Source organism: the organism of the source record quoted next, unplaced genomic scaffold (genome assembly GCF_019419815.1).
Source record: "Pyrus x bretschneideri cultivar Hongxiangsu unplaced genomic scaffold, Pyrus_bretschneideri_v1 Contig12, whole genome shotgun sequence".
In the NCBI taxonomy this organism is placed as follows: Eukaryota; Viridiplantae; Streptophyta; class Magnoliopsida; order Rosales; family Rosaceae; genus Pyrus; species Pyrus x bretschneideri.
In genome coordinates this window covers 4,480,752-4,542,500 of record NW_025999413.1, presented here as the reverse complement: position 1 = coordinate 4,542,500, position 61,749 = coordinate 4,480,752, and the positions used below count along the sequence as shown (strand labels likewise).

The following is a 61,749-nucleotide window of genomic DNA, read 5'->3' as shown; positions in this document are numbered from 1 at the left end:
CTTGATCATAACCGGTGATGATGAGGCAGAAATTCTTCGGACGAAGGAGAATTTATCAGTCCGTTTCCAGATGAAGGAACTTGGCCAACTCAAGCACTTCCTTGGTCTAGAGATTGATCGCACACAAGAAGGAATATTTCTCTGTCAACAAAAATATTCCAAAGATTTATTGAAGAAATTTGGAATGCTCGAATGCAAGCCAATTTTGACACCGATGGAACCAAACGCCAAAATGTGTGCACATGAAGGAAAAGATTTGGAAGATGCGACAATGTATCGACAATTGGTAGGTAGTCTAATCTACTTAACCTTGACTCGACCTGACATTTCTTATGCAGTTGGTGTGATGAGTCGGTACATGCAAAATCCAAAGAGACCTCATTTGGAAGCAGTTCGACGAATACTGAGATATGTGAAGAGTACAATTGACTATGGTCTTTTGTACAAGAAAGGTGAAGACTGCAAGTTAGTTGGTTACTGTGATGCTGACTATGCGGGAGATCATGACACCAGGAGATCAACAACTGGGTATGTGTTTAAGCTTGGTTCTGGAACCATCTCTTGGTGTAGCAAGAGACAGCCAACGGTATCTTTGTCAACCACAGAAGCAGAGTATAGAGCAGCAGCAATGGCAGCTCAAGAGAATGCATGGCTGGTACAGTTGATGAGTGATCTACATCAACCAGTAGATTATCCAGTACCATTGTACTGTGATAACCAATCGGCCATTCGCTTGGCGGAAAATCCAGTCTTTCATGCAAGAACTAAACATGTGGAAGTGCACTACCACTTTATCAGAGAAAAGGTTCTACAAGAAGAGATTGAGATGAGACAGGTCAAGACGAATGATCAAGTTGCGGACTTGTTCACAAAAAGTTTAAGTACAGGCAAGCTCGAAAATTTTCGCTGTCTGCTCAGCACAGTGCAAAGAATGAGAGCTGACATTGAGGGGGAGTGTTGAGTGCTTAGCACAATTAATCAATGTCACAAATGTTAGGTATGGTTGAGTGGAAAAATTAGGTGAAATTAATGGGTTTTGTGTGGTAGTAAATAATCTTAGTTTAATTAAGTGTGTGGTGTAGCTTTCATTTGGTTTGCTATAAATACCCAAGTCCCCAAGCATTGTATATCATCCAAGGAAAAACAAAGCCTAGGGCTAAATAAGAAAAGCTTTGCTAATTAGTTTGTTTTGTGAGCTTTCTTTAAGAGTGTGCTCTATTTTCTTCTTCTTGGGATCATTAGAGTTATCTTGGATACTCTTCTTATTCAACATTTTAATGGAGGATGATCGGAGAAGTAAGAGAATCAATGTTGCACATATCAAATTACCATATCAGAGCTCAGGAGAGGTAGAGAACCAGATGTAGAACCAGTTTGGTTGCCGCTTGCTCGGGCGACTGGAGGTGCCTGTTGTTTGGACTGAATTGTGCATTGGACTTGTTCGAGGCTCGATCCGTTCATTTTAATTGTAAACACGAATGGATTTTTAATTTTAAAGCATAAATAAACAGCGCGCGAGCTCAACTCATTCAAAGAAGTGCTTAAATGTGGCTTTGGGGTCAGTGAACAACCTTTTACACTGAGTGATCACTCAGGCGGTTTTTACTGAGGAAAGCTACTTTATGGTGGCATTCTGGTGTTTTTGGGAAGGATGAAAGCCCAAGTTACAGGATAATATCTTTTTTCACTGCAGTCGCATCATCAACTTGGCTCAAGAGGGATTAATGAGGTGATCATTCAGACGATTGTTGTGCACACTTTGATACGCCACTCTTTCAATTGCATATTAAATATCTCACACATCAAATTATGAGAATACTGTAATCCATTATAATTACAAAAATATTCCTACTAAAAACAGAATAACCAACAAGGTACAACCATTGCCATATATATGTTTATCAACTTTTCTTTTTTTCCTTCAACCATTGTTGTATAAGGTTTTGTTACTCTCATACTGCCAATTGATTTTATAGTGATAATTTAACTTTCTTCATTATGTAAGTATGTACTTTTTTTAATTGATGATCGATTATGTCGTGATTTCAAGGTTTTAAACAAAGTATCTCATGCTTGTTTGACTGTGATTTTGTCCTTTATAAATTTACCCGTTTCATCCCTGAAAGAACTCTGCATTGCATATAAGGCCCTTTGACATCCTTCTTCCTCCAAGTCTAATGGACGGTTTCGCTACCTTCTCTTGTAGGAGGTTTATAAGTGCCTTCGACAATGTCTTAAAGGTCTTCGGTCGACAAGCAGGTCTTAACCCGAGAACTCCAACTATCATAATTTTTACGATTAAGAACTGTATGAACAATTGTAGCTGTCATATTTAATCTGTCCATTTATTCAAGGAGATTTGTTGTTAATGGAGCATATGTGGAAAAACAAAGAAGCAAATATTTCTTAAATTTAAATAAGAAGCTTTGGTCTTTGGTCTTTCTTCTACATGCGCGTCCTCTTTTCAGTTCCCACTGCCCAACCTCTTCACCACCGCCAGGATTCTCACCGGCGAAAAACAGAATGCACGAATATAGTGACCTACTAGCCTACCAATCTTTCAGGACCCCATTTGATCTCTATATGCAATGAACCAGTTCAACTAGGTACTGCAGAGTGCAGACCAAAGCTTTTCAGCTTATGGGTTTCTAAAGACAGCGTGCAGAGGCAGAGCCCACTAACAAAATAATAACTAGTAAATTTCCACACTACGAAGCACAGAAACGTGTGTGTATGAGTTTCTAATGGCATCGATAAGATATGATGGGAGACACCGATTAACGAAAACTCAGATACCAAGAATATGGATACGACACTGATTTTACTAAGCCAAGAACAAGAGAAGAAATCATAGTACGTGTGTTTATCTCCCGAATTTTTAACTTCCAACTCAACTCGATCACCTTTTACCTGATTTTCAACTAAGGGTAACCAAAGGGGAAGCAACAAGATCCAAGAACGAAAATAAACCAAAGTCCTGCTCTAACAAGGAAGAACCTGCAATCCAAAATATTTAACAATTTTGAAAATATAAGCCTCCTAAATCATTACAAGTTTTCGAAGATGAAAAGAAAATGAAATCAAATGAGAAAAATGGAGAGAAATTTAAAGAAACTTGGGAAGAATCTCATTCTGATGTGAAATGAGAAAATTGAACAACTACGAAAACAAGTAAGAATCACATTTTCACAAAAGAAAAAGACCAAAATATAATCTCACCTTGACAGATTGTCCTTTTTTTTTTTTTTTTTTTTTTTGTCTACTTGTTAGAAAAGTAAGACTCTATCTTTTCTCTTCTTACAAATTATAGAGAGAATTATATTCTATGTATTGGTTGTTATATATGTACAAACTTCTCGGATACATTTAATTGTGGAGCTTCTTTGCTTTCCCTATCATGTATATGGTTTAATTTTATTCCTCTGAGGAAGACACACTTTCATCAATTGTGCTTGATTAATAACAGATGAGAAACTTGAACAACTACAAAGACAAGTAAGAATTGCATTTTCACAAAAGAAAAAGAACAAAGTATAATCTAACATTTGATGTGCTGTCTTATTTTTGGGTCTACTTGTAAGACAAGTAAGCCCATATCTTTTCTCTTTTACAAATTCTAGAGAAAATTATATTCCACGTGAAATCGGTAGTAGATGTTACATATGTACATCCTGCTTGGGTACATTTGATTGTGGAGCCTTCTTTGCTTTCCCCATAACCTATACTGTTTGATTTTCTTCTTCCGAGGAAGACACATTTTCACCAACTTTGCCTGATTGATAATACAAGAAAAACTTGAAACAACGTACTACGAAGACGAGTAAAAATCTTATTCTCACCAAAGAAAAAGTCCAAAGCATAATCTCACCTTTGTTGTGTTGTCTTTCTCTTTTTTTTTCTTCTTTTTTCGTCAACTTGTAGGACAAGTAAGACTCATACCTTTTCTCTTTTCAATAGTTCTAGAGAAAATAATATTCCACGTGAAATAGCTAGTAGATGCGAATCATGTGATATGTATAGCTTTCTTGGATACATTTGATAGTGGAGCCTTCTTTGCTTTCCCCATCATGCATACGGGTTTGATTTTTTTCTTCGGAGGAAGACACATTTTCATAAACCGTGCTTGATTGATAACATATGAGAAACTTGAACAACTACAAAGACAAGAATCATTCTCACAAAAGAAAAAGACCAAACTATTATCTCACCTTTGATGTGCTGCCTTTCTTTTTTCTTGATCTACTCGTAAGACATGCAAGACTTGTATCTTTTCTCATTCTCCAAATTTTAGAGAAAATTATATTCCAAGTAAAATTGGTTGTAGATGTTATATATGTACAGCTTTCTAGTTTCTTGAACACATTTATAGTGGAGCCTTATTTACTTTCCCCATCAGGTACACGGTTTGATTTTCTTCTTCTGAGAAAAACACACTTTCATCAACTGATGGATAGCAATCATGAAGAGCGAAAAGACATTCATACAATAATGGGATTAGTTACAAACTTACAAAACATTAGTGAAAAGATGTCATATATTTTTCAAGTAATTAATGGCAACGCTATCATGATTCATGAGAGTTCTTACAGATTTAATTTAGATAAAGAGAACCCTATTAGCAATCAAATTCAAGCGTTTTGGATTCTGGGAAGTTGCTAGAGAAAAGTCATAATCTTTAGATAAGAGAAAACACTGATTTCAATGGAGGATGATCGGAGAAGTGAGAGGATCAATATTGCACAGATCAGCAAGTAAGATTATGGGTTTCTTGGGAAGTGGGAGAAAAAGGTTTTACGTAATAGATCAGAGCGCAGGAGAGGGAGTGAACCAGATGCAGAAACAGTGTGGTTGCTGCTTGCTCGGGCGACTGCAGTTGCCTGTTGTTTGGACTAAAATTATGCAAGGTCCAATCCATTCATTCTCAACTGTCAAGCACTAATAGGTACCTTAATTTTAAAGAATAAAGGAGCAGTGCACAAGCTCAGTTCATTAAAAAAAAGTTCGATTTACTTATTGCTCAATTTGTTGACAAGAAGTTCGATTTAGCGTAAGTTAACTATCTAACAATAACATTATACAAATCAATATGTTGGTCTAAATTAACAATGGTACTCCTGAAAAACAATAAAAACAATAACAGAGAATGAAGGCCTACTCAAGGCCCCCAAGGACACTTTTAAATTGACACAAAAGTTCACACTCAGCAAAGGGAGAATTGTAGCAACCAACGCCTATCTTCGAGGGGGAGGAGAGAGATGAACTGGGCGCAGTGGGGCTTTGCCTGATTTTGTTTTTTTTTTTTTTTTAGTGGAAAATATTAATTTTGGTTTTCAATTAGGCCACGACCCTATTTCGTGCGTGTTAAATTTTGGTTTTCAATCAGTGCCAAATAAAACCCCACTGGCCGGTGGTGATGACTTGTCCATTTGATAATTTTGGCCAACCCTTTCTTGCTGCAGGCTTACCTTCCTTAAAGCTGGGATTCTGTTTCATATCTTTTTCCGCTTCCATGCACATACATTAAGTTGTGGGAATACCAAATTAGGCAATTCTTGAAAGGGAAATAATTTTCGCTGACCTTTTTTTTTTTCCTTTTGTTATGTACATTTATGTTTATTTTTGTCGTGTAAATCTCATTTGATTTACAAAATGTAAACACAAGTGTGCGAAAATGACTTACATGCTCAAAAAGTCCAAACCTTGTATAAGTTTGATGCAGTTTTTATCATTAAAGAGAGAAAATTTCAGGTAACTAGTAAAAAGAAACAAGCTTGAACTACGCATAGTGAATTACTTAATGACTGATATCTTTCTCTTCAACATACTATTTTTCAAGTTTTGACTCTCTCATCTCATCAGTGTATCTTAGAACATCAATATTTGCTTGTAATGAAAACAAGCTTGAGTTACAATTTTACAAGTTGAAATATATTGTAGTGAAAATATAAAATTATTAAGAACAAATTTGGATGACATTGCAATTCCCGTTAGAAGTTCCGGCTTGTATAATTCTAATGTTACCACGGTTTAGATTGGAAAAAAAAAAAATAATAATAATAAATAAATAAAAAATTCAAACCTAGAGTAGTAGTACTCTTTCAAAAAGATGCCATGCTCCCAAGCACAGCACCTACGACAGATTCACTCAAAGTATGGGGCAATGTCTTTAAACTGCCTCTCACTCCACCAAGCTCTTGCAATTAAAGTATAACTCTCGCATACTTAATAGCTGCGGCAGCTGCAGCCGCAATACGGCGGCCTTTAGTTTGTTATCTTCGGCTTTGAGTGGAGACTCAGACAGACAGAGATATCTGTTCATCTGGAGACTGGGAGGATAAAGTGCCAGTTTCTCTCCGGCCTTGTTTGTTTCTGGTTCTTGGGAATGGTTAGGTAACCCAGGCCCAAGATTGAAAGGCCTAGATTAAATGTAGCTTGATAGCCCAATCAAAACCCGATCCAAGATGAAATAAATCTCGGTGATCGTTCTATTGGACAGGGAATTTGAACACGGATATAAGAGGACGGACTCACGGTTTTAGCTACCTGACATAACTCACATTTATAGTGGAATCATGTTTTATTCACAAGTCATTTAGTAGTGATGACCCATCACCCCTATATGTTTTCTATTTACACGGGATTAGGTCAACTCTTATTACTATACATACATCATACACGTATCAGTAAAATCACTCAATTAATATTTTGTGCAATATCATGGCACTAGTTAGTTAACTACTGTAATCCCCTCGACAACCGTTAATGTTAATAAAAAATAGTTTATTACCCAAAAATCTCTCACTTTTAAACTGTTAATATCGAGCGCAATAACACGTCCATCCAAATAAGATGGTAAGGAGGAAGAGAGAAGTGAAAGGCAAAGAGTATATCTCAATATGGTCAATATGAACACAAAATAACAAAACTTTGAAATCAATTTCTGACACCCTAATGCAAAGGGAATGTTAATAAAAACTTAAACCAGCCGGCCTGTCATATCTTTTTCTTTGTATAGATACTCTCTACTACTACTACTACTACTACTAGCAAATCTCCGCTACCATATTCAAAGTCAAACCATGAAGTTTCTTGAAATATTTGGTCTTTGGTTCTCACCAGAAGATTCCAAGGTCACGATTCCAGCGATGCTCAACTCCATGCTTCAACATAGTATCTGCCAGCCTTTTCCAATTCTCTAACCCATCTCACTGCCGATTCCTGTGGAAGCTCACTTTCTTTGTAAATAATCTCCTCAAAGGCTAATAATACATCTGCTGGCATTTTTGTAGAAGAACCTGCAATGTAAATAGCAACCCCCTCCATCAGCAATTTCCACAACTTCTGGCTGTGTTCCCGCATCTTATCCTGCACATAGACTTCTGTGACTGGTCTCTTGGAAGGCAACAAAAAGCCCCCGCCCTTTGCTTCTGAAAGTACCCCACCATCTTGTGAATTGGATAACCAAAAATCATTGTCCTCGTTTCTGCATCCAAAGAAGAATATCACTGGACCAGTTGATTCGGTCAAGCTTTGTATAGCTCTTTCCTCCACAAATCCACGAAAAGGCGCACAGCCAGTTCCAGGTCCAATGAGAATGAGAGGAAGTGATGGTCGTGGGGGAGGAAGGGAACCTTTCTGAAACCACACTGGAACGTAAACACCTGCTTATTACAGAAGAACAAAAATCAAGGACATGAAACGGTAATTCGTATAATTTGCATTGTTTAATAATATGATTTACATGTACAGCATATGACGTACGTTATTCAGGATCAAGCTTGGATAGCCAATTTGAACAGAGACCTGCTCGAATTGTTTTGAACAGTGTTGTCCATGATACTACATTAACCTTTAAGTGAACTTGATTGAGGTGGGCAGAAGGGGACGAAGAGATGGAGAAAGCCCTCCTTTTCAAAGGAGGAACCAACCGTATCAGCCATTCGAATGGCAATTGAACAGAGGGGAAATCCCCTAAAACCTCCAGAACAGTCCGTTGTTCCCTCTGATTGTATTGGTATAGATCATCTCTTCCTTCTGGTGACACAAAATACTTAAGTCTTTCTTTTTCATGTTCAGCGGATGCAAACATACTCATGACCTGAAAAATATTCAAGGAAGATCAATTGAAGGGCATTAGCATGTGTATATACATGCTATATTCTTGCCTCGAAGAAACAGCGTCGAGGAGAAGCTGATGCAACATCCATTGTCAATTCAACAAAAGTATTTAATTTGATGGGGATACAAGTATCAGGAAGCTGATTCTCCATTTCTGAAGGATGAACCTGAAATCAACAGTGCCAAAAGTAAGAATAAAAAATGAGAAAAAGAAGAACTATATAAATAGTTCCCTTTTCCTTTCTCTTGTAAACAGATTTCAAAAAAATTGTTTTTGAAGTATAAGTAAATTATGTGAAAAGAAAAAAATTCAACAAAATTCAATATTTTATTTTAGTAAAAATTTTAAGGTAGCACCACTCAACATTTCAACCAATATACAAAAGAAAATACTCACTGTGATGAATGATTCAGGGTCCAAATTACAACAAAGTATGAAAGTATCCACTGCAGCAGGATTTTGACTGGGGAGAACCTCAAGTACGTCACCAACTTCATATGGAATAGGCTGGCATATCAAATGAAACAATTCACTTTGAAACAAACGGTAACAATACATTGGTTGAAACAAAAAATAAACGGTAACAAGCACATAGTAGGCAACTTACAGATGAAACAAATTCAAATTCGAAGTGATGCACTTCTTTGTCTTTACAACCTGATTTAGTCAGTGGTTCATTTTTTACCTACAAGACAAAAGTTTAACCGAGCTGAGGAATGCATGAAACAAAAACATCACCAACTTAGATTCACAGGTTCTTCTGCATTTAGAAATAGCAGAATTTTCTACACACGATAACATAGCATTCTAACATTACCAATTTAAGAATGCAGTCAGGCCTGTCAAGAGAAAACTTCAAAGGAGACATTCTGCATGCCCTTTCAATCTGCAATGCCATGTGATTCAAGTCTGAGAAAACCCCAGAGGCATGACTTAATTAGACACTACATATAAACTGTATGCAAGGATGAGCTCAACAGAAATGACATACACATATGGTGTTGAATAAGAAGAGTATCCAAGATAACTCTAATGATCCCAAGAAGAAGAAAATAGAGCACACTCTTAAAGAAAACTCACAATACAAACTAATTAGCAAAGCTTTTCTTATTTAGCTCTAGGCTTTGTTTTTCCTTGGATGATATACAATGCTTGGAGACTTGGGTATTTATAGCAAACCAAATGAAAGCTACACCACACACTTGCTTCACCTACAACATCCACCTACTTCACCTACAACCTCCACTTACTTCACCAACCTCACACACTTACTTCACCTACAACATCCACCTACTTCACCTACAACCTCCACTTACTTCACCAACCTCACACACTTACTTCACCTACAAATGACATTGATTCTCAACATATGGTATCAAACATTCCTTGTTTAACATTAAATTTATTTGGGTTTAAAGGGGGAAAGGCAAGGAAATAAAAAGGATTGTGACATGCCATTTAATAGAATCTGAAAACCTATCGGTCGTAAAATGCCTACTGCTTTTGGAAACATGATTTCTAACCATTGGTCCGTAAAATGATATTTGCAAATACACAATTATAGAAAGAGGGGAACTATGAATAGCCAAATTACCTGATTTAGATGAAACTTGTGAATCCACCCTGTCAATGTCGTGATATAGAATCTGAACCTTTGGTTTCGCCATAAAATTTTCATATGGAATCAAAAAGTCTGGGCCATTGGGGAAGTAGTTGGGATCGATTTTATTCAATGTATTCCACAATGATGCCATCCACAGATCCACAGCAGGGTACCGGTTAACGGTAAAAGAAAATACATCGTCCCAGTTTCTACATATAGCAAGATTTCATTAACTAATTTTGAAAATAATAAAAAAAAAAAAGGAACTAAAATCGTACCCTGACGGGTGCTGATCGTCTCCCAAACCTCTTTGGACAATCGGGGTTGCCCCAAGGTCCCAAAGTCTCCTATCAAGCTTCTTTGCCACAAACTGCAAACCACAACTCGAACGTCACAATCATATAAATTCCATATATTACGGGTCAAAAAGCAACACTTTATACTCATCAAGCATACAACAGGCTGCAACAAACAAACAATCGTGCAGAAGATAAAGAAATGGCACAAAACAATATACATTGAATTTCTGATAACCGGAATCACCCAATCCGAAAACAGCGTAACGGAGTCCCTCCAGCCATTGCCTACTCAGATTTTTCTGCAGAAGATCTTTCCAAAACCCCTGCATACACATAAAGATGCAATCTTTTTCACATATTTAACCTTTATCAAATTACCCACAAGGGAGAATTACAATAAATAAACAAGTTAACTGAATTGCTATGAAAAAGCAAAAGCTTTTTACCTTCATGGGATCAGGAGTATCTCCCTGGCCAGTCTCTGCGCTCGGCTTCGGGGCTCACTCGCTCGGCGACGTCTAAAGCGTTTCCGGTTTGGGTGGCGTAGAGTATCAGTAGTTTCTTCCTCACTCTCTCCTCCTCCAACTCTCTCTCTCTCGAAGTCCAAAGCTAACGAAGCTGCTCTGTGTACCGAGTAAGAATGGAACGGTGTCGTATGTGCTTGGGTTAAGTTAGTCTCAATTTTAATGCACTTGCAAAACCACAACAAATCACCTAGTGAAATAATGCAGACAACAGTTTCCTAAAAAAAATAAAAATAGGAGGTTTTGAGTTCGATATGATTGATTGTAGCCATAAATAGAGTGCAACTCTCAACTAACCACATCAAAGCTCGGAAGAGTGGTTCGCCACCAATTGTTCTTTTTTTTTTTTTTTTGTTTAAATTGTACTAGAAAGTTAGGTTTATATATGAATTTGGGTATATAACTCTATAGTTAAATACAATTTGAAGACAAAAGGGAAATTCTACGGCAGATGAATTAAAAGAGAATGGATTATTTATAAAGCTGTTATTAGCAGTCCTGCATTTCTACGTAATGGACAAAAGCAAAATAATTAGAAATACGGGAAGAGAAAAGGATTATGTGATTTATATAAGAGAGATTCTATCATATTAAAATTATTGAGTTATTTTGTGATAAAACTCTACACTTAGTAATATGTGCTTAATAAAGTTAAAGACAGTATCGATGATATTAGTGGTAAGCTATATTGAGCCTAAAATTTATATCATTAAATAGAATTATATACAAGTCTTAATTTGTTAGGATCAAGGCATGTACATATATATATACCTCCAATGCGCCCTTCTTCCATTGCCAACTCTGGCCAAGCATCACGATCAGTCGGAGGAGTCGTATACGCTTCATCAATTGTCCTCGTATCTGAAAGTGAAAATCTTTATGTTTCGATGATAGATGCCATTCCACCTCCTAATTTTCCTTTTCTTCTCCCTTCGTACAAACTTTTATATGTAAATATAGTTATTGTTGTGCGCACACTTTGATACGCCACACTTTCGAGTAGATATTAATTATGTAACACATCAAATTAATTATGAGAATACTTTAATCCAGAAAAATTCATTCTTTTTTATCAGCTTTTTTTTTTAAAAGTGTTATCGGCACTCCAAAAATCATATCCCACTTAAAATCGGTGGTAGATGTCATACATGAATAGTCTTCTTGGATACATTCAATAGTGGAACCTTCTTTGCTTTCCCCATAATGTATATTGTTTGATTTTCTTCTTTTTGTGAGGAAAACACACTTTCATCAACCTTGCTTGATTGATAATTGATGAAAACTTAAAAGAACTACGAAGACAAGTAAGAATCTCATTCTCACAAAAGAAGAAGACCAAAATATAATCTCACATTTGATGCGTTTGTCTTTTTTTTCTTTTTTTTTTTTTTTTTTTGATCTATTTGTAAGACAAGTAATGGACGATGATCGGAGATGTGGATGACTTGACGTATGTACAGCCTTCTTGGATGCATTTAATAGTGGAGCCTTATTTGCATTCCCCATCAGATATAAAGTTTGATTTTTTTTCTTCTGAGAAAAACACACTTTCATCAACCATGCCCGATTGATAACAATCATATGAAAACAGTGCGAGCTGTTCTTTTCCCACAAGGAACGAAAAGGCATTTACACAATGATGGAATTAGTTACAAAACATTAGTGCAAAGATGTTATACATTTTTCAATTAATTAATGGCAACACTATCATGAAAGTTCTTACAGATTTAATTTAGATAAAGATTACCTATGCGTAATCAAATTCAAGCATTTTGGATTCTGGAAAGTTGCTAGAGAAAAGTCATAATATTTAGTGAAGAGAAAACAATGATTTTAATTGAGGATGATCGGAGAAGTGAGATCAACACAAACAAAGAGCAGTAAAAGCAAGATACATGGTAATTAAGTACATGTAGTTAACCAAAGATTCAAGTGAAGTTACTTATCAGTTAACCCTTGTTCTACTTCTCAGTCTGCCAACTGACATGCCTTCTATACCTTTGGGGTCGAAATCCTACTTCAGTGGCCAAATATTTCGTTGCGAAAACTGTTTTTTCTTGCAGTGCTGCTTCTCTTGCTCACCAACTTCCCTGAAATACCGCGGCACACTAGTAGACTTCTGTAACTTTCCCATGTCAAAGAGATTTCTCTGGCCTGCATCTGCTTCAATTAAATTACCATACTTACGAAGAGGATTCAAGCTTACCGTATAACTGAATATGTCGACTGGATAACATTGCAATTCCCGTTCAAAGTTCCAGCTTGTACAATTCTAATGTTACCACGGTTTAGATCGAAAAAGAAGACAATACGTTCAAATTTAGAGTAGTAGTACACTAGTGCTCTTTGAAAAATATGCCATGCTCCCAAACACCTACGACAGATTTACTCAAAGAAGAGTATGATTTTTAGAGTGTGATTTTTAGAGTGTTAACTACATTGAAATATTTGAGAATTGAAGAGAAAATGGAGAAGAAAGAGTAACTGAGAAAGCTGAACTGGAGAGAAATATGAGACTTGTATATTGACTTAAAAGAATTAAGATTACACACTCAATTTTTATACTAGAAAGCCTAATAACTCTAACCAACTACTAACAAACTTGCTAACTGTATTGCTAACTTGTACCCTTAATATAGAGTCTCCTGCGAGTGCTAGTAATGGGTCGAATCCCATACCATACCACTCATACTTAAGCTCTTTATCATATACTTTACACGGCGGCGGAATATTTAGAGTCTCCTGTAAGAGGGTTGAATAAAAGGGTTGAAGGTCCTAATGATCCTCACTTTTAAAAACAAAGCAAACCGCAAGAAGAAGACACTAGGTCATATCCTGCTCGATCGAACACAAGACAAAATTTCGAAGGTGAATTCATTATCATCACTTCGAATTCGATTCTGCTTGCGTTCACGTGTTTATAACATCAAGTACTATAAGAATACATTAAAATACTAGGTCATAAGTGTCACGACACGAGGTTAACGAAAGTCAACATTCTCACCTCTAGAGGCATTTTGGTCATTTTACCTTTTTAGTATTAAAATATCATAAAATCAGAAACGGGTCCTAACACTATTCTTGAACCTTGGTTCCAAAGAAGAAGAGACTTTCTCTCTCCATTTCCCACTTGACCAACTCCCAATTTTTTTTTTTTTTAATTGTTGTCCGATCAAGTTGCGCCACTTAGCATTTTAATTAATAAAGGGATGGTGTATTACTCAACCCATATGTTTAACACAATTATTTAAAAAAAAATCATTATACATATACGACTTTTGAATACTATTTCGTAAAGAACAACGCACTCGTAATCTGAATAATATTTTGTAAAGTACAACGTACTCAGAATCACTTGAACCTTCATCTCATACCATCAAATTCACTAAAATGCTAAAGCAAAAATTCAAATATTTTTGTATGCTATATGTTAAATAATAAAGCTATGCTCAATGCAAGTATAATTTTTTATGTGTAAATAAGCATTTATCATATGATATATAATAAATTTACTTAAATTTCCCTAGTCTACCTAGACCCAGTCTAGGCACATAGGAGCTAGGCCTTAACCCGCCACTCGACTAGCACCTATCGCATCATGATTAGGACCACTTGATGTGAGAATCCACCTACGTAAAACTCTTTTGCCTTCACATCCTCACACGCCTCTCACGTGTGACAAATTTTCAAGCCAAAAACGTGGACAACAGAAAATTGGACAGCGCGGAGCACGTGTGGCCGTTGGGCTTCACACGCGAGCCAAAATGTTATAATATCATGAAGAAAGTTGAGGTTCTATCATAAACATGAGAAGTAGTCTTACTTACTGATAAGCTCATACAATGTCACTCCTTCCATTAATGTGGGATTCATTCTAAAACACTTTCTACTTTTGTCGTCAAGGTAGATATCATGTAGTTTTTTCTCATTCTCACTATACTAAGATTTTGATTGTTATGGTTGTTTTCCTTATATCACGCGATGGATTACCATGTCCTCTCGTATTTTAATTGTTATGGCTCGGCAGTGCCTTTACTGCCCTCCTTTTGTATATGCATATATGGCTTAGTTTTGTTAGCCTCTACTTGCTGGGTTATTTTTTTTTTCCTGCTTGAGAAAACATAGTTGTACTTTCCCCCCATTTGGGGGTGCTTCAATGAATTCATTTTATTGACCAAAAAATAGAGCCTATTGCGAGAGCTTGTTTTAGTAACTAACTCAAAATAGTAATTCACTAAAAAAGAAAACAAAAATAGAAATTGAAGTTGGAATTTCTTTTAAGGTCGAAGAACATACATTATTAACCAAAGAAAAACACATACATAATTGGCCAAATAGAATGCGCATACATCATATTCTCCTTACAAGTTTCTTACAAAGTAGCAAACCCAAACCTAACGAAAGATAACATAGGACTTCAAAACAAATTTTTCTGCTTCCTATCAAATATTCCTTGTCCAAAAGTAGAAATGAATAACTCAACAAACAACGGAAATTGCATCCAGATGAAAGAGGCAACTGGAACACTAGCAAGCAAAATGCTTGGAATAAAAATCGTTGATTTCCTATCAAGCATAATGTAAAGGGTGCAAGAAAAGACGATCATCATGGTAACGATAGACAAAAAGAGAGCAAAAAGGCCTATTATCATTTTTGTGGGCAAGGATTTGAGAAAATCATCTTCAAAATAACGTGACGTGAGAATGCCGAGAAACATGATAACTGAAGTTGTTGAAGAAAAAAGCGAGATTGCATCTGAAACTATAAATATGTTTTTAGTTAAGAATGTAGAAAGACCCTTCTTTTCATCATTTTCACCAGGAACTGTGAATGCTGCAGCAAACATCATGGTGATAATGAGAGAACCCACGACTGTACAAGAAGTTGCTATTTCCTTCATTGACTTTTCTGCCTCTTTCCCCATTGCTTTGTGGCTCTCCGTAAATACTTCTCGCGGTGTCATATAATCATCGTTTATAGATTCACAATCATTGGGATCTGTAACACTCTCCACCTCCTGCATTTTCGGCGACAAAGATTTTTAGGGAAGTGACTAGAATTTTTTTTGTTTTTTTTTTTTTGGGAGTATAAAGAACATTTGGTCTTTGAGACACCACATAACCCCAAATCATTAATTAAGCTACATAAGATGATAGTTTAGTATGCAGTTACATGATTATTTCTAAGCGAAGTAAATTATGCATTCTCTTTCTTTCTTTTATATTTGAATAAATAAAATAACAAAATAAGGAAGGGGAGTGGAAGAAAATGAGAGTAAATATATAGTCACAAAAATATGTATAAACTACATATTTCATAAATATAAGCATAGATAGATACCTTGAACCATTGTAGTTCTCTTTGCATTTGCAAAGCTGCACCTCGAATGTGATCAATTTGTGAGAATGAGGTAATACTTGCTACGGTATGTAGCATATTATTGCGATAGTAATCTGTCCGCCCCATTATGCTCTGTGGTCGATTGGATCGATTTGGGCCATATTGATCTCGAAGCAACTCATAGAAGACATATATAAGATTATAAACTTTGTGGTGACGACATTCAACGGCAATTTGGAACAAGCTCTGATGTTTTTCGTTCTCAATTTGCTCTACATGTATAGGATATGACTCATCGTTTAAATCATTTATGCAGAAATGAGTAATATACTCCACATGCCCTCGTTCTACTGCAATACGCAGTGCTGCTTGTAAGGGTACAATTTCACCTCTAGTTTTTTTGGCTTTACACATGAGAGGTAGAAACTGCTGGACCCGTTCATGCATCAATTTCATCTCATATACACGATTGATTCCTAAGTTCATTCAAGAAAACAAATATAAAATTACAATAATTTTAAAATAATATTGACTGCTAATAAAACAATAAAGGAAAAATCAATTAACCATATGAATGTGTGGCCTACCCAAAAGTTTTTGGAGATTCGTCAGTAGCCCTCGGTATAAACCCATTACTGCATTACAAGTCCAATTTGATGGCCGACAAATATTGGTTATTAGATACATACATATACCTACCAAAAACACACACAAGAGGAAGCCACTTCTCTTTTTAGGGAGGAATCTTCCACAATCATCAAGGGCCAAATCTTTAATTTCAAAACATTTAATTTAACATAAATGGGTCATTCTTCGTACTATGTTGGGTTTTTTTTCGTACTCACCTATGTGTATTACTTTGTTCTCTTTTCTTATAAAAATGTTACACTTATAACATTTTTATTTCACATTTGTACCACCTCTTCAATAAAAACCACTTATATTAGTGGTGCCTACTTCTATTGAAGAAGTGGTACAAGTCTACCACATACGTCAAAAAAGCAAAGGTACTGGGTTGTAAACAATGGAGCACATGTGTGAACGTATAATTCATATAAAAAGTGGAACAAAGATGTGAATATATTGCATCAATAGGAATAGATTGTATAACTGTTCAAACAGTTTGAGACTGTATTGGGCTTGGCTCATGTTCGCTTGTCATAGCTTGGCTCATGAGAAAATTAAGTTATGCTTATATGCGTTCGATTAGAAACAAGTCAAGCTTGAACAATGATATGTTCGACTTATAAGAGCTCATATTTTTTACAAGACAACTTGAATTGGGTTCTATTAAAAAAGTTTGTATATCTCCACCATACATTAATTATGGTCTAGTTCCCCTTCCTATAAACCCCTGATACCATATGAGGCGGCATTGTATTTTTAGCCCTCATGTCAAATGTACGCCAGATCAGAAATGCTGGCCCAAGAAGTGCATTTATGGGAGTTCAAACTTGGGTTAGCCGATTGGACGTTCTAAACCTTTGTTCAGTTTCCACTTGACCAACCCCTGGGGGTTAACATGATCGAGATTTTACTTTTGAAGATTTATGTTTGCTTTTTTCTTTTTCTAAATTAGATTGACTATTTTCAGTTTCACTTCTTTTTAATGCAGAGATCGATATCATGTCCCCTCGTCTTCTTGAGTTTTTAAAGAAACTACAGGCGTGCTGATTTGGCCTCTTACTGGTCTCCAATAATCAAAAGAAAAACACGTTTATATGACTATCTCAAAGTATATGTTTGGAAATCTTGTGTTATTCCCTTTTGTAAGAAACTATTATTGGCATTTTAAAAATCTCATTTGGCACTTCTCACAAGTGTATTTTTCTTTCTAAATATAGAAAGTTTGGAGTGCAAATGAAAATTTTAGAGTGTCAATAACAATTTTCGTTGTGTTTATAGATTATTTTATTAAAATGCATTGTCAAGTTGCGAATTTTTGTTACAAGACTGGGCCAACTTAGAATAGTAAATGTTTCAAACCAGCTTGAACTTGTTATCAAGCTTGAGTTTTTTAAGCGCACTCTAGCTCAGCTCGAACAAGAAGAAAGTCTAACTCTAACTTGAGCTCTAAAAAGTTAAATAAACCAATCTCGAGCAGTTTAATATTTGTTTGGCTCGACTTATTTATAACCCTAAGTAGGAAATATGTAATGAGATGTTCATATATTTTTGTAGTCGCATTATCGAACAATTTACTATGGCATTAACAAAAACCAAATTGCATTGCAGACAAGTAAAATACCTGAGAAAAAGAGATGCCTTCGATTCTCTTTTTGGTTTGAGATAGGCCTTAGCTCACTCTGGTCACTTTCGGATGTGGGAGGAAGAGGTTTTATGCGTATACCTATCAAGGTAAGAACACAAGCTCAATCTGAATTCAAAAAAATATTCTTCTGAAGCAAGATTTGTATGTAATTACGTACTCATGCATTACTTCTAATTGAATACTTAAGTAACATGAGTTGTTAATTGTTATCAAATTGTTAATTCATTTTATATATGTGAATGACTAAACAATTTTTAAATTTGATTGATGCTTTATGGATATGACCCTTCGATAATGACTAAAAACATGAACAAAATATTTCTACTGAAAATTTGATATTACCCCTTGAAACTATATTTTCCTCTACTAAAACCCATCTCCTTTTGTTTTTTTGAATAAAGCCCATTGACTAACCTTCAATCAAACAAATTCTTTAATTAAGTTTGACTTTTCAAATTGTGTATTTTTTGAATGCCTAAACTACCCCTATTAATACTTGGATGGGGTTTTTGGATCAGTTACTTGTTATATCCATTTAATTAATTTTATATATTTTACAAAATAATTCATGCCATTCATTGTATATTCAATGTATTAACTTTCAAATTGTTATAACGTGCTAATTGAAAAATAATAATACTAATTTCATAATTTGGAATAGGTAAATTAATTTCAATGTAGGCAAATTAGTATAATATTAATAAGTAGGTAAATTAGTATAATATTAATAAGTAGGTAAATTAATTTAAATGTAGGTAAATTAGTATAATATTTTATAAGTAGGTAAATTAATTTAAATGTTGGTAAATTAGTATAATATTTATATGTAGGTAATTGCATGATTCAAAATGCAGGTTTATTAGTATAATATTTTATAAGTAGGTAAATTAATTTGTATGTAAGTAATTACATAATTCAAACAATATTATTTTTTCCGTACAAGATTGTCTTTCTCTTTTAAATTTGGTAAATTAATTTATATATGTTGCTAATATTTATGATACAAGAAAGGTAAAATATTCATATGGATTTAATTGCTCATCATAATTAGGATGAGTAATAACATTTATTGACCAAATTAGGATTCTATGGCATAAGTTGTAATTGTATTGTAATAGTTGGTCATATATTTGTCTACATGGTAGGCTATTTGAAATTTGGGTTTTATTTGAATGTTTAAATTTAGATGGGTTTTTATTTGGAAAATAGGAGTTTCAAGGGTCTATATCTAAAGAACCCATATTTCTATGATGAAAATCATCATTTACAATGACAAAAAAAAAAAATATATATATATATATATATATTTACAATTGGGTGAATAAGGAAGTGCATCCATAAATGTACATAAGTACCATTCGCAATAGGTTTATGAAATTGGTGCTCTGTTTGGACCCAGTGTTGCACCATAGTTTTATGAAATTTAAGTCGTTGGATAGCTCCGAGAACAAACTTGGTTTAATAACACTGGTGTCAGTAGAATTAACTTGGTTTAAGAGTCTTGATAGGTTGGTTAACAGCAAGTTCTCCTCTTTCAACGAGTTATCTATCATAAGTCTCGGTTTAGGAGTCTTGACAATTTGGTTAATAGCAAGTTCGCCTCTTTCAACTAGTTATCTATCCTAAGTTTCAGTTGGTAATGAGTCTTTGATTCTTTAGCCGGAAAATGTCACTTCATTGGCTTCCTCGGTGAAGTGGAGTATTTTACATAAGTGGACTATTCCTAATAGTGAATCATAAAATTGAACGTATATCATGTTTTTTCTTTTAGAATATTGCAGTTACGTAAAATATGACGATAAAATAAAGGGCAATATTGTAATTTGGACTAACCGTAATAGATCAATTTTTCCCATAAGTTGAGCCGGCATCCACTTAAGAATGCTAAACGGTTACTGGCCAATGTTGCTAAGGGAAGGTTCCCTATGAAGTCGCTAGTCCCGGCCAATTGTGGATAATATTGAATCAACTCCCACGCAATATCTATATATAATAGAAGTGTGAACAAAAGAATATTGTAAGTCTGCAGAAAAAAATTGTAACAAAAAAAAATCACACGGGAAAAGATTGACATTAATAATCGGTCATGTTTGAAAGTCGACCATTATATATTGCAAGTATGCGGAGAAAAATTGTACCAAATCTCTTGAGACGAAAACCGAGAGAAATAAGGTGAGCGCCATTTGTAACGCTTAGTGTTTCGCGTGGAGTGAGGGAATAGAGATAGCGAGCCATTCTTTCCCCTTCTTCCTGCCTCTCAGCGCGGACAACTAGAGACTGCTGATTTGGTAAAATGGTAAGTAATTTGTCATTCTTTTCAATCATGCGTTTGGCTACTTCAACCCTTTCTGGACGTTCTTCTACTAAATAATAAAGAGCTGTATAACCTTTAGAGTCTTGTATTTCCAAGTCTTCCCTTTTCATTAACTCCACCAACTGTTCTATATTGGGCACGCTGCACTTGTTAAACGGCTGGACTGCCTTGTGAAGAGCTGTGCCGTTAGATGAAGTTCTTGCACTTCCCAGCCCGGGATGTTCGCCAAGAAACTTGATCGCATTATCCCAATCTTTAGACTCCACATATTTGATGAAAGTTTTACAGATATTGTTGGCATTGCTCTCACCATGTCCTGCCATGTTTGTCAATTACTAACTTTCCCATACTTGAATGAAAATAATTAAATATAATTTGAAGACAAATGGGAAATTTTACGGTAGATGAAGTAAAAGAGAATGGATAAATAAGGCTGTTAGTAGCAGTCCTACATTTCCACCTAATGGACAAACCAGAATAATTAAAAATACGGGAACGGAAAAGGTTATATGATCTATATAAGAGAGATTGTACCTCTAATCATCGATAGTGTCTTCAACTTAATTAAGCACCTATTACTAGGTGTGGTGTTGGGCCTAAGTTGATATCATTAAATAAAAATTATATCCAAGTCTCAATTTGTTAGGATCAAGGTATATACACATATACCTCCAGTGCGCCCTTCTTCCATTGCCATCCCTATAGTGCGCTCTTCTTCCATTGCTTGACGAATTGGCCTCGAATCTGATAATGAAAATCTTGATGTTTAGATGATAGATGTCATTCAATTCCTAACAAATTCCTATGCGTAAAAATAGTACAAATTCCTATGCATACAAATCTTCTTCCTACATTCGTGAAATGTGAAATCTTTTAAGGGCTTATAAGAGGTTGAGCTACTCCTTATTTTGCTAACTTGTTTTACTGTAGAACCTTAACTTTATTCAGTGTGCAGATACCTATTGTAACTTGTCGTCGACTATATCGATCATATCCTGGTCTCGAAGGTTTTAACAACTCCCATGCTTTATCGGCCCTGGTTTCGTCCTTTATATATTTAAACATTTCATCCCCGCAAGAAATCTGGATTGCATGTAAGGCACTGTCATTCATCGACCTCCAATCCCCTGACTGGTCATGGGTGCCTTCGACAACTCCCCAAAGACCATTGGCCACCAAGGAGCTTTTAACCCGAGAACTCCAACTGTCATAGTTTCTACGATTAAGAACTGCAGGAACAATTGTAGCTGCCATGCTCAATCTGTACATTTATTCAACGAGATCTTATGTTAATGGAGCATAAGTGGAAAGAAAAAACAATCTTTCAGAACCCAATTTTTTTCTCTATATGCAATGAACCAGTTCAACTAACTACTGTAGACCAAAGATTTTCAGCTTTCTAAAGACAGCGTGCCTGAAGGGGAATAAAATAAATGACCTAACTTAAACGCTTTGCACGAGTCCTAGTTGATAACCATTTTGGTTTTAAAAAAATAAATAAAAACAAAAGCTGAGAACCAAATCGCTTCCTACCAAACAAAACAAGATCCAAGAACGAAAACAAACCAAAGTCCAGATCTGACAAGGAAGAACCTGCAATCCAAAATATCAACGATTTTGAAAATATAAGCCTCCAAAATGATTACAAGATTTGGAAGATGAAAAGAAAATGAAATCAAATGAGAAAATTGGAGAGAAATTTAAAGAGACTAGGAAGAATCTCTTTCTGACGTGAGATGAGATACTTGGACAATTACGAAAACAAGTAAGAATCGCATTTTCACATAAGAAAAGGACCAAAGTATAATCCCACCTTTGATGTGTTGTCTTTCTTCTTTTTTTTTTTTTTTTTCTTTTTTTTGGTCTACTTGTAAGACAAGTAAGACTCTATCTTTTCTTTTTTTACAAAATCTAGAGAAAATTATATTCCACGTGAAATTGGTGGTAGATGTTATATATGTACAACCTTCTTGGATACGTTGATAGTGGTGCCTTCTTTGCTATCCCCATCATGTATATGGTTTAGTTTTCTTCTTTTGAGAAAGACACACTTTCATCAATCGTGCATAATTGATAATCGATGAGAAACTTGAACAACTATGAAGACAAGTAAGAATCTCATTCTTACAAAAGAAAAAAAGAAAAAACAAAGTATAAACTTACCTTTGATGTGTTGTCTATTTTTTCTTTGGTCTACTTGTAATACAAGTGAGACCATATCATATCTCTTTTTACAAATTTTAGAGAAAATTATATTTCACGTGAAATTGGTGGTAAATGTTAGATATATACAACCTTCTTGGATACATTTGATAATGGAGCCTTCTTTGCTTTCCCATCATGTATACGGTTTGATTTTCTTCTTTTGAGGAAGACACACTTTCATCAACTGTGCCTGATTGATAACAAATGAGAAAGTTTAACAACTACGAAGACAAGTAAGAATCGCATTCTCACAAAAGAAAAGATCAAGTATAATCTCACATTTGATGTGTTGTCTTTCTTTTCTTGGTTTACTTATCTTGTAAGACTCCTATCTTTTCTCCTTTTACAAATTTCAGAGAAAATTATATTCCACATGAAATCGGTAGTACATGTGATATATGTACAACCTTCTTAGATACATTTGATAGTGGAGTTATTTGTTATATATTTTCAGGCGTACCACTGTGGGCTCAAACCAACAGAAAGATTGTATGATGTTATTGTTTTTTTTTTTTTTAAACAAACGATATTATTATTTACACTAAGGGGGAGGGGGTGGGCTTAGCCTCATAAGTATGATGTTATTGTTAGATTATAAACTTGCGCCACGAGTGGGATGAGCATCTAATCAAGAGATTGTGCCATAGAGAGGTAAAATCTATGCTAAGTTCTTTTTTGTGCCTTGTTAAGCCAAGGACTTTATATTTTCTTTGGGTATGCGAAGTGATAATCACAAACTGATCGACTTTAGTTCAACTTAGTCTGCAATTCTCATATAGATGTAAGAACTTAATGTGTGACAAGTTATATGAAAAGGAAAGACAGAAAGGAAATAAATTAAATGCTTATCAAATGTTTAATCTCTTTTAAAATATTTCAAAATTCCAAGTGAATACACTCATCCAAACGCACTAATAACCTATCATCATAAGCAAGAGCAGGCCGGGCGAGACGGCTTTCAGAGGCTAAACGGTAATTCACCGAGATGATGATGAACCTCCTAATGACCCTGACTTTAAAAACAAAAGGAAACCGCAAGAAGAACACATTAGATCATATCCTGCTCGAACACAAGGCAAACTTTGGAGGAGAATTCATTATCATCACTTTCGGTTGCTCACGATGAGCCAACGGTTATATCATGTTCAACGTTGGGAAGGTGATTAATCTGAAGGAATCTTTACTGTGGGTCAGAACCACAACTTGAGGATCTCCATCATTGCTAGTAGCAGCATTTTGTACATGCATGGCAGCAAAAGACGGTCACCTGACTAGGGGAGCTCCATCAGCTGTTTTATGCTCTTGCTCGTGCTGCACTCTCTTATTCTCTTGGTCCTCGGCGCCTCCATAGTCCTACGCCAAAACGAAACACAATCAGGAATAAAACTAGACTAGATTCAACAAAACGAGAGAGAGAGAGAGAGAGAGAGAGAGAGATGAAATTTGCAAGAATCGATAAGGCGACGTCTAATAGTAGGATTAGGAGTTGATACAGTATAGCTTTCGTAAACTTTAATTGCTATAGCTACGAACTCATTCGAATGGTTCATGATTCCCAGAAAACCACCAACGTTTGGTTGCTATAGCTAAGAATTTTAGTCTCGGTATTCATGGTTTTCGAAAATGAACAACCCCGAAACTCGTCAAATTACACTTTCGTTGTGACTTGTAGATTTTACAATTAGTCACTTGCTTCTCAATTGTTCTACCATTGTAGCAATTAAGTTCATTCTGGAAGGTATAAAAATGTTACAAGTTCATTTCTTAATGTGAAAGAGCACATACTTGATGATTGTAGATTGCATTAAAAAATGGACAAACAAATTGTGTTTTCTTGCTGTTATTGAATTGGCTGTAGTATATGAGGGCAAAGAAAGTGAACTTCTGCCGAAAACACAAGGAAAATTCGTGTCTAAGATGGATCATTTTGTATCTTTTGCAGCGAGTAGTGACGATTTTCAGCCTTGAGGGGCCGTTTGGTACGCAGATGGGACGGAACGAGACAGGACGGGATGGGATGGGACGGGACAGGATGGGACGGAATAGTGGTTCCATGTGATGTTTGGTATGCGCAGGACAGAACAAGAGATTTGTTCCATTTTACTTTTGGTAAGCGCAGGATGGAACGGAACCAAAACATTAAAATGACTAACTTACCCCCGTTCCGTCTGTTGTTTGGTACAATGTTTGGGACAGGACGGAACATTTTTTTTTTCTTCTTCTTCTTGCTACGGCTTATCTATGATATATTTTGTACACTATACTTGGATGTGTTCATATTTCGTACCGTGCATAACAGAAAACAAGAGCCATGTATTTGTGCTTTGTTGCTCATATAATTAATTTAGTGGGATAATGCGTCAATTAATTTTATGTGATCTAAAAAAATAATAGAATGAGAGCATGCCATTGGCTTGGCACTTGGCACATGGCAATGTAGCCACAATATGTATATGGGATGAATTACATATGAAGAGGTTGGCGTGGTAGAACAACCATTGATGCAATGGCTATGTTGGAATCTTTGACACAATCTGCTTTCATCTCTTCGTTATCATATTGAAATGCAAATTGTGTCAAACAATATGTATATTATAAGCTGAGCTATGAGACAATTGGATGTCTATGGCATTGGTTGTCATTCAAGGATGAAAAATATATAAGTTTAATAATATTATCTTACTAAAGCAATAAACATGAAATATCCAGAACTTAAACATGAAATCCCAAATTAAACATTCATCCTAACTTCAGAAAAAAAAAAAAAGATAATGTCTTACTAAACCCCAGAAGTTGATGTAAATCCCCTAATGCTCATATGCCATCTATATACATTTTAATGAAATCTGCCTTGTGAAAGTCATCCAGGGTACACCAAATGCTCATCATATCAGTATCTTTCACTAATTTCATTGAAATTCTCAGCATCTGATCATATGGGAGACCCATGGCCTGAAGCTGACAAGGTAACCTGGCTTTTGCTTCTCTCAAAGTAAAACTTTCACCTAAATTCTTCATTTCAGTAACTGCTTTATCCCAACCTTCACGGATAGCAGCTACAATATTTACATCAGCATCATTCTTATTTCTCTTCCTCTTCATCTTCCTAATAGGTTGAGATGCACTGGATGTACCAATAGAAATAGATGAGGTAGGTGAAGTCAAAGGCATCTCGAATGTCTCATCGCTATCCTCATTTTCCAATCTCATGTTTTTGATTGCATCTGCTGCTGATTCAGCCATACTACTTATGGCTCGGTCTCTCCCAAACATCATACACAAGCGTGGATACAACGGAAATGGCTTATTTGGTTTGTAAGATGCATTAGGATGTTTCTACAATAAGAACCCAAAGAAATCAAAGTTATAACTTTTAAAGCAACTAATTGAAAAAGAATAAGAAACAAAATGTACCTTCATCCACAGCTGAAGTACATCGTCACTATCCACAACAACACATTTTTTTTGGTCATCCCAACCAAATCCAGAGGTATTCATCATGTCATATGCAGAGGAATACTTTTCTTTTAGACGCTTCAGCTTATTTTGTATATGCTTTGGCTCTATATTAATGCCCGGAATCATCTCCCTCATGTTGGTGGCAACCATTACAAATGTACTAGCCTTAAATCTGCCGGTCTCACACCTAACACCATCAACTACCATCTCCTCGAGGATGGTAACCAGTACATCCTAATTATGTGAGGTGGCCCTATAATCTATCAAAGAAGCCATAATATTACATATGAAAAACAAAGAAACATATTGTTAGTGGAGCAAACATGATGCAATTAAGTTAATATCTGCCTACAACTTTTTATAAAGCTAAATTACTTCCTAATGGAAAAAGTAATCCAGTGAACAATATATATGTTTTTTTTTTCAATGTTGTTTTGGGCAGTATTGCAACTCTTTGGTTTTCATATGTAGCATCAGTAGGTGCATCATCAGTAGGTTGAAAGCATCAGTGATGCGGCATAAATAGGTGCAACATCAGTATTAGCTAGTAAGACAACTTACGGCAAGTAAGAAGGGACTAAAACGAAGAAATGAAAAGGCCATCGTAACCAGCGTTTTTTTTTGTCTTTTATATTCATATGCTTGATTCTACAATATGAAGAAATGAAAAGACCATTGCAAAGTTTGCTGCAAGTTATTTTGCTAAATGTTTATTCTCTGTCTTTTACTTTATTGTTAGTATTTTCTTCTTGCGGATAATTTGAGCAATAAAAAACAAACATCTCAATAGTCTTCAAACAATAAAAAACAATTACAGCAATCATCTCAGTAAAATGTCATCAAACAATAAAAGACAATTACAACAACTACCATGTCAACCAATTTTCAAGCTCTCCTTCCTCTCCACTTATCATATATTTCTCTTGCAAGATCATCCCTCCATTGAGTCCATGTCTGGCTTGACTCAACGGTTTCAATGTAGGCTAATATTTTTGGTAAATCTTCCCCTATAGGCAATTCATCAAATGCAAGTCTTGCATTTTCCTCAGGATCAACCGCCATATACATTCTGATAAAATTATGAAGTAAACTACATGCGGCGATCATTCGTCCTTGAATCTTGATTGGATAGTAGGAAGAACTTCGCAAGATAGCCCAACGTCTTTTGAGGAGGCCAAAACATCTCTCAATGACATTCCTAGCACGTGAGTGTTTCATATTAAAATATTCTTCATGATTCCTAGGTGCACGTGAATTGTCTTCCCACTCTTGCAAATGGTATCTAGTGCCTCTATACGGTGCCAGAAAACCCCCACCATTTGTATATTCGGAATCAACCAAATAGTATATACCTATATTAGTTGATTATAAATTTTAGTTGTTGGCCAACAAAGGTAAGGAAGAATATTAGATACTTGTCTATCTTACCGGTTGGGACCTTGAGGCCATTAGCTTTAGTAACAGCGTCACTAAGAACTCTCGAATCAGTAGCTGATCCCTCCCAACCGGATAACACATATACAAATTTGAGGTCATGTGTGCATACACCTAACACATTAGTTGTTATATGACCCTTCCTTGTTCTATATCTTGGTCTATCGACCTCAGGCACAGTGACCTCTATGTATGTTCCATATAGCACTCCTAAACAACCCTAGACAAAAGAAAAACTTATATTAATTACCAACTACAAATATTTTTGTTATTAATGATTTTACTATGATGCTTACCTTAAAGCATTTCCATCTCGATTCCGTGCAATCCTCTGGGATAGGGGTTGGTTTTGCAAACAACACGTCTTGCAAATTGAGCAACGCACACAATACTCTGCGGATATACCGACTAATAGTTTCACCAGACCTAATGAATCTAACTTGCATTAACCTGTTTTTATTGTGGTGGGCTAATATGTTAACAAAAGTAGCTACTTGCTCCTCTATTGTAACATGACCATCATCTACCAACCCACAACGAATTTGTAGTAAATCACATAAAACTGCAAATGCATTCCTATCCATTCGCAGCTCCCACAAATAGTTAGTATCACTCAATCGCGTGATACGATTTATTTCCTCTCTCCTAACGTGAAGTCTAACAAATGACCTCTGCTCTAAACTAGCTCTTTCCCGTTGTCTCCTTTGTTGTTGTCTATACCTCAACAATTGTGCATTCATAGTAAAGACTTGTGCCATTATAATCCAAACGTTCAAAAGAACAAAGAATTGAGTCTCATATTCATCACACATGAATGAATGAAGCATCAACATTAGCAGGATTCAATTCCAAGTGTATGATTAAATGGTAAAACAAAGTGGAGCTTCATATCCTAATTGCAATTCTTAAAGTGCAACATCAACTTTGTCATACACTGAAAATCTGAGTGCAGCATCAGTATTAGCTTGTAATGTAATTAAAGAAGTTTCTAATTTGTGATTACCTAAAAATTAAGTTAATTGTCAGAACAAGCAAACAAATTAGAAGTCACGAAGATGCTTGGATTTCACATATAGATGGGGTTGCAAATTGTAAAATTTTGCTAAATTATCTTTGAGCGGTTTCTTTGCCATTCAAGATTGTGTTATGTTTGTGTTGGTCTCTCTAAAAATTTTTCATTAAACATATTATAAAGAAAATGGATGAAGATGAAACAAAGTCTCGTCTTTCTTTGCATTCTACAATTGCTCATGATAAATTAAGAATTGGATATATCCATGAAATTTCCAAGTTGGAGCTAACCTTGCCCTTTATTGCTAACAAATAGTACCTGCATTTTTACCCCTTTAATATGTTCATGCATTTATGATGCAGATCGGAGTTCACTATAGTGGAAAGTTTTATGAATTTGTAAGCAATTGTTTGTTTACAAATTCGAAAACGATTTATTCACTTAAGTTCCTAATCAGAATAACATAACACATTCACATTAATAAAGAACTTGGAAAATGGTATGAACCTCCAACTGTTTACATCTTCCCATCTTGTGTAAAAATAAACACCACGTATGGGTTCTTCCACTAGATGATATCCATTTTTAGACTTACCACTTCACCCAACAAATGGGTTCCTCCACTAACAGTATAAAAAAAATTTAAATTACAATTAAACTTACTATTTTGTATCTTCATCTCCCACTTCGTGTTCTCTCTTTCTCATGACAAACCAAAAGCACAAACTTCCTAAAATTGGAGTCATTTCACTCCTCCTTGAAACAATTTTTAATTTTTCTATTGCTGCAGTAGAGCAACCTCCCTTATCACAAAACCTCAAAAAAAAAAAAATAAAAAAAAAAATTAGTATAAAATACCCCAACCATTTTTCTCTTCCACCCCTACTCTCCTGTTTCTCTCTCCCCCCAAGAAACTCTAGCTTTTTCCCCGTCCTAGAAATCAAAAACTTCTAAGCCAAGCAATTATCCTCAACAATCATATACATTGATAAGAGGAATCAAAATCGAGCACTACGATTCTTTGTTCAATTAAAATAGTCACTGTGTTTTTTGTTTAACATTTAGAAGGTCAATGTATAGAAAACTAGATATAAAATGACTATATTTTGAGCAGCAATGAACCAACAATGGAAAATCCAACAGAGAACCCAATCCAACAGAGGAAAATCCAAAACATGTAACCCAATCCAATCCAAAAGAACCTAAAGACATCATCATATTTATAGATTTCAACACATAAAAATCAAAACTTGAACATTGAAAAAACGAATCCAGATAGAGAGATACCTCTGAATGCAGTACTGCTCAATAAGAGGAGCGGAAGCAGATAAACAGTGGCAGATCTTTGGTTGCAGATGCAGTATTAGGAAGATTGAAGCACTACCAAATACAAAGAAATCAAAACAAGCAAATCAGAAAAGAATACAAAGAAATTGAAGCACTACAAAATACAAAGAAAGTCAACAAAATTAGGAACTGGGTGTTAATGAAATCGAAACAAGCAAATCAAAAAAGAATAATAATGCCACTTCAAATTTACATCAAAATTAAATAAAGTTAAGATTGGAGGATTTGTAAGAGTATGGGGTTTGGTTTCGACAGTTGTCACATGGATGGTATGGGGTTTAGTTTCAATCAGTCCAAGTGGGTGGGGTTTCCGACTACGAGCCTCCAAAAAGTGGTACGAGGACTAAAAGCTATGTAGATACTCAAAGCAATAGCAAACACCAAACCAAGAGAGAAACAAAAAATACTACAAAATACAAGGAAAGAGAGAAAGAGAGGCTACACAATCACAATCAGATCAAACCTAGAACGGAGATGCAGAGCTGAAGTTCACGGATAAGAGGATGAGGAGGAAGGTTGCGAATGGGAGATGCAGGGATGAAGAAGTTCACAGCGGCAGAGAAGAGAAGATGATAGTTAGGGTTTGTTGTATGATTTAGATGGTGCAAATATTGAAAAAGCTAGGGGGTATTTTTGTCTTAAAATTTTATGATTTTTGTGTTCCACAGGACAGAACGACGGGGGAGGTGGAACGAAAATTGAACCCATTTTCGTTCCATGAGACAGTGCGTTCCACATAATTTAACGCACCAAATATGGGACGTCCGTCCCACTCTATTCCGTTCCATCCCACATACCAAACGCGCCCTTAGGGACCAAAATATGCCGCTAAGTCAGCAAAAAGGCTTTTAACGACGATAAATTTCGTGGCCGGCCACTACTAAAGTCATCTGTCACAGCGACTAAAAACTCGCCGCTAAAAGTTTTATAGGAGATGCCTGCATCGTATCAAACAAGTTTTTTTTTTTTTTTCTAGTCGGAATTTCAAAATCTCCACCGGTATGAACAAGAACGCTGTTTCTTAAAACATTCATATTTATGAATTTTACATTGAACCTTTCACTTTTGAGTAAATTTCGGGTTTCTGCAAAAAATTGTGTAGATATCTTACATGCCAAATATAGTATAAAAGAACACTCCTCAGAACGCAGGTAAACAGTTTGCTGCCATGGAAATTCAAGTTTCAGTCCCGTGATGTCTTCCGCGGCCACTGCATCAAAAACATTGATGTATAAGATGGAACTCCATGAAAGTAAGGATCAAAATTATAATAAGAGAATCCACTACAATATATATTTGACCTTTCCTTTCCAATTATATTATAATTTAATTTTACTCTCAATTGTTTTTTTCTTATAACAATCTAATGATAGCATACTTAACGAGGGGGTTTTCTGACCTTTGGCATGACATTTCCACTGGCTTATGATCCATTGCTAGTTCCAGCTGAAAAGAACAAAAAGGACATCAGTATATCATCAATGTGTTGGTCAACTACCGTGTTCCTTATAAGATCGCCTCCACGAGAAAGACGACAAATTAAACCTGCTAATGAAAATCATGTGAACATAAAAACAAACCAAAATTGAAAATCTTTACTAGAAAGCAAAGGCATAGCCTGCGATTTGAAATTCAGATCATAAAAGGCATTTGCAACAAATAAAACGACCATGACAATCAAAAAGTGAAGTCCAAAAGCGGCAAAACTACAGCAAAGTGCGCAGGGTTAGTTATCTCTGAAAGAACTCAGTAACCCGTTATAGCACCGCAAAAGCAAATCCATTTTATAGGGCAGCTGATCGGCTCCAGCAACTCCCAAACAAAACCTGGATAAGCACCAAGGAAAGAACCCAAATGAATGAATTCACTGGTCCCACAACTCATGGAACGTATAAAAACAACATCCACCAGTAGATTCTAAAGCACATACATCCCTTCAAACTGAAGAATTGCACCACGTTCGCATCTTTTGGACAGCTTCATAAGGGCAGAGACAATATTGAACATGCGAGCATAAGCACATAATGTCCCTCGCACCAGGGGAAATGACAAACAAAAGAAAAGAAAAAAGATCAAAAGCGGGACTGAAAATTGTGCAAAGCAAGACAACAAATCATAACTATGTACATAGTGAATCCAACATGTATCTGACTATTCCAAGTAAAAATAAAACAAGTTCTAAATAACAATCGTTAACCGTAATTAGATTACTGAGATTTCATTTAGAGATTAACAGGGCAGGTTCTCGTACAAGTTGGATATGAAAGATTAGCAGGATAGATAGGACATTTGGAAAGACAAATATTCTATTAATCAGAACAATTCAATATAGAAACTCATTAGGTGATTGCGAAACAATAAACAAAGAACTGAGAGTCAGGTTGAGTTCAGCATAAGCAGATAAAATTATGCATAAAGTAAGTTGGAATCAAGTTCTCACTTATATAACTTGATATCTGCGTTGCTGAGCGCCGCCGGGAAGTGATAATGACTGATTCATGATTTCTTCCAACTTGCGTTTTAGTTCTGATTTACCTCTCTTGACAGATTGTTCAGTAGGACCCTCAATAAACAGGTAAAGCTTGCGATCTCCTGGCCCTGGAACCTTGCCTGGTGGGAAATGTTGACCCCTAATAGTAATGGCAGCTCCAGTCAACTCTGATATAGGGCCCAAAGTTTCCTTGTGGGTAACCTTCCATCGAGCATTCTGGGGAATATCATTTATTTCCAACTCTGCTTCATAGTGCTCGGGCATTGCATCAGCTTGAATCTTTGCTAGGTTATGCTGCAAATTCATGGCAGCTGCAATTGCTGCTGCTCGAGCTGCCCCTTCATGTCCAACAAGATTCAGACCCATCCCAGGAAAAACAGCTGCTGTTCCTAGCAACGTTGCACCACCAAGGACACTGGGAAGAGAAACAGGTAATCCACCATTAGGAAGCAGTTGGGCAGCAGAGACAGGGGTCTGAACTGAAGCCGTACCACCAATAGAGGCAGCAGCAATAGCTGATATTTGAGCAAGGGCAGCCTGCTGTGAAATGTCACCCCCAGCCTTTCTGACACCATCATCTTCATCTTCTGAATCTGACTTGTCATCCTCAAAACCATATTCTTTGGCCTGTGCTTTCTTTGCTGCTTTCCTTGCTTCATCTTCCTCTTCATTAAATTTATAACCACTGCCGCCGTAACCAGTCCCATGGGCCTGCTCTAGTCCCTGCTTTATTTTTGCCATGAAACCATCAGCAAGAGATTTAAGATCATCTGGAACAGCTTGCTCGGAGAGTTCCAATGCTTTGACAAGATCTGGCGCATACTTAGCATCTTCCTCAGAGATGAACGTTATAGCACAACCTTTCTTGCCAGCTCGGCCTGTACGACCAACACGGTGAACATAGTCCTCGTAGTGATCTGGAGTATCAAAGTTGATCACCAGCTCAACCCCTTTAACATCTAACCCTCTAGAAGCAAGACTAGTTGCAATTAACAAATTACACACATCGCTCTTAAAATCAGATATGGTGGATTCACGATCTGTTTGATCTTTGTTCCCATGAAGTGAGAGACAAGGATATCCATGCCTAAGCAGATCCCTAAGCACAGTGTCACACGTTGCATGTGCTTTGGCAAACACCAGAATTTTTCCTCTCTCATACCATTCCCCAAGTATCTCTAATAATCTAACAAACCTTTCATTTTCGGACCTCACTTCAACAAATTGTGTAATGTCCTTGTTTACAACACTCTTACCACCAACCTGTATATGCACAGGTTTGTTTAAGACTTTACGTGCTAAGACTTCAACCTGGTGAGGGAACGTGGCAGAAAACAATAGAGTCTGATGATCTGGCCGAATATTCTGAACAATTCGATTGATTTGAGGTTCAAAACCCAAGTCAAACATTCGATCAGCTTCATCCACAACCAAGTAAGTTACTCTCTGCAGATTTGTTATCCTCCCTCCGTTTGTACAAAGTATGTCAATCATCCTACCGGGGGTACAGACAACAATTGCAGCACCCCGCTTCAACTCCCCAATCTGTTGGGCAATACCAGAACCTCCATATACAGGCACACACCTGAGACCCAGTGTCTTGGCAAACTTGTTTATAACACTGTGAATCTGCTGAACAAGCTCCCTCGTTGGTGCCATTATAAGGCCAATAGGCCCATCTCCAGCTACCACAGGTGGCTGATCCTTGATATGCCTCAGCATTGGCAGCACATATGCAAGGGTTTTGCCTGAGCCAGTTTTTGCAATGCCAATGCAGTCTCGTCCACTCATAATTATAGGCACTGCCTGAGCCTGAATTGGCATTGGCTTTTCATAGTCGAGCTTCTTTATCATTTCCAAGATTTTATTTGTAAGTCCAGTTTGGTGCCAGGTCTTAATGGGCTTTGGGACATCCTTACCATGTATCTTCAATTCCAATTGTTTTCGGTATGCACCCACATCTTCTGGGGTCATTTTTGAGACCTCCTTCACCTCAATGTAGAAATTTTTCCTGAATGGTTCATAATCTATCTTTGAGTGATCCACTAGAGAAAGTTTATCCACTTTTGTCTTTGTCACCCTTTTTGTGAACTCATCATCGTCTTCGTCTTCTAAGGGATCGCCATCATTCTCAAAGTCCCCATAATCCGAATCAGAATCCTCCCCAGGAATTATTCTGCCCAAAGATTTGTTTGAACCTTTTTCACCAGCAACTACTGGTTGATCTGCAGCATTGGCCAGCTTCTCAACTTGAGGCAGCACTGTAGAATTCATAAAAGCATCTAATGGATCAATTTCATCATCCTGCAAAGCAGGTGCAGCTGTTTCATTCTCAGAATGAACCTCCATGACGGCTCCATCCTCTTTGTCAGTGAGATAGGCTTCTCCATCAACGTCCATACCGGTCTCTTCTTCATCATCAGATTCTCCCTCAAGTGTCCAGGTCTTTTTAGACTTGTGTTTATCAACATCCCCTTCCACGTGCTTCTCTCCCTCAGCTTCTTTCTCCTTTCTTCTTAACTCCTGCCACTCCTGAACTCTCCTCCTCCGCTTTTCCATTTCCTCATCTAATTTCCTCTGCTCATCCTCTAAATCCTCCTCCACCACCTCAGAGATCGGATTCTTCTCTTTCCTAACTGAATCATCTTCATCACTCTTCTTTACCGGGCTCTCAACTTGACCATCCCTATGTCTATCTGACCTGCTGTTACTCCTTTCCCTCACTCTCTCCGCATTCTCCTTGTCATCTTTCCTACGCCGTTTCCTATCACTCTCCCTAACATCCTCCTCCTCCTCCTCCTCCTCATCTACATCATCACTCCGCACCCTTCTCTTTCGATCTCTGTCCCTTTCCTTCTCTCTAGCCCTCTCTCTTTTCCCCCTCTCTTTGTCTTTCTCCCTCTCCATCTCTTTATCTCTAGTCCTCCTATGACTACCGCTCTCCCTATCTCCTCGATGCCGCTTCTCTACCTCATACCTCTCGTCCTCAGAATCACAAAACTTGTCTCTCGTGGAACGACTAGAATCACAATCTCTCTCATCTCTATCTAACTTGTCTCTCGCGGAACGACTAGAATCACCATCTCTCTTAAAATCTCTATCTTTTCCCCTATGTCTCCTCTCTCCATTCTTCTCCTTTTCGCCATCTCGATGACCGCTAATCCTTTTCGATTCTCGCTCCTTCCTAGGTTTATGTTTGACCCCCTCTACCATTGCTTCCAGTTCCTTGTATAACAACAACAACACTTCTCTGCAATTGAGTCAACAAAACCCACAAAAAATAACTCAATTTTCCGACTTTGTACAATTCAGACCAACATAATCGACGGGAAACCAATTCAGACCGGGAAACCAATTCAGATCGGGACCCAATTCAAACAAGGAAGACACTAAAAGCAGACCCTAAATGCAAACCGAATTCGAGAAAACAGATTCGTATAATATTTTTCAAAATTTAAGAAAACTCGATGCAGAAAAGATTGATTACCTGGTTGATACAGAAAAGCTCGCGAAAGGGGGAAGTCGCAGAGTTAGGGCAGACTGATTTCTTTGCCTCCAATTAATTGAATTTGATCAAAATTGGGCTAATGCTCGGTCGGTCGGTTATTTTGTTGGGTTTCTTAATTGGGCCGGTTTTGGATAAAAACATATTAATGGACTCACTGTCCTATTTCCTCAAAGTTCCTCTTTTTTTAGTTTTATTTTTATCAACTCTTATGAGCCTCATTTTCAGGTAATTATTTTCAGTTTTTAAATTTAAAAATAAAAATAAAAAACTGAAAAACTACTTTTTTAAGTTTTCAAAATTTGGCATTAAGCTTTCGCTTTTTGGTTTTCAACTTTCATGTTAGCAGTTACCAAATAAAATTTCAATTTTTAGTTTTCAAATAACTAAAATTGAAAACGAAATGGTTACCTAATGACTCACTAGTTTCTTATGTAAAGTTGGTTTTTTTACCATCGTAGAAAGAAGAATTTGAACTTGGACTTCTTTTTTTATACAATGATTCTACATTTAAAGGGATCAAGTTAGACCACACAATGAGTGATCAACCACTTATTAGGCATCGAACTCAATACAAGTATAATACGTCAACGCTATTCATGTGAGTTGAACTTTGAGACCTCTCACTTATAAGTCAACATGAATATCACTATGCCGTATTACTAGTTAATAAGCAAACTTCTTTTAACATTAAGAATAAATTACCCAAATGGAGCAAATCAATAAATTAAAAAAATGTTTATATGGTAAGTTAAACAAGACATATCACAAATGTAGGAAAACAGTTTATTTGAATAAATTATTGCACTTTAATCAGATGATAAGCGAAAAACTAATTTTTTGTGTTCATTGCGGAAAATTTTTCCATCTTACAAACTATTAAATGCTACGAGAATTTGATCGATTGGATTAGTTAGGAGTTTGCTTTTATTATCGAGACCATCCAATGCTTGTAGGATTTAACGCTACATAGCACCAAAAGTAGAAGCCCTTGCGACAATGCTTGATAAACTGTTATGGAACATTAGATTCTAAAACTCCAGAATATAGAAGGAAAGACCAATGTTTGTCATAATTAAACAAAGATGGATTATATACTTAGCTTGTACAAGAAAATTGAAAGGCTGGCGTGCTCGTTGTGAAAGAATTGAAGTTTTTCCCCTACTTTTTATGCGCGAAGTGTGAGATCTAACAATGTATTTTGTTTGACAATGTAATGTTCTTATCTATCTTCTAAACTACTTTAATTTAAAGAGAAGTAGATTCCAATAGGATGCAATGAGCGGGCACACTGACCAGACTAACTGGTCTAATTCAAGTCTTCCTCAAATTAATAATTAATACCAAGCAGTGAAAAGATAATGAAATTGGAGTCAACATAGAGATCTAGAGAGAGTACATGTTTGCCAATTGAAAATTGAAAAATTTGCATCTGAGATTTCACAATGCTCTTGCAAACTAAAAAGAAATACAAGAAATAGTAGTTGTATAAACTAATGCAATGAATTGAAGAGTTTAACACTGGCAAGGTGTAAATACTATTACTGCATGCACTGAAACAAAAAGAACAAAAGTTAATTCTCAAGCAAACCGTTCAACTTCACCATCTCGGGTTTGTTTTTAGTTCGGACTGCTAGGTTGTCGTGCTTTTTATTTATTAGATTGACGATGGAAAATAGTATTTTCTTAATTCAATCGTGATCGTTCATTTTGTATACTACTCAGTAGTCTGAATTATTAAAGAATAATTGTACCATGTCATCTCTAGTTACTATAAACTTGGACTGAACCATCTCAAATTTCGACAATCTTGTTTAGGTGATTTTGAAGCATCATGAATTTCAATATATCTTCCGAATTTCCGACCATCTAAGTAGAAGACGCGGCTTGGGTACTATATCCAAAAAGATGGGAAAGGTCAAACACGTTTTCAATTCCTCCTAACCCTACGAAATGAATGCTATCGCTCCCAACCCTTCGGAATTACTCACTGGAAATGGCAAGGAACAACCTCGGCTTGTTACAAACAATATTTGGTTTCCAAAACTCTGTACACGAGAAAGTTGCCACCATTCTCCGACTCAATCTTGTAAATTAAAAAATCACAAGTCTTTGAACAAGTTTGCATATCGTACACGAATGGATCCTTCATCTGATGGATCAACTAGACTTCATTGTTGGTTGTTGATTCTGTCAAATATGACTTGTCCTCGAACTCGAACAAGGGACTACGACGTGAACGAAATTCATAGTATGATGACCGGTAGTCCCGTGGTTCTTCGTTGTCATAAACCAACTTCAATTCCAACTCATCATCATCATCTCCGAACTGTGATGTGCGAGTTATAACGCGTCCACTCTTAATCTCATCATTTTTAGGCGTATAGAATGCCACAAGACGAAAAGAATAGGGATGAAGGAGAATCCTTTTTACAATCCAACATCTGATAGATTCTCCAACTTTTTTTCTCCTGGCCTGCACAAACCAATCTCCATAGAAGAAAAAATTGCTGCTACTGTACATTCTGATATATTTGAACTGGGAAAGGCAATTTCACGAAGAAAGCAGTTGCCTTTTGGATAAGAATCAATACGATACTTATGGCTTTTGGATAAGAATCAAAGGTTGTGGAAAGATGAAATTTCTCTCAAGGAAGGAAGTTTGTGTTTGGCTCTTGAAATAGGGTTTAGTAAAAATACTTCATAGTTATTTTCCTCGGCCATAATCAACCAACCTTTAGGGCCGGGAACTAAGAAACCGCCCTTCATTTCGCTTAGGCAACCCTAACTTGATAAGTTTATGCTCATATGGGCTGGAGAACTCCTAGAACTTGTTTGGTACTCTATTTGAATTCAATTTTTTAAATTCAAAAACAATTTTCAAGTTTTAGGCCTTAAAACTTGTTTGGTAAGACTATTTCAAAAACTGAACTCAAGACTAACTCAAAAATATAGTTTATTCTCTAAAAACATTAAAAAAATAAAAAAAAAAGAGTTTTTAGAGTTTTTAAACTTAAACTCACATCTTTCTTTGTCTTCCTCCTGTCCTCTCACTCCAAATCTATCTCTATATCTTTTCTTCTTTCTCTCTCCTCCTTTTTTTTTTTTTACCTTTTTCGTCCCTCTTCAAATCCACTCTCTTCATTCTTGATTCTTTCTCTCACTCCTCTTCCTCTCTATCCCTTCCGATCCTCTCTCCATTTTCTCTTTTCTTCAATCATCTCTTACTTTCTTTCCTCCTCTCTTCTCATTCTCCTTCTCCTGTGACCTCTGTTTTTAAATCTCTTTATCTAGTTTAAGTTGTAAGATTTAAAAAGAAAATTGTTTTCAAGAAATGTTAATAATAAAAAATTTCAAATAGGATACCAAACAAGCCATTAAGTATTCGGGACTTCGTTGGGTGAGTACTAACCAGGGCAATTGGGGAGCAGTCTATGGATGTCTCTTTGCATAGCAGTCGAACTCCAATACTTGCAGAGGTTAAGCGAATCCGATCACGCAAGTTGAGGCACGATATTCTCCATGATATCCAAAGGTGTTGTCTGCCAACGCCTATCATTTATCATTTGGTTGATGTCCTTATCCGCAAACCCATCTGCAACTAGCCATAGCCATGCTAATCAATCCCCCCAGTCCAAAAACAATTCCGAAAAATAAAAATTTCAAACAACAGAATACGGATAATAAAAGCACGAATTACCTTCAACCTCGTTGCCATTCTTTGGGGGGTCCCAGCCATCACCTTCCTTGACGAGCTTCTTCTTCTTCAACCTATGGCTATCACTCTCCCTATCATCTCGACGACGCTTCTCTGCATCGTACCTTTCGTCCTCAGAATAATCATAAATCCAAGAGGATTCTCAATCCTTCCTAGGTTTATGTTTGGCCCCCTTTACCATTGGAGCTCCTCCTACTGTAACCTATAATCCTCTGCAATTTACGTAATACACAACAAATCACTCCTTTTTCTGACTTAAATACAACTCAGACGAACTCAAAACAAAAGGAGACAATTCAGACAAGGAAACACTAAAAACACACAACCCTAAATCCCAGTTCAATCAGATGTAAAACGACTTCGAATATTATTTTCTAAATTTAGATCTTATTCCATTCGTAGAGATTGATTACCTGATATATTGATACTGAAAAGATGATCACGACAGGGGGAACACAGAGATTTAGGGCACAGATTGATTACTTTGTCTCCAAATAATTGAATTTTGGGGCTTTTAGATCCAGGTCCAAAAATATAGATGGTTTTTAAGAGTGAGTCTAATTACCTAATTATATGTATTTATTTTTTTTAATGCTCATTTTATATTTTTTTAAAAATATTAAAAATCAATTAAAATCTTCTAATATTATGAATTTTCAACCCCAAAAAATTTAATTAATATCTTATAACAAAAAAAAAATATATATTGTCATAAATCTATCTGAAAGTCATTCTACCCTAACTCAAGTAACAAATATATGAATGTATATCATATCTATAAGTAAGATATAAAACTTAACTAAAGGGTAGAAAACAAACATAATATATCTACAAGCAAGACACATGAATCTTACTTGATTATAAAAAAGAATCTATCATATAGGTAGATAAATATAATTAACCTGTGATATAGGTTGATTATAAAAATAAAAAATAAAATCTATAAATGGGGTTTCAAAAGGGGTTAAAGAACAAGAAAGAACAAAAAAAAAAAAATCAAAGAGATAATTAGGAAGAAATTTGATTTTTATAATAAATCTTATCATTTAAGAGATAATTATTGATAATAGAATAATAAGATTTAAGAAATTGGACTTATTTTAATAAATTAGACTATTCCTACTATTGGCTCAAAAAATTGGACCTATATCAAGTTTTCCCTTGAATTTTATGGTCGGTTATTTTGTTGGGTTTAATAATTTGGGCCTATTTTGGATAAAACAATATTTTAGGGACCGTTAATAAATTTGCAAATAATACATGTGTGATCCGCCAAAACCCATCATTAACAAAACCATTGGATCCACCAAACATTTTGACACTAAACCTTTCCACTAATTACTTTTAGTCTCACTTTTGTTTAAGAAATAACAATTTAATCGATATATATGACATAAATATTATTTTCTTGCATCCGAAGTCAAGAGTATGTAATATAAAAATAAAAGAATCAAGAGACCAATGTTTATTATCATTAAGCATATATAGAAGATAATACATATGTTTTTGTATATGAGAAGAAAATTATGTAATACATTAATTAACAAGTTTCAATAATGAGTTACTTTCAGCATAATATACAAACAATACCCTAATAAAATATCAAACTAGAAAAAGAAATCCATGAAATAGCTATTATTGCTTGATCATGAAGGCCTTGATGTGAGATATCAATTCTTGTGTCCGTGAATAAGAGAGCTGAGAGTTATGCAGAACTTGGAATGCATGGCCAACTCCTTTGTACAGTACAGTTTCCACCCTTGTCCCAATGCTACTCAATGCGTTGCACAACTCAAAATTCCTATCCTTCAATATATCCAATTCTGATACGCATACCATCATGCTTGGGAGCCTTAAATCGCGCAATTTGGCCACGCTGGCGTTCACTAGAGGGTTGCACCACGGATGGTCTCTGCTGGCCCCTAACGGAAGAGACAGCCGCCAATATGTGTCTGAACTTGACAGACTTAGGGCGGAGTATGGTGGCTGAGTTGCACATTTTTCGGACCAAGTTCGAGCCTCTCCTCCGAAAAAGGGTTGGATCAAGACGGTGCCTTTGAGACTCAATGGCCTTAAAATGGAGGGGTCACATGAACCTACCTGTGTGGTGACATTGTAGGCTATGTTAGCCCCTGCACTATCACCACCTATGAACAAGCTGGACAAGTTGCACTTACTTAACCACCATTTTTGCTCAGTAGACTCACTCAGAGCTTGTTGTTTTACCCACATAAGGGTTTTGAATCCGTCATCATAAGCAGCAGGGAGACGGCTTTCAGGGGCTAAACGGTAATTCACAGAGATGATGACACAACTTGCTTGTGAAGCAAGTTTGGCTAGGAAATCATGGTAACAGCTCCAAGCAGCAGATCCAACACAAAATCCGCCGCCATGGAAGTAGACAATCACGGGGAGGTTTCCCGGGTGGCTTGGAACATAAATGCGTGCCCATAAATTGGTAAATTTGTCAATGACAACGTCTTTGGCCGTAACACCAGGTGGTAGAGCTAGAGTGCTGGGGACACTTGGGATCATCAGAGGCCTTTCGATGTATCCGTCTTTGTGAACTCGGATGAGGCCTTCGATTTCTTCGAGTATAACTCCATGTTGGTTAGGGTTTTTAGTTGCTTGGAGGTTAAGCCGTGGATCAAGAGATATGGCTGCCATATTTCTTCTAAATTCATAAGATGTTTGTGGATCAGGGGATGTGAATGTGGTTTACTTCGGCACGTACAAGGTCCTTATATAGAAAATGAGAAAGCATCACTCATCTGAAAGAATTAAAGTTTCCCTTCTTTTTATCTGAAAAGTGGGATTTTAACTCAGCATATGCTAGTTGTCATGCAGATTATTCTCATCCAATCTGAGCTAGAATTAGTCAGCTCTCAAAATTAAAATTTCTTATTTTGTTTTACATAGAGGGAGATTTAAAATTGTTTGTAAAGACGAACACACTATTGTGATTAATTGGTCCAACTCACCAAGGTAACGATATTTTAAGACAACGAAATTGCCTTCTACTTTATGCTGTCCAATTATTCTGTTAGCATTTTCTTTTTTGTTGATTTTATTAAAGCGTTAAGTTATCATCACTTCCCTCACCAAGTTTTCTTTTTCATTGATTTTATTAAAGCGTTAAGTTATCTAAAAACTGAAATAAAAGGTCAACTAATAATCAGCCATGTTGATACCTGAAAGTGGTTTGCAAGAGTGGGATGACAAGTGACGATTGAGTCGGACAATTCATCAAAACATGAAATTTTTTAGTGTACCCGAAACACAAAACATGCATTAGAATTCTTGGAAAAAGGATAAAAACACGCACTAAAACTAACCCTTTTCCTGGAAATCTCTGGTTGTTTGGTAATGGAAAGTTGCCTTGCTTCATATTTTTTTGGGAACTTTAACGAAAAGCTTCCGGTACTGTTCACTTTAACGAAAAATCATATTTTTACACTAAAAAGTCAATCCTGGTACTATTCATTTTACTCTTTATTTTGTCCTTATCATTAAAACTCAAAATTTCCAAACATTTTTCATTAATGTTTTTTTTTTCTTCTAGAATATGAATATTCTTAAAATTCAACCCACATGCAAATGGCCAGTCAATTTTATTCTTCAAATATCTTATCGTCTTTCTTCTCATCACTTGCTTTCTGACTCTTTAGTCTTTATGCTCAACTTATATTCCCTCATTTTTTATTAACTTGAAATCTACTGGAGTTTAACGGAAAAAGAATTCCAAATTTATTGAGTAATTATTGGAACTGAGTTCTCTGTAACTTCATGCAATATTGCAATTAATCATCTCATTTTTCTTAATTTCAATTTTGAATTTCTTCCATAAATCTTTCAGTTTATGGAATTTGGAAATCGAACTTTGGTTGACTATTTGTATCTTTCTGTTCAAGTTGTCCCAAAAAAGGAAAAAATAAAAGGACCGAAGAGAACACATAAGTGGAAAGGAATCAATACCATTTGGAAGGAACTTCTTGGAATTAAGATTTTGTTCTTTATATATATCGTACTTGCCTCAGCTGGAATATTTGCCGTCCGTCCATCTTTATGCATGCGCGTCATTATTATTCCACAGTACTATTAGACTTTTATATAAAGCTCGTGCATGGTGATATACAACGTACGGTTCATAGAAAATTTGAAAGTTGTCAATTGATAATTTTCTTTTGAAATTATAGACACTTTACTTGAGTTTAGTCATTTATTTTATAAATTGTACGTGTAGAGATTGAGTTATTCCCCATAGTGTCGGTGACTGTTTGGCTTCACACGTAGGACAACATGGCTCTGATACCATGAAGAAAGTTGAGGTTCCACCATAAAACTAATTGTCAATAATGGGAAAGTAGTCCAACCTCTTATAAGCATATGCAAGTTCGCTCCTTCCATCAATGTGGAACTCATTCTCAACAATACAGACTATTTTCTATATTCAAGTTCGAAGCTTGTTACTATAGATTATTTAAAATGATAACATAAAATTATTTTTTGCAAAAGTATATGAGTCCTATGTGACAAAATTTTAAAGCCGAAAATCTAAAAATTACTATATACATAAAATAAAATGAGAGGTTTTTCCTTCTAATATAGATCAGATGATAGAATTTTTATCAGAATTCTTATCCGTTAGATTTTTTATTGTCTTATAATCACATGTAAAATTCTTTTTCTTGATATGATATTTTTGTTGTCAAAATCTTGATATAATATTCACTCTCATGGTACATTCAGATGTTCACTGCACCTAATCTATGATAAGGATTGGTATCCATTCTAGAATTTTCTAGCAAGACGAACCTTGCCTTAAAAAATGATCAACATTAAGTCGGTTACTAGGCCAGAAAAATCTAACCATTGATAAGAGAGAGAGAGAGAGAGATATATATATATATATATATATTTAAAACCTATCTTCTAGCCCATTGAACTGAGTCGTCATAAATCCACATAACTCAGCAGGGAAGAGATCCCTTCCGGATCTCTCCATTTAGACCCTTAAAATTTGATCTAACGACTACAAACAGAGGCTTTTCTAAAAGTTATAATAATTGTAGCTAAATTTCATGAATCCGGATCTTTGGATCCCTAGGATATTTGGTGGGAGAGATCCGGTGTAGATCTCTTCCCACCTCAGCAAATCCATGTACACGGATTCCACACGATGGTTCATATTCTCATTGTTCATAAGTCACATGCATTATTACTCGCGGTCAAAGTTTCAGATTCTTTCATCCTCAAATTCCTAACAGAAAGTCAGAAACAAGTCTTTCTCATCCCCCACCATGCATGAAGGAATGGATGAGCAGCCATCTTTATCTTTTGAAGTTATTCTCTCTCTTTCACTTCTCCTCCTCCTTTTTGACCCATCCCACTATTGCATCACGCAATGAAAGGAGCTGGATATTGACAAATTCTATGTCATGAACGATATTATTAGACCATATTAAGTTGTTATCATCAAGCAACATCGTAGGATTGTTAAAAAAAAAATTGAAAAAGTAGAAGGAGATTTATATCTGAATGTATGAAAAGGTTGCAAGCATTCTCCGCTTACTATTGTCTATGGTGGTTTTAGATTTGTGACAGCAACTCCAATCTTTAGGGACGACATTAGGGTTTCTAATTTGGAAAAGGATTTTAACAGTAGTTTATGGGAAAACCCCAATTCATTTATTTGTTAATTAATGCTTTGGTTCTTATCTTATGCCCATCATAACCCTCAATTAAGTTATAAAAGTTAATTGAGATCCCTAATTTATGCATAAATTTTCTTTTTCCTACTTTGAATGTCGAATTTTGAACAGTGCACAACAAAAATGCCAAGTATTAAAATTACCTTACAAATGCAAATTTTCTTGGTAAAAATGTAATGTATGGAGAGATATTTCGTCGGTCCTACGGCTTCCTTCTTAAAAAAAGCCACAGTTTGCAGATATTTGTGTTGTCACGAATGAAATGATCGAGTTGATCGAACAGTTCTTTCGAAGCCTTGACAAACAAAGAGGAGAATCGGAAGAGAGAAGGAATTGGGTTTTTTTTTTTTTGTGGCCCATTTTTTCCTTGGAATTTGGATTTTTGGATCGGTCTATTTAGTCGGCCTGTAAACCAACGGAAAGATCCATTTGGCCCGTTACAAAAAGCGTAAACGGCAACGTTTTGAGGAAAGGAAAAAAGTTAAAAGAAAACTCCAAAAAAAAAAAAAAAAAAAAAACCACACACCCCACTCCAGAAAGCCCTAAAAAAATCCCGCACTCTGCGATTCATAAAAGCATACAGTTTTCGAGCTTCTACTTCTTCCGGAACTCCCAAGAGCTTTCAGAAACTCGCACTCTCCGCCACTTGGATTTCATCTGAGCAGAAGAAGGAGAAGGAGAAGTAAAAGGATGTCGATTCGAGTGCTGAATCCGAATGCGGAGGTGCTGAACAAATCGGCGGCGCTACACATGAACATCAACGCCGCCAAGGGCTTGCAGGACGTCCTCAAGACCAACCTCGGCCCCAAGGGCACCATCAAAATGTGAGCAAAAATCACACTGCTTTTTTTTTTTTAATTTTTTTTTATTTAAGTTTTCTATTTTTCTCACATTTTTCTGATAATTTTTCTAGGCTTGTTGGCGGAGCCGGCGACATTAAGCTCACTAAGGATGGCAACACTCTGCTCAAAGAAATGGTATGGGTTTTCGTTTATGAAACCCTAGATCTTTGGTTTGTGCGGTCATTAGTTGTTTGGAGTGTGCTAAAATTAGGGTTTAAGGATTTATCGATTTGATTGAAATGCGAAATCCAACGGCACTGTTTGGTTTTGTTGAGAAGTTTAAAAACTCTCAAAGTTGATTGCTTTTGTTATTGACTTGATTGCTTCAAATGTGAGAATACAGAGGTGCATTCGACGGAGGTTAGGGTTTTCTGAAATTGGTTGTATGCGGTTTAGTGTTAAATATGTTTATTATTTTTGGATATGTTTTGCGTTTGGCGTATTCATTGATGTTCTGTCAAATGGTTGCAGCAAATTCAAAACCCAACGGCAATTATGATTGCGCGTACAGCTGTTGCCCAAGATGACATTAGCGGAGATGGCACCACGTCTACTGTCTTGTTCATTGGCGAGCTTATGAAACAATCAGAACGATACATTGACGAAGGTTGGTTGCTACAGACTCACTGTTACCTGTAATCATTTACGGACAATTTGACCTGGTTCTTCATATAAGGATAAAAGTCTAGATCTTTGCACCTTGTAGTTCTGAAATGTTCCCCAAGTCAGTCTATTTATTTAATTTACTTATTTTTGTGTTTTGTGCACTTCATAATAGTGACTTTATGCTTGTTCCAGGGATGCATCCCCGTGTCCTGGTTGATGGTTTTGAGATAGCCAAAAGAGCAACGCTGCAGTTTCTTGAGAAATTCAAAACTCCTGTGGTGATGGGCGATGAGCCTGACAAAGAGATTTTGAAAATGGTAGCAAGAACAACATTGCGAACAAAGGTATGTAGTATTTTGTTTGTATTATGCTTTCTGTCTAAATGGTTTTGGGCAGAGTGAGGTTTACTCCTAGGCTTTTCGTGCAGCTCAGAGAAAATGGAATTCTTTTACACATTATATATTAAATATGACATATTCTGTTGTGCAGTTATATGAAGCATTGGCAGATCAATTGACTGACATAGTTGTTAATTCGGTGAGTGTTTGTGGTTTATGTAAGAATACTTGAAAGGTTGCTTTTGCACACATGCTTCTAATTTTGTTTTCATTCTTATGGAATCTAGAATAGGTCATAGACCTTTGCATCTTGATGTTTGACAAAAGTGGGGTTTTACAAATGACAGGTTCTTTGCATCCGCAAACCTGAGGAGCCCATTGATCTGTTCATGGTGGAGATTATGCACATGCGACACAAATTTGATGTAGACACACGCTTGGTATGTTATTGTCCTCTATTCTACGTTTTAGATACTCCTTATCTCTTGATGAATTCTAAGAGGCAGTAATATGGACATTGGGTCCTCAATCTTCTGCTAAGGCTCTGCAAATGATATGTATATTTTCTGGTGTTACTATTTGCGTCAATTGATTGTATCGTAGTGCTATAATTGTTTCTTTTGGTGGTAACATTGAATAATAATTTGCGCAGAAGCATATTCATTTGTTCACCTCCTTTCTACTTATGTTGGTGGTTTCATAGTGCTTTAGTTTTTCTTTCTTAGTTCCAAGTACCAATGATGAAATTGTAAATTATGATAGTACTGCCTAGGACCAGTTTAAATTTTAATTTATGAGCATGGTGCAATAGGTTTGGTTACAAATGGTTACAAATAGAAGAATGTGTCATTATCCTGTGGTTTTTCATCTCATTCATGTTGTCTTGTAGGTTGAGGGTCTTGTTCTCGATCACGGTTCTAGGCATCCTGATATGAAGCGGAGAGCAGAGAATTGTTTCATTTTGACAAGCAATGTATCTTTGGAATATGACAAAAGGTAAATATAGAGAAATTTGTTCAAATGATAGTTAGATTTTCTCATCAATAGTTTCTCCCTTCCTCCTCTCACTTTCACACTCATTCTCTTTTACTAACACAATAATGTTAGAATATGTCTTTATGTAACTGTGCTTTTTTCCAAAGGCGTGTTGAATATTGGATATGATTTCCTGATCATTATGAATTTGATGGCTTTCATCTCAGTGAAGTAAACTCAGGCTTTTTCTATTCAAATGCGGAGCAGAGAGAAGCAATGGTTTTAGCTGAAAGGCGCCAGGTTGACGAAAGAGTTAAAAAAATCATTGACCTGAAAAATAAGGTAGAGTGTTGCTATTGATGCTGGTTGCTTGATATTGATTTAGCACTCACCCTAGCGTATCGACATTACATATTCTGAAATATTTCCTGCATTGGATGATTTGCAGGTTTGCTCTGGTAATGATAATAACTTTGTCGTTATCAATCAGAAGGGAATTGATCCCCCATCTCTGGACCTTCTCGCAAGGGCAGGGGTAAGTCATGGATCATTATTTTAGATTTCTTTCCAGTTATTTTCCAAGATATATGTCAGACAGACACCACATTTTTTATTGGTGTTGTGTTTTGCACTCACTGATTCAGTGCAACTTGTTTGGTACTTTTCTAATTCCGCGGTTTCTTAGATTATTGCCCTGAGAAGAGCAAAGAGGAGAAATATGGAACGGTTGGTTTTGGCTTGTGGCGGGGAGGCTGTAAACTCCGTAGATGATTTAACTCCTGATTGCCTTGGTTGGGCTGGACTTGTATACGAGCATGTCCTTGGTGAAGAGAAGTATACATTTGTTGAAAATGTGAAGAATCCCCACTCTTGCACAATCTTAATCAAAGGTACTCCATTGGTATTTTCACCATTCTGCAAAATATAAATATTCTTTGGTTATTCTACCCGGGAGTTAGTAATTTATGCTGTACCCATCTCATAGTAAGGATTACGTGATATAAGTCATTCTATTTCCTTTGGCAAGTCCTGTGGTGATGTAATCCTTATTTCCTCTTAATGGTGCAGGGCCTAATGACCATACAATTGCTCAGATTAAGGATGCTGTTCGTGATGGCCTGAGGGCAGTTAAAAACACAGTTGAAGATGAAGCTGTCATCTTAGTAAGTTTGAGCTAGAAATTTCCCCATCGTATCTTTTTTCTTAGTAAGTTTGGCTTCTGGAATGTACATCAGATTGTGATGCGCGAAACATTTTTCATATGTGAATCAGGGTGCTGGAGCTTTTGAAGTTGCAGCCAGACAATATTTAGTGAATGAAGTAAAGAAAACTGTTAAAGGGGTAAGTAAATATTTTCCTAAATTCCCTTATGGGAATTAATTTTTTAAGCTCCTCTTATCTTTCTACTTGAAACAGCGTGCTCAACTCGGTGTTGAAGCTTTTGCTGATGCTCTTCTTGTGGTGCCCAAAACACTTGCTGAGAATTCTGGCCTCGATACACAAGATGTGATAATTGCTCTTACGGTATACTAACTTCTTTAAAATTCATCAGTTTTTCATTTCGTTATCCTTCCTGAGGTGATTGAAATATAATCACATGTGGATTCCTGTTCAGGGAGAGCATGATCGGGGAAATGTCGTGGGACTAAATCACAACACTGGAGAACCGCTTGATCCACAGATGGAGGGTATCTTTGACAACTACTCTGTGAAGCGACAGATTATAAACTCAGGGTACGCGGCATGATTTTGAAACTCATTTTCTTCAGATCTTTTTCGGTTTATGCAACTCACTGGTGTTCGTTTCTATATTATGCAGGCCCGTAATTGCATCTCAACTGTTGTTGGTCGATGAAGTAATTCGTGCTGGGCGTAACATGCGGAAGCCAACTTAAACACTAGCTTAATGCAACTGACCGAGGGCAGTTGTTGAGGATTGTTAAGGAGGGAATCTGAATTTGCATCTGCTCTGGGTTTTTTCTTATGATGAATTTGTGTAATTTATTTATCTGGTGTGGCTAAAACTTTTCGAGGTTCGCATTTTCCACTCGTTTTCGAGGTTGAATCGGTTCAACCAGGGTGGAAAAGAATTATATGATTTTGTTGGCCTCTGTTCTTGAATTTTCAACAATTAATAGAATTTCGAGTTTTTACTATACGGGTTAATTATACCATTGTATACAATGCTGTCTTTCAATCTAGCCATCCATTTTTCTACCATGCATTGTAGTGTGAGATACGTCGTTCGAACGAACGGCTAGATCATGTTTTGATGTTTTGCAGAATTTTTTAAGTCAGAATTGCTCGGATTTTTCGCACTCGAAGTAGTCGATATATACAAGGCTAAGTTATTTATGTATTTCTAGATAAATTAGTCGATAAAATATTACCCAATTGATGCGAAATCTGAGTAAATTGTAGTAATGGTCTCTCAATTTTAATCAAATTGGAGAAATGGTCCCTCAACTAAAAATCCATTACTATTGATCTCTCAACTCATTAAAATGTGTAGCTATGGTTATTTTCGTCAACTTCATCAGAATTTTGTCAAAATAAGTTATGTTAAAAGGACCATTGGTACAATTAGATTAAAGTCAATTGATCATTTCTCTAATTGGATTACAATTGAGGGATCATTTTTCTAGTTGTACTAAAGTTGAGAGAACATTGGTAATCAATTTTTAGCTGAGAAGCTATAGTTGCACATTTTGATGAGTTAAAGGTTTAATGGTAATGGATTTTTAGTTGAAGGACTATTGCTCCAATTAGATTAAATTGAGGGATTATTACTCCAATTTACTCTGGGAAATCTCTACATTTATTAAGTTCATCGGGGGATATTTTAAACACAACCCCCTGGCATCAACCGAATTACGGAAATCAAAATAAAAAACCAGTGACGTTGCCAGAATTCCGATAACAAAATTCTACATCAAAGTCATGAACCAGTGATGATCTGAGACTTATGCAGGCACCCTCCCGTCTTGTTGAAGCATGTACGCTCTCTTCATTTCCTCCAAGACGTCATCGTTGGTGCTGCAAAAATCAAAACAACGCATTTCACATGCATCAGCAGAAGCACAGGTATGTTGGATATGCGTAAAGTTCAATCCAAAATTGTCTCTCTTACTCAAAGACTACAAAAAGGATCATAAGTAGCAACAAAAACAACATGCGCGTATCTCTGCGCCAACCGAACATAAGTTCTCTTCTCTCTCGTCGTGCTCTCTTAAACAGATGTAAGAAAGACGGGATACTTTTCCTGTTCTATAACTAGAGTGCCTTCCTCTACAATTCAATGCAAATTCAAAACCCCGGTTGAAACAGATTGCATGAAACCCTGAATTCTTTTTCTATCTCCACGACTCATGGGTACCGCACGACATAGGACACGAAAACAATTCATGCAACACTGTACCTAGCACTCTAATTCCCTACAAGGCTTCCAAAACCGTTGCCTGAAAACACTTTGGAAAACCAACGCACACAACCCAAAAGCCAAATTTAACTCTGAATAAAGGAGAAAAACATGGGAAATGAAGAATGTCACCATACTTATCGAAATCAAACCCAAACACCACTACCAATCTCATAACCAAAATACCACTCTACCATCTCAACTGGTTCCAAACTAAGTAAACTATGCAGCACCATATCAACAACAAGTAATATGATGCATCGGGTACTTTTATAATGGCCGGTCAAGACTGATCCTACACAAAAGAAATACAGAGCCACCCTAGATATGTCCGGATACTCGGACACTAAGATACACCCCCAATACATCCCCCATTTGTATCCGATTCTTCAAATCTGTATTCGTGAAACATCGGAGCCAACTAATTTCCCAAGTGGTACAACAATTTATGCATCACACCAAACCCTCATCAACAAAGCCATTACAATGCTGGTAAGAGCACTCCCACATTGAACATTTAACATTCATAATCTTATAAGACCATGTTTGAAAGTAAAAACCATTTCTTTGCTCTTTTTGTGAAAAAATTGAATCACCAGGGTGAAATTATAAAGTAATTAATAAATTAATCGAGGAATTGGGGCTTACAATTGGTGAAGGCACTCGTTCAATTCCTTGGCTTGCTGCCGGCACTGCCAAACGACCGATATGGTTCTTCCGTACGAGCACTCGGCGTACTTTGACGCCAAATCCTTGCACTCCTGCAGCGCCTTGTGCTTCATTTTGCTCCGCAATGCTGTCTCAACAGTAATTTAAACACCAAATTATGAATTTTTTAGCACAATAACAACAAATTATGCATTATTAAGCACAAAAATTAAGAGGAAAATAACAAATTATACGTTTTTTTAGCACAATAACGACAGATTATACATTTTTAGCACAAAATTAAAGAAAAATAGTTGTTGAGACTCAGAGTCCTAGAGTCTGAGCTTTGCGTACATCAACCGTACCTTCTTCAACCTTCTTCTTCACGTGATTCTCACGTGCTTCCTGTATGTATCCCATTGATTACTCTCTAGAAGACGACGGACTTTGATGGTGAGCACTGAGCAGTACCGAAGGGCGGTGGCGCAAAGCCAGAGATGGGCTCGCAGTTTTACCGGCAGGTGATGATAGTCCAGGTCTAAAATGCTAGGGCTCTGAGCTTCATGTGGGCTTCTTCAGCCTCCTGTTTTGCACTGAATCCATTCTTATTGGACCTAAAACCTAAAACCAGGTGGCCCAATATATATATATATATTTGTTTTTTTTTGTGGGTTAGGGAAGGGAAAAAAGTAAGTAATAAAAAAAAAATAAGTAAGGGTGCTTAATTATGAATAGCTCTTTTGGAAATACGTTTAAAATGACTAAAAACGTTTTCAGAGGAATTTTTTTTGTATTCTGAAAGCATTTAAAGTGCTTCCTACAAGAAGTAACAGTTATGTACTTCTTCTAAAAATATTTTCACAAAAGCGCTTCACCCATTTTAAAAGCAGTTCTAAACGAGTCTAAAATCTATCATATCGAACAGCAACAAAATACATAAAAGGTCTCATGTTTTTAAGAGGTTTTATATCATTAAGTGGCCAGACATTTAAAGAGCAACCAAAGGCCAACATGTGACTTTTCAGTCACAATAAAATAACATTTCATTGCGTCAAGGCTTGCTCTCAATATGGCCAGACATTTAGTGGGCAACTAAAGGCCAACATGTGATTTTTCAGTCACAATAAGTAACATTTCATCGCATCAAGGTTCGCTCTCAATATGGCCAGACATCTTATATTTAGTTTAGCAATAGAATAAGCAAAGGGGCAGTTATGTTTTTGACTAGCCCTTGGGATTAAACGACCCATGATTGATCCCTAACCTTTCGAATTATGGTTTCCCTCTTTTGGTGATGCCTAATAATTGCTTTGATTGGTTTGCTTGACTAGGATCCTATTAAGTCTTCACGGTGGTTCAAGTGTGGCTATCCATTTACAACTTTTCCAATTTTTTTTTTTTTTTAAATTTTTGCCTTTTCATTTAAGTTAGAGCTTATGGGATTGTGTTTTGATTTGCTTGACCATATCTACATAACAAGTGGGAAGTCAAATGCTACAATTGAAAAATTGATCATTGACAAAAAAAAAATGATTGAAAAGTACGAAAACAATAAAGAGGTGCATGTTGTAGAACAGTAGATGTCCACTCAAAGAATAAAATAATGGGCCCTTCTACTATTTGTCGAAGCTTGCCTCATACGACCCATATTTTCTATAAAATACAAACTCCACACAACATCAAAGCAATAAGTTCATGAAGAGGAAGAGAGAAAAGAGAGGAAGAGGAGAGGAGATAACAGAGAGGAAAATGAGAGAAGATAACAGAGAGAGTTATTTTGTACTCCTATTATTCTAAATTATAATGAAAGCACCACTGCTACTGCTTCAAAGACATACTCCAATCACACTGACGGTAGAGGAACCTCATAAATTTTGTGTCTTATTTTATTTATTCCACTGTACACACCGTCGATTTTATAACAAGTTATTAGCACGAGAAGCTCTCATGTCAGTGAAAAGCACAATGCCATAAATTCGGTGAAGTACTATCTACTTCTCACCTCCTTCAGCTAAAATCTCACAGAATAAAATGTATGTCCATTTTCTGTCTCTCCAACTGCACCAAAAATGCCCCACCAAATTCCTGTGAGAATTTAAATTTACAACAACCTGCAGTCGTCACGAGATGAGAAAACTCATATTTGACAACTGGTTTCCAGAGATCCAGAAGAATCTCATCAAACTTAGAAACACAGATCGCGTTATTTTCAACAAATCTTGAGGACTCCCATGAATCCTCAGTTGTCTGAGATGGTGATGGCAGGACTGAATCCACACAGGCTTCCCTCTTTTGTGCCTTCATCAACCCCGCTATCATCTATGTCTGTATGGAGGTTCTTGCTTTGCGATGCCATGTTCCCTGAGTCATGCAAGAACAACGCCAATCTCTGGTAGCCTTTTGGATTGAATTGAATTTGGGCAACCTCCACAATAATATAAAGGGATTTGAAGGGTCCACAACACCATTTGGTCAAAATAATAAATAAAATAAAACAAATATAAAGGTTTCTATTGGTGCATGGCACTATGTTGCAGTAATAAGAAAAGTAATAATAACAAGGTTTGAATAAGTGCTGACAAAAGAAAGAATGATAATAAATAAAAGGAGGTCTGATACTTCTTGTTATTATTTATGTGAATTGGTATTGGTTTAAAACCCTTTCACAAGTTCTATTTACTTTAAAGCAATTTATTTAAAATGGACGGTATTACCGCCTACTGCTTTAAGTTTTGATTTATGTAAATGGTGTTGAATTAAAGCCCTTGTCACAAGCTTTATTTGCTTAAATGCAATTTATTCACTATGGCTGGAATTACCGCATATTACTTTTATTTATTTATTTTACTTATCTTTTGTTACGATGAGTATAATAAGGATTCAAACTTCTTTAATCAGATTAGAACCTGCAGTTTCTTGATCTTATCATATAAAAATGATTGGTCCCAAAGTTCCATCATACAAAAAGATTGGGCATGAAGTCCCTTGATCCTCAAATCAAAACATGAAATTCCATAATGAGTAAAGTAAGTTTAATGTGCCGCAGTGCCTCAACTTAACCATAATAAAGACCAGAAGAGTCTCAGTCCACACCAGAAGTTCTTTATATCCATACTCAAAATGGTTTAACAGAAGCATTTATTAAACATATGAAATTGATTACCTGCGCTCTGCTCATGAAAACAAAATTGCCAGTTTTTACATGAGTACATGTTATTTGCATGATGCAGTATTAGTTTAGTTAAGACCTGTTGCCAACCATCAATACTTCTCAGTACAACTCGTGTTTAGGCACTAGCGAAACATTATATATTTACGAGTTTTTAGTTGTGTTATCTATGTGCCTATTACACTGGCACAACGTACTGAAATGAGGCATCATCGCGGATTGGGCATTAATGTTGAACACCATTTATCATTCAATATTTAGAACCCTTGACTGGGGATATGTTTACCACGTGGTTTACAGACTATCATTTTGATAAGACAATTTTCTCGCCGTTTAGGGGGAGAAAATAACATCGTTCCAGAAGAAAAGAAAATATCATTCCAGATTAATGATGAGAAAAGACCGTTCTAGAAAAACGAATAGAATTTGTCTTATTTTGATTCACGAAACAATCAATGAGAAAAATGAAGTGAGAATGATTAATGATGCAACGAAAGTGATGAAATCACATATCCTTGCTGCAAATGTGCCTACAAGAATTGATGTCCCTATTGAAAATAAAAATAATAATAATGATGCAGTAAATGATTTATCTGTTGCATGCCTGAAGCATGGTGACACGCCCCGACCCCGATATTCCCCGAATACCAGGATAGGCACGTGCTGGCCGACACCCGAGGGTGACGAAAGCCATTTATTGAGTGCAAATGCTGAAAACAATGGGTAAATAAGGTTTATAAATATAAAAGAATAATGAAAATGCAAATAAGGACCGTGTTCAGAGCACACCACTAATCTAGAACACTAAAAGAAAATAATAAAAAAATTGAATGAAACCAAGGAGTGGGTCCTACACCAAGAGGACTCGAAGATGCCGGTGCGGAAGTGTCTGAACGTCGGGATTGTATGCCTCGATTCTAAGTCCTGAAGGGGGCGCAAAACAAACATGAGTGGACCAAGTTGATATACATATATATAATAAAACAGTTATCAACATACTAACCCCCAGGTTTTATGAAAACACATATATATAATGATAAACATAGGTTTTCCGAAACCTAGCATGTCGTGCAATATCTCAAATCATAATTCGCATAAATAATAAACACTAGTGAATGTCCGATATAACTCTCCAGGCCCCATGCCGGCTCCCCGTCTCTGAGCACACAGTCAGAGGAAAATGCACTTCAGGCCCCTTGCCGGCTCCCCGTCTCTGAGCAGACAGTCAGAGGAAAACACACTCCAGGCCCTATGCCAACACCAAACCGTCGCCCGGGACGGACCGGATCTATCCCTACGTCCCGTAGCGGAAATGACCACTAGGTAGGTATAAAACCAGTGAACATACATATATTGAAAATCAACTTCATAGTATAAAGTCATCCATCATCCATACTATAAAGAGGTGTTCTAAACATGTTCTAAATATCATATCGTCATCCATCAGATATTCTACCAGAACATGGGTTATAGGAAAAAATAGTAATAATTCAAACTAGCCTCAGTAAGCATGTTATCTCGTAAAACGTTTCATAAAACATAATCATCAAATCATGCTTTTCATGTATGCAGTTCTACTATTAAAACATGCATTTTTAGAAGGGGTCCACTCACAGTACTTCGCCGTCGAAAAGCCACGTCATCTAGCAAAGAAGGAAACGCCACAGATAATCGCCCCTAAGCACATAAACGGTACATTTAGTCAAACTCTACTCAAACGGTTGAATTTGGGAAAACGGACATCGGAAACGGGTTCAGGACGTCGAAATTAGCCTAGGAGGGGTCCCGCACGAAAACCCAAAAAGTCAACCCCCGAGGTCAAAGTCAACTTTGACCGTTGACTGGTCAACGCTGACCGTTGACCGGGTCAACGGTCAACGGGTCAGGGTCAACGGTCAGGGTCAACGGGTCACGGGTCACGGGTTTGGGCTTTAGGGTTTTGGGTTTGGGTAAATGGGTTTAGGTTTTAGGTGAGTTGGGTTTGGGTATTGGGTTTGGACTTGGGTTGGATCCGGGTTGGGCCTAAGGGTTTGGGTCTAATGGGTTTAGGGTTAACGGGCCAGAGGCCCTAAAACAAACGGCCCAAAGGCCTAATTACAAAGGGTGTTGGGTTGGGCTGCCCAGGTTTTGGGCTTGGATGGAAAGGCCCAAAGGCCTTGGGTGTTCGCCGGAGTCCAAAGAGGGAGAAGGCCGGATTTCGGCCGGAGAATTCCCAAGCTCCGTTGGAGCTCAAAACTCAACCAAAACATGTCATTCAATATACCAAATTGAAGCTCCGAAGGTAAGGAATCGAAATATACCCTTGGTTCCCGTCATTGTGGCCGGAGTTGGCCGGAAAACAGCTTGGAAGCCACGGGTGTCCGCCGGAAACTGGGTAAGATTCAAATGAGCATAACTTCTTCAATACTCAATGAAATTAGGTGAAACAAAAAGGAAAGTTGTAGTACTCAGCGAGACGAAGAGATTGATATCTTGCACGCCGGCCAACTTGCCGTGGTTTGGCCGGAAATCGCCTCGAAAGGGACGGTGCTCGCCGGAAAACTGGGAAATGTCTCTGAGGTGGTTTCTTCGTGGTTTGACGTCCCAAAACAAAACCACGAGGTTAGAAAAGAGTTATAGGCGTGGGCATTGGTGTGTGTGTGTGTGTGTGTGTGTGGGTGGGTGTGCTCTGCTCGGAGGGAGGGGGAGAAAGACAGAGAAAAGAGAGAGTGAAGGAGAGGAGAGAGAGACTTTTCAGAAGAAACAAATAAAAGAAAAGGGAAAGGGGAAGGAACCGGGGACAAAACAGAGGGTGGGCCCCTTGGGCTCACCAATTAAGGCTCAAAAACAATTTTAAAAAGGAAGGTATCCCCCAAACTTAGTGAAAATACAAAAATACCTATTTTCTTACGTAAATCCCAGGACGGGTTCTTACAATCTACCCCCCTTAAAAGAATTTCGTCCCGAAATTTAAAATCACAACTTAAACCGAAATACTCGAAAATAGGAAGAAGAATATATGTATAAAGAGAATTCAAGTCAGAGTGGGTGCATCAAAGAGAATATGTCACACCGTCGCGAGCGGGTTGCCAAATCCTCTATCATGCCTCCAAGCTCTTACTTTCTTCCCCATCAGTGCAAAAGTAGAAACATACTTTAATAAGATATAAAGTTGAAAACATATATTGACATAAGTTCAAAAATAAGTACGAAAAATACTATAGTGTCAAAATAGTCAAAATAGTCAAAATAGATATGTACTAACATATAGGTCAAAAATTCGTGTTGAACTTAAAACTGAAAACGAGAATACCTCCCCCAAAACATTTTAACGACAAAATAAATAATTAAAGAAAAGGAAGTTAAAATACTTACTGAAAATCAAAACTGAACTCAAAACTGAAAAAAAATGAGAGTGGGTCTCGCCTAAGCATACTAACGTCACGTACTCCGAGAAAAGATGCGTCTCTAGGTCAAGTCCTAACAATAGCAAATTTGTACCAACTGCTGAAGACGAATCTTCCTGCCCACTTGCTTAACGAACCCAACGAATAAGTTTTCAATACCACAGTCGGCCGCCCATGATATCGATCACACATTTGTGGTCTCGATAAGCAAGCAGTAATTTGCTGAGGGTGCACAATTTCACGTGTCGTAAATTCAACCTTTTGAATACTAGTTCACAATACTCCTCTGCTAACTAGTATTACCTGTAAAACTCTCGTACCATGTCGCAAAAATGGCGTACTCAAACCGAACAAAATAGAAACTGTCGTCATAAAACTCTATCCAGTATCAAGCATACTTTCCTCCTCAATTCTTCCAAATGTGACCAACTACTCCAGTGTTTTGCCAACAAAGAACCCATTTGAAAATTGTACCTTGGGATTCAAAGGAAGTGGCTACCATGCTAATAGTAGACCCAAAAGCTCAAGCCAAGCAAGCAGAAAACGAGAAGTCATCTTTCCCAACAAGCAGTATCTCTTGGGAATCATTGTAGTGCTCAAACCACCTCTCCAATTTTGCTTAGTTGCGGATTTCTAGTAAAACAAGGTCAACGTTGATAGAAAGAAAGACTCTCAAGTGATCAACCTAAGACAAATGAAAGTACACACCTTTCAAGAGAAGTGTAAAGAATTTCCGATTCTCGCCTCGACCACGATATGGTGCCAACCCAGAGTGCACTAAACAGATCTGCTAGAAGTGTTTCAATAACCACGTACTCACAACAAAAGAGTCTTGAAGCGAAACAATAAAAAGATGAGTTGAGACGGCACATAACATTGGAAAAGAACCGATGCGATGTCTATGAATTATAGTAAGATGATGATACAATCCGCTGACCTTCTGTACTCAAACCTTTATCCAACTCTTACTAAAAGATCGCACAAACATCACGCTCACGTGCTCACGAACTGAAGGATCCTGGTGTCAAGGTAGTGGAAAGCTACGTTGAGGCGAACACATCATATCATCGAAAAGATCTACCAAAGTACGATATGATGGTTATGAATTGTAGCAAGATAATGAGTAGTGACCATTCAATTCAGCGTGAAGATAATGATGCAATCTGCTGCTCACCTGCACCACAATCTTCACCAACCTCCAACCACAAGACGACTCCAACCTCACACCCACATGGAACTCTTTCTGGTAAGTAGGATAAGCTTATGAAAAGATTAGGCTCCCAACATTTCTGTCTGAAATGATAAGAATTGAACGCAAACTTCCACCGAATTGATCGATCGTGAATTCTTCACTGATTGAGCGAGAAACCATGTAAAGAAGGCTAAAAGAACACTCAAGAATTTGAGGATCAAAACAAGTTTATTAAAGCTAGAGTACAAGATATCTGGATGAGTAACAAACCAACGAAGGAAGGCAAAGATGCAAAAATAGAAATCACTGTTTATGATTATTTGGTTAATCAACACGGTAAGGTTGACTGGTTTCTTAGCCAAAAAGGAAATAGGTATAAGCTCAAGAATGGTTAAGAACACGTAATAAGATTTGATGAGGCCAAAGACATTTTGAAATTCACAATACGTTGTAAGCTGTTTCAAAGTTCAACAATTAAACATAGAACCTCTGAACCAACAGAATGACGAAGAAGAAAGATACAAAGCAGTCTGTGTAAGCATACAGTGACACGATTGGCTAACTTAAAGTGATGCCCTTGAGCAAACCAAAACTCAATGAGTCCAGAGAAGTTCAAAGTAAAGCTCAATCTTCGTACAAAGATGAATATGGTAGTCTAAAGCCATTACATTGAAAATTATAAGGCTAAACAATTAGTGGACAAGAGCACTGGTCAGTTAGGCTACACGCAAGAGGCCAAGTTCACCTCCACCAAAAACAAAGTATGTGGACCAAGTGCAAGGATTTACCGTCTAGTGCCAAATCCAGGTGAAGTTCAAGAAGTCTGTTTATCCAAACAAGTATGGATCTTCATCAACCCAATCCAACTACAACAACAAAAAGAATCGCAACTCCTTTTGGAAAATTGGTGGGAATAGCATCTGCTACCGAAGAGTCACTTAAGAAATTATCTAATTTAAATGAAGTCAACGCCCGAAGAATTTGGTGTAGAGCTAACGGTCAAAGGTTAAGGAACTTGACTTTGCCGTTGAGGTAAGCAAAGAGGTTACTGATAGAACAATCATCGAAGATTCATTCTACCGATTCACACGAGTTTCTTCAGTGGTAATGAGCCTGAGAACCTTGATTTGCTCCCGTCAACTACCACTTACTAATCGTCGTCACCACTAGCGCTTACTTGCTTTCTCAAACACGCACTTCGAATATTTCAAGTAGTTGCCACTGCAATATGACTCTGCCCGCCATTCCTAGGGAACGCATGTCGCAGAGTGATGTCATCGTTTCAGGGTTCTAGTTGATCTCAACCAACTCGTAGCGTCAAGATTTTTCCACTTCTCGAGATTTCGATGTAGAGCCGACTCTGCCCGCAATTCCTAGGGAACGCATGTTGCAGAGTGGCATCGCCATTTCATATCTACAGCTGATCTCGACCAGACTCCCACAACTGAGATTTCTAGAACACGTCGCTTCCAAGTAACACGAACTGTGCTCGCCATTCCCTGAGAATGCACGTCATAAAGTACAAAAACCGCTTTATACCTTCCAAATTCAACTCACTTAGGGTGTTTCCGTTTCCCAACACTCCTAGGTAAATCCAATTATGTCTGAAATTCCCAGGGAATGCACGATGTAGAGTATCGATCCGATGTCGAAAGTCATCCAACAATCCACTTCATCACCATTGAGGCACAATCCCGACACGAATTCTTGTATTTTAACCAGAAGATGACAATTCAAACAGAGAAAGATTCGAACAACTATGCTGAATGACACCAAAACCGGAAGTCGTGACATCCAAATGATGTCATAACAGACACACTAC

At 36.7% G+C, this 61,749-nt stretch overlaps 6 protein-coding genes and 2 pseudogenes across 10 annotated transcripts; 1 reads left to right on the top strand and 7 right to left on the bottom strand.

Moving 5' to 3' along the window:
* Nucleotides 1–6,871: 6,871 nt before the first annotated feature.
* On the bottom strand, nt 6,872–11,391 carry LOC103947817 (annotated as a pseudogene).
* Nucleotides 11,392–14,845: 3,454 nt separating this feature from the next.
* Nucleotides 14,846–22,278, bottom strand: LOC103947878. Of its 4 annotated transcripts, none has more exons than XM_048578068.1 (9): nt 22,005–22,278; nt 21,431–21,732; nt 21,141–21,215; nt 20,296–20,787; nt 19,991–20,140; nt 18,134–18,235; nt 16,473–16,580; nt 15,886–16,361; nt 14,846–15,562 (listed from the first exon to the last, which is right to left on the bottom strand). In XM_048578068.1, the coding sequence occupies exons 2-9, from the start codon at nt 21,723–21,725 to the stop codon at nt 14,963–14,965; spliced, it is 2,298 nt and encodes a 765-aa protein (XP_048434025.1). In that variant the 5' UTR covers nt 21,726–21,732; nt 22,005–22,278; the 3' UTR covers nt 14,846–14,962. The 4 variants fall into 4 exon arrangements, with proteins under 4 accessions (XP_048434025.1, XP_048434024.1, XP_048434023.1 ...); XM_048578067.1 differs by having other exon boundaries at nt 22,065–22,278; XM_048578066.1 differs by having other exon boundaries at nt 22,038–22,277.
* A 4,742-nt stretch (nt 22,279–27,020) lies between these two features.
* Nucleotides 27,021–28,153, bottom strand: LOC125474227 (protein ANTAGONIST OF LIKE HETEROCHROMATIN PROTEIN 1-like). The gene is made up of 3 exons (XM_048577663.1): nt 27,866–28,153; nt 27,564–27,789; nt 27,021–27,487 (listed from the first exon to the last, which is right to left on the bottom strand). The coding sequence occupies exons 1-3, from the start codon at nt 28,151–28,153 to the stop codon at nt 27,021–27,023; spliced, it is 981 nt and encodes a 326-aa protein (XP_048433620.1).
* A 2,777-nt stretch (nt 28,154–30,930) lies between these two features.
* Nucleotides 30,931–36,008, bottom strand: LOC103947816 (DEAD-box ATP-dependent RNA helicase 42). Of its 2 annotated transcripts, none has more exons than XR_007255966.1 (4): nt 35,907–36,008; nt 31,859–35,669; nt 31,328–31,754; nt 30,931–31,138 (listed from the first exon to the last, which is right to left on the bottom strand). XR_007255966.1 is itself a non-coding variant. In XM_009358779.2 (4 exons), the coding sequence occupies exon 2, from the start codon at nt 35,630–35,632 to the stop codon at nt 32,369–32,371; it is 3,264 nt and encodes a 1,087-aa protein (XP_009357054.2). In that variant the 5' UTR covers nt 35,633–35,669; nt 35,907–36,008; the 3' UTR covers nt 30,931–31,138; nt 31,328–31,374. The 2 variants fall into 2 exon arrangements, 1 of the variants encoding a protein (XP_009357054.2); XM_009358779.2 differs by having other exon boundaries at nt 31,328–31,374; nt 32,369–35,669.
* A 1,687-nt stretch (nt 36,009–37,695) lies between these two features.
* LOC125474226 lies at nt 37,696–39,483 on the bottom strand (annotated as a pseudogene).
* Nucleotides 39,484–41,100: 1,617 nt separating this feature from the next.
* LOC103947877 (probable carboxylesterase 17) lies at nt 41,101–42,340 on the bottom strand. Its single transcript, XM_018647600.2, has one exon. The coding sequence runs from the start codon at nt 42,307–42,309 to the stop codon at nt 41,278–41,280; it is 1,032 nt and encodes a 343-aa protein (XP_018503116.2). The 5' UTR covers nt 42,310–42,340; the 3' UTR covers nt 41,101–41,277.
* Nucleotides 42,341–46,015: 3,675 nt separating this feature from the next.
* On the top strand, nt 46,016–50,270 carry LOC103947807 (T-complex protein 1 subunit zeta 1). The gene is made up of 15 exons (XM_009358768.3): nt 46,016–46,177; nt 46,267–46,330; nt 46,667–46,802; nt 46,994–47,145; nt 47,291–47,338; nt 47,487–47,579; nt 48,029–48,135; nt 48,342–48,456; nt 48,563–48,649; nt 48,800–49,004; nt 49,183–49,277; nt 49,387–49,455; nt 49,531–49,638; nt 49,730–49,848; nt 49,934–50,270. The coding sequence occupies exons 1-15, from the start codon at nt 46,044–46,046 to the stop codon at nt 50,007–50,009; spliced, it is 1,608 nt and encodes a 535-aa protein (XP_009357043.1). The 5' UTR covers nt 46,016–46,043; the 3' UTR covers nt 50,010–50,270.
* A 612-nt stretch (nt 50,271–50,882) lies between these two features.
* LOC103947808 (uncharacterized protein DDB_G0275933) lies at nt 50,883–52,734 on the bottom strand. Its single transcript, XM_009358769.3, has 3 exons — nt 52,546–52,734; nt 52,181–52,328; nt 50,883–51,150 (listed from the first exon to the last, which is right to left on the bottom strand). Exons 1-3 carry the CDS (start codon nt 52,598–52,600, stop codon nt 51,078–51,080), a joined length of 276 nt encoding a protein of 91 aa, XP_009357044.1. The 5' UTR covers nt 52,601–52,734; the 3' UTR covers nt 50,883–51,077.
* Nucleotides 52,735–61,749: the final 9,015 nt, after the last annotated feature.

Excerpts from the sequence above, each read along its gene's own strand:
- LOC103947878 (XM_048578068.1), bottom strand. The coding sequence starts at position 21,725 with ATGGCAGCTACAATTGTTCCTGCAGTTCTTAATCGTAGAAACTATGAC. Across the intron at positions 20,141-20,295 it reads TTTTCGTCTCAAGAGATTTG|ATATTGCGTGGGAGTTGATT; the intron begins GTACAATTTTTC and ends TATTATATATAG. Across the intron at positions 15,563-15,885 it reads GAGAACTACAATGGTTCAAG|GAGGTGGAGAGTGTTACAGA; the intron begins GTATCTATCTAT and ends CCGAAAATGCAG.
- LOC125474227 (XM_048577663.1), bottom strand. The coding sequence starts at position 28,153 with ATGGATAGGAATGCATTTGCAGTTTTATGTGATTTACTACAAATTCGT. Across the intron at positions 27,790-27,865 it reads CGAGATGGAAATGCTTTAAG|GGTTGTTTAGGAGTGCTATA; the intron begins GTAAGCATCATA and ends TCTTTTGTCTAG. Across the intron at positions 27,488-27,563 it reads TGGCCTCAAGGTCCCAACCG|GTATATACTATTTGGTTGAT; the intron begins GTAAGATAGACA and ends CAACTAATATAG.
- LOC103947816 (XM_009358779.2), bottom strand. The coding sequence starts at position 35,632 with ATGGTAGAGGGGGTCAAACATAAACCTAGGAAGGAGCGAGAATCGAAA.
- LOC103947877 (XM_018647600.2), bottom strand. The coding sequence starts at position 42,309 with ATGGCAGCCATATCTCTTGATCCACGGCTTAACCTCCAAGCAACTAAA.
- LOC103947807 (XM_009358768.3), top strand. The coding sequence starts at position 46,044 with ATGTCGATTCGAGTGCTGAATCCGAATGCGGAGGTGCTGAACAAATCG. Across the intron at positions 49,005-49,182 it reads TTGCACAATCTTAATCAAAG|GGCCTAATGACCATACAATT; the intron begins GTACTCCATTGG and ends TTAATGGTGCAG. Across the intron at positions 49,849-49,933 it reads CGACAGATTATAAACTCAGG|GCCCGTAATTGCATCTCAAC; the intron begins GTACGCGGCATG and ends TATATTATGCAG.
- LOC103947808 (XM_009358769.3), bottom strand. The coding sequence starts at position 52,600 with ATGGGATACATACAGGAAGCACGTGAGAATCACGTGAAGAAGAAGGTT. Across the intron at positions 52,329-52,545 it reads GAAGAAGAAGGTTGAAGAAG|CATTGCGGAGCAAAATGAAG; the intron begins GTACGGTTGATG and ends CTGTTGAGACAG. Across the intron at positions 51,151-52,180 it reads AACGAGTGCCTTCACCAATT|CACCAACGATGACGTCTTGG; the intron begins GTAAGCCCCAAT and ends TGATTTTTGCAG.